This window comes from Mustelus asterias, unplaced genomic scaffold (genome assembly GCF_964213995.1).
Source record: "Mustelus asterias unplaced genomic scaffold, sMusAst1.hap1.1 HAP1_SCAFFOLD_667, whole genome shotgun sequence".
NCBI classification, from domain to species: domain Eukaryota; kingdom Metazoa; phylum Chordata; class Chondrichthyes; order Carcharhiniformes; family Triakidae; genus Mustelus; species Mustelus asterias.
Genome location: NW_027590616.1, coordinates 1 through 60000, shown reverse-complemented (window position 1 = coordinate 60000; position 60000 = coordinate 1). Strand labels below are relative to the sequence as shown.

Here is a 60000-nt window from a genome sequence, read left to right as displayed (position 1 = left end):
GAACAGACCCTTCAGCCCACCAAGCAGCGCCGATCATGATGCCTGTCTAAACTAAAGCCGTATGTAATTACAGAGCCCGTATCCTTCCATTCCCATCCTATTCATCTATTCATCTAGATGCCCCTAAAATGCCACTATCGTACCTGCTCCCATCACCTGCCCGGGCAGTGCGTTCCACACATTCACCACCCTCTGTGTAAAAAACTTGTCTTGCACACCTCCTCTAAACTTTTCCCCATGCACCTTAAACCTCTGTCCTCTCGTACTTGCCTTCTCTACCCTCAGAAAGGGCATCTGCCTATCCACTCTATCCATGCCACTCATAATCTTGTAAACCTCTATCAGGTCGCCCCTCAACCTCCGTTGTTCCAGTGAAAACAAACCGAGTTCATCCAATCTCTCCTCATAGCTAATACCATCCAGAGCAGCCAACATTCAGGTAAACCTCTTCTGTTCCCTCTCCACAGCATCCACATCCTTCTGTGGTGTGGCAACCAGAATTATACATCAATATTTTAAATGAGTCCTAACTAAGTTTCTGTGCAGCTGCAGCATGACCTGCCAATTTTTAAACTCAATGCCCCGACCGATGAAGGCAAGCATGCCGTGTGCCTTCGTGACTACCTTATCCACCTGTGTTGCCACTTTCATTAATCGGTGGATATATACGCCCAGGTCTCTCTGCTGTCAATACTCCTAAATTGTTATTTCGTTAACTGTATAATTCCTCCATGCATTAAACCTTCCAAATTGCATCACCTCACATTTATGTGGATTGAACTCCATCTGCCATTTTTCCGCCAATGTTTCCAACCAGTCTATATCCTGCTGTATCCTCTGACCATCCTCTTCACTACCTGCAACTCCACCAATTTCTGCGTCGTCTGCGAACTTACTAATCAGACCAGCTGCATTTTCCTCCAAATCATTTGCAATAAACAATGAAGAACAAAGGTCCCAGAACTGTGTAACATTGCTAGTCACAGCCTTCCAATCAGAAAAGCCACCACCTATTCTTACACTCTGCCTTCTATGGCCAAGCCAATTCTGTATCCATCTTGCCAGCTCTCCTCCGATTCCGTGTGACTTCACCATTTTTTTGCCATTCCAGCATGAGGTACCTTGTCAAAGCCTTGACTGAAGTCCATGCCCACAACATCCACTGCCTTTGCCTTATCTATCATCTTCGTCACTTGCTCGAAAAACTACATCAAGATCTTGTGCCTCGACCTTTCCTTCAGAAAACCATCTTGCCCATCGCTAATACGTCCACTTATTTCCAATTGGCAGTAAACCTGTCTCGAAGAATCCTCTCCAATAATTTCCCTACCACTGACATAATGGTCATCTGACTGTAATTTCCTGGATTATCCTTGCTACCCTTCTTAAACAAAGGAACAACATTGGCTATTCTCCAATTTTCTGGGACTTCCCCTGCAGCCAGTGAGGATACAAAGATTTCTCTCAAGTCCCCAGCCTCCTCCCTTGCCTCTCTCAGTATTCTGGGGTAGATCCTATCAGGCCCTGGGGACTTGTCTACCTTAATGTTTTCAAGACCTGCAATATTTCCTCCTTTTTGATCTCAACATGACTCAAACGACCTAAACACCCTTTCCCAGACTCATCATCCGCCAAGCCCTTTTCTTTGGTGGATACTGACGCAAAGTATTCATTTAATAACTCACCCATTTCTTCCGGCTCCACGCATGGATTTATATATATATATATATATATATATATATTATATAAACCTTGGGTTTTTCCTGAATCCTGCAGGCCAATGATTTTTCATGATCCGTTTAATCCCTCCTGACTCCTTGCTTCAGTTTCTTTCTGCTTTCCTTGTATTCCACACTTGCTTCGTGTGTTTCCAGCCTCCTCACCTTGACAAATGCTTCTCTTTTCCCTTTGAAGAGGCTCAAAATGTCTCCCATGACGGAAAGTTCCCGAAACGTGCAATATTGATCCTTCATCCTGACAGGAATGTGCGGGTCCTCAATTCCTATCAACTTACACTTCAATGCCACCCACATGAACAAAGAACAAAGAACAGAACAGCACGGGAACAGGCCCTTCGGCCCTTCAAGCCTGCGCCGCTCATGTCCCCATCTAGACCATTCGTTTGTATCCCGCTATTCCCAGTCTGTTCATGTGGCTATCGAGATAAGTCTTAAATGATCCCAGTGTGTCCGCCTCAATCACCTTGCTTGGCTGTGCATTCCAGGCCCCCACCACCCTCTGTGTAAAATACGTCCCCCTGACTTCTATGTTGAACCTTGCCCCCTCACCTTGAACCCGTGACCCCTTGTGTTCATCACCTCCGACCTGGGAAAAAGCTTCCCACTGTTCACCCTATCTATGCCCTTCATTATTTTATACACCCCTATTAGGTCACCCCTCATCCTCCGTCTTTCCAGGGAGAACAACCCCAGTTTACCCAATCTCTCCTCATAGCTAAGACCCTCCATACCAGGCAACATCCTGGTAAACATTTTCTGTACTCTCTCCAAAGCCTCCACGTCCTTCTGGTCGTGTGGCGACCAGAACTGGGCGCAGTATTCCAAATGTGGCCGAACCAACGTTCTATACTGCTGCAACATCATATGCCAACTTTTATATTCTATGCCCCGTCCAATAAAGGCAAGCATGACATATACCTTCTTGACCACCCTCTCCACCTGCGCTGCCACCTTTAAGGATCTGTGGACTTGTCCACCCAGGTCCCTCTGTGTGTCGAGACTCCTGATGGTTCTGCCATTTATTGTATAGCTCCCCCTTACATTAGATCTACCGAAATGCCAGACGTTGATTTGCCCTCAAACATCTGCCCCCAATCTACATCCTTCAGTTCCTGCCAAACACTGTTGTAACTGGACTTCTTCCAATTTAGCATCTTCACTTGAGGACTACACTTATCTCTATCCATCAGTACCTTGAAGCTTACTGTTGTGGTCAAAGTTCCCGATCTGCTCCCCTGCTGAAACCTCGACCACCTGGCTGGACTCATTCCCCAATAGCAGGTCCAGTATGGCCCCTTCTCTCGTTGGACTGTCTACATACTGTTTGATGAAGCCCTCCTACATGGTCCTTACAAACTCTGCCCCATTACCCCAGGACGAAGTGAGTCCCAGGTAATACAGGTGAAGTTAGAATCACCCAATACAACAACCCTGTTACTTTTACACCTTGCCGAAATCTGCTTCCATATCTGTTCCTCTATCTCCCGCAGGCCTTGGGAGGCGTGTAGGAAACTCCCAACATTGTAACTACACCCTTCCTATTCCTGAGCTCTTCCCACATTGTTTCGCTGTCTGAGCACTCCGAGTTGTCCTCCTGCACTACAGCTGCGATATTCCCCTCAACCATCAGTGCAACTCCACCACCCCTTTTACATGCCCCTCTGTCCAGCCTTAAGCATCTGTATCCGCGAATGTTAAACTGTCAATCCTGTCCTTCCCTTAACCAAGTCTCTGGAATGGCAACAACATCATAGTTCCAAATAATAATCCAAGCTCTAAGTTCATCTGCCTTACCTGCCACAGTTTTCGCATTGAAGCAAGTGCACTTCAGTCCACCAGGCCCTCTTTGATCAGCCACCATTCCCTGACAGGTACAGCATGGGGATCGGTATAGAGCAAAGCTCCCTCTACATTGCCCCCCATCAAACACTCCCAAGCCAGGTACAGCACGGGGATAGATACAGAGCAAAGCTCCCTCTACATTGCCCCCCAGCAAACACTCCCAGGACAGGTACAGCACGGGGTTAGATACAGAGTAAAGCTCCCTCTACACTGTCCCCATCAAACACTCCCAGGACAGGTACAGCACGGGGTTAGGTACAGAGTAAAGCTCCCTCTACACTGTCCCCATCAAACACTCCCAGGACAGGTGCAGCACGGGGTTAGATACAGAGTAAAGCTCCCTCTACACTGTCCCCATCAAACACTCCCAGGACAGGTACAGCACGGGGTTAGATGCAGAGTAAAGCTCCCTCTACACTGTCCCCATCAAACACTCCCAGGACAGGTACAGCACGGGGTTAGATGCAGAGTAAAGCTTCCTCTACACTGTCCCCCATCAAACACTCCCAGGACAGGTACAGCACGGGGTTAGATGCAGAGTAAAGCTTCCTCTACACTGTCCCCATCAAAAGCTTTTGGCAATTACCCTTCATAATCTTTGCCTGCAGCACAGTCTGAGCATGAGTATGTGGCTGTGAGTGTGATTGTGTGCCTGTCTTGTGCTGTGTGGGAGATTTCAGAATCTAATAGAAGCTTCCCTTCCTTGCGTTCTCCTGTCCTATATTCTCCTTGACATCCAAAGCGCACCTCATGTTGAAAGCTCGAATCATTTATACAGACTGTATTCATGTTTTTGTCAGTGAGGAAATTGCAGAACCACAGACCAATAGCAGGTGCATTCAGACAGTACAAAGCCCAATGTAGTTTATTTTGGAATGCTACAATATTGTTCCACTCAGTACACTGCGTGCCTTAATGCTGCAGAAAGATTTTACCATATCTATTCTGATCACATTGGCAACATTTCACTGGGTCAAAATTCTCAACAATTTCTAAATCTTTCCACACAGCAATCTCTCAGTTTCAGCATGTGTTTCCTTGTTTGTTTCTCTCTGGTTTGTGTGGATTCTCTGATAGATTCCTCGTCCTTATCCTCCACATGTGCAGTTGTCCACACCCCATGTCCCTGTCCTGCTCCCAAACACGGCATCCCATTGCAATAAGGCAGGCGATACAGCAGCGTTTCAGTGACTGCAGAAGGTGAGTTCTGATCCTGACCCAGCTGTGTGGGTTTGCTGGGTTAACCCCACCATCCAGTGTCCGTTTAAACAGGGCTTGTATTGTTAGTAATCAAAGTGTTAACCAGTCACTCTTTGTGTCTCTGCCTACATGTTTGCATGCCTGTGTCTGTGTGTGCCTCTCTATATCTGAGTGTTTTTTTGTGTTCATGTTTTAACAAGTGCCAATTTGCCGTAATGTTCCAGCTTAATATACTTGTTTATGAATCTCAAACAGCCTGCGGTCCATTGCAAATGCACAATAATTTTTTAATTGGTGAATACCTCCCCGTCTCTCTGTGACTCTCTCTGTTACACACTTGCTCAATTTGCCCATCTCCGTCCCAGCGATATGCATGAAATACTGCAGAACTCTCACCCACTATCTGAGTTCCTCTCAATCTCTCCCTCTCTCTTTCTCTCTCTCTCTCTCTAAATCTCTCAAACTCTCTCTGTCTCACACACACTTTTGGTTGTGTTCCTCGATTTCAGAAATTCTGAAAGCCATGCAAACCAGTAAAATACTTGCAGCGAGTCCCCACAACATGAGGGAGTGGAGAGAGAAAAGGGATGTGTTACCAATCTCACCGTGAACTGTATATTGTCTTCAAAACTGCCCATAAGTCTGTTAGCACTGAATTGATTCAGATTAAATTAAAGCTGATGTGTATTCTCCCCAGTTGCGTTCTGCTAACTCCCCTGGATTCCACAAAAACCTGTCTCCACAACTGTCAATTCTTCTCCCCAACTCCCCCTCTCTCCCTCCCTCATCCCTTGGGAAATAAGGAAAAGCAGGTGACAGAAGTGTTGGTGAGGGATCACTTTGGGACCAGTGACCATAATTCCATTAGTTTTAAGATAGCTATGGAGAATGATAGGTCTGCCCCACAGTTAAAATTCTAAATTGGGGCAAGGCCAATTTTGATGGTATCAGGCAGGAACTTTCAAAAGTTAATTGGGGGAGTCTGTGGCAAGGCAAAGGGATGTCTGATAAGTGGCAGGCTTTCAAAAGTGTGTTACCCAGGGTTCAGGGTGTTGTGGGAAATGTACCATTGAGTCAGGCTTGACGGTTTCAAGAATACAGTTTTATTTTAACGAAGCTTCGTGGAGACTAGGCACTAACAAGCAGCAAACCTTCTCTCAATGAGACAATACGAACATTCATCTTTATACCCTTTACACAATAGATGGGCCGGACATCTAGCCATTATCACATCGTTGTAATCAAGTAGGTGATCGATCGTGAACACATTGTTCTCGACAAATACAGACGGATACAGACATGAGCATGTTATCATCGCATTGTTCTATGAATGGATACATTTCATACGTCAGTGACCATAATGGCTTTAGTTTCAGCCTATTCATATGGTAATTTACAGTAATTGATTTCCCAGCAGTTATGTATTCCCGATCCCACCTGTAGCTGATCTCTTTATCCAACCCTATTGTCCTTATCCTAAAGAGTGCTTCAAGCCCTGGCTGGCTTCCTGCAGGATCTGATTCCTGCATGTTTAACTTTGAAGAGCTGTCTGTCCTTTATGTTTTAATCTCATGTGTCTGTCTGTACTAAAAGTCAGTGTTTGTTTAATGTCTCTTTCCCAGATGACTGTTTCTGTGCCAGGTAGTTATTTTTTGAAGTGTTCTCATTTGTATATTTTTCCCCACTTCGGTCCCCACTTTTGGTCGTATTATGAGTTTAATAATCCCTCGACCAACAGGTTTATATGTATAATTCTTTGTTCTTCTTTCCTTCGTTTCTTCTGATGTCTTCGGGGATTTTCATCGGCGTTACTTCTTCGATGTATACACTGGCTTCTGGCACAATTCTAGTCAACATTATTTTAAAACAGACTTTAAGGTATCCAACAATTAGACAACAGACGATTACAATTGAGATGAGTATGTCCAATCCATGTAATAGATAAGACTCCCAGGACCCCCCACTAGCTATTCCAGCCAGTTACTTCCTTTCTTGCGTCCCTGTCTGAAGCTATCAAGTTGTTCTCTGATGCTATTGATGACCTGTGTAATGTTATAGGACTAGTCTGTTACATGGGTATGCATTTATTGCCTATAATTGTACACACTCCCCCTTGTGCAAACTGACAGTCCACTGCGTATCGTGTCTGTTGTGCATATAATCTCAGTTCAGTCATGTCTTGGTGAACAGCCCAGGACTGTTAGTCCACAAACAATATGATTCCTATTCTTTGCACTAATCACTCCTGCTGCCCCCCCCCCCCCACCCCGCCCCCAGATAAAAGGCTCCAAGGAACCCATATCCCAGTGAGGATCCCATTGTGCCCGGGGCTTCCCAATCAGAGCAGAATTCTTTGCTGATAGCCCGAGTTACTATTCTCCTCTGGATATGCCCCTTCCGAGGGCATGGAACAGTCAGTGGTCCTATTGCCCCGACTGCAAAACGGTTTGGGAGGTTTGGTGTTTCTGTCGTGTCAGTACCATTGAAGAGGAACTCATATCCCTACTTAGCCCGGTAACATTTAGTGTCTTGATTATGAGTTTGTTCATATTGCCAATTGTACGATTAACTTCACTCCCCGTTTGATCCCACCACCTGGTAAGTATGAAATGGGTATTTCCATTTGGCTGAGCTGACGTGAGTTCCATTGCATTGTCCACAAATAAGCTGGCTTCCCGCGGTTATATTCAGACATTTCTGTTCATCACAAGTGCAAGTAAACTGTCCCTTGTCAACCCGACAATGTTGACGGACACACTGCCTCTGGACGCAGGAATCATTCTTAGGTTCCAAGGCATAGGCACATCCCCATCCATGCCCCGTAAAACAAAGCGGATAGCTTGCAGTATCTGAACAAGCTTTTCCTCCCACCTGTTGGAATCCCCTGCACACAGGATCTGTGGGGTTTACGAGTCCCACACATCTCCCCTGTATACCACTTTTATATTTGACAATTTGTCCCTTACAGGGTGTATCTGATGTATCTACAGGATATAAGTCATGAGGGGTCCACCCAGGGGTGGCTACAAATAGGGATTCTACCAATTGTGCTAACGGGTAACATACAGTTCGATTCCTGTGTAAATGTATGTGAGCTTTGTAAAACAAATTATCCTCCAATCCAGTTAAATTTACAGTCGCGACAACGCAAAGTAGCCCAGTTCCATACGTGATTCCATACCTATTCGCAACGATCAAATATCAAACCTAACACTATAAATCAGAAATCTTTACAAGTTATATTATCTATCAACCCGCGCGCGGCAGGCGTTCTTGCTGGCAGTCTTTGCCTGCGTTGAGGAAAGCAGTTTCGTTGGTTCATCAATCCAGTTACTGGGTTGTCCCCTTGTCTATTTTTTGCTGTGTCCAATGCTTCCAGACACCTTTCCCTCTTATGTCTCTACAGGCACAGGTGTCTCCATTAATTATAACTTCATATGGCCCATTCCATTTTGGTGCAAACCCTGGTTTGACGGGTAATGTTTTTACTAGGACGTGACTTCCCACTGTTGGGACGTCAGGGAGCATCTCAAGCTCTCTCTCTCTGCGTCTTTTATTTCCTCATTGCCTTTTACCAATTTGCGCATCCCTTTCAGTTGGGTGCTCAGTTCCAAAACATATCTCCTGATTTTATCTTTTAGTGGACCTACATCGGTCCCACCTGTTATGATGCTTTCGGGTAATTGCATCGCCCGTCCTGTCATTAGCTCAGAAGGGGTTAATCCGCTTGTCCCGTTTGTGGTAGCTCTTAATCTCATTAGTATAGTGGGCAGTACCCCTGTCCACATTTTCCCCGATGTTTGTATGGCTTTCGTCAGTGCATTATAACGGTTGGACTGCGAGTCTTTACAGGTAATCAAGTCTTAAAGGTACAGACAATGTGAGTAGAGAGAGGGTGAAACACAGGTTAAAGAGATTAGTGAGATTTTGCAAGCCCAGGCAAGTCGTGGGGGTGACAGATAGTGTGACATGAACCCAAGATCCCGTTGAGGCCGTCCTCATGTGGGTGGAACTTGACTATTAGTCCCTGCTCAGTGACTCTGCGCTGTCGTGTGTGGTGAAGGCAGCCTTGGAGAACGCTTCCCCGAAGACTCACATTCAACCATTATTGTGTAAATTGAGTTAGTGTCTCTGTCGGTCCTGTTTGTGAACACATCTCCCACTCCCTGATGAAGGAGGAGCGCTCCAAAAGCTAGTGTCTTGTGCTGTCAAATAGACCTGTTGGCCTTTAACCTGGTGCTGAGGCCCCGCCCACCATCTCACACCGTCACAATGTCCCCCCCCGCCCCCCTCCGCCCCCCGCCGCCCCCACCCCCCGCCGCCCGCCCCCCCCCCCCCGCCGCCCGCCCCCTCCCCCGCCGCCCCCCCCACCCCCCGCCGGCCGCCCCCCCTCCCCCCCGCGCCGCCCACCCCGCCCCCCGCCCCCCCCCGCCCGCCGGCCGGGGGGGGGGCGGGGGGGCGGGGCGGCGGGTGGGGCGGCGGGCGGGGGGGACGGGGGGGGCGGGGCGGCGGGGGGGGGCGGCGGGCGGGGCGGGGGGGGACGGGGGGGGCGGGGGGGGGGGGTGGCGGCGGGGGGGGAGAGCGGATTCATAACCAGGTTTCTGTAAAGCGGAAACTCAGAGACTGAAATCCCCGGTTCTCCTTTTGAAATGTGGAGATGCCGCCGTTGGACTGGGGTAAACACAGTAAGAAGTTTAACAACACCAGGTTAAAGTCCAACAGGTTTATTTGGTAGCAAAAGCCACACAAGCTTTCGGAGCTCTGAGCCCCTTCTTCAGGTGAGTGGGAATTCTGTTCACAAACAGAGCTTATAAAGACACAGCCTCAATTTACATGAATAGTGGTTGGAATGCGAATACTTACAACTAATCAAGTCTTTATAACCGGGATATTGGGTTCATGTCACACTATTTGTAACTCCCACAGTTGCCTGGACCTGCAGAGTTTCATTGGCTGTCTTGTCCGGAGACAATACACATCTTTTTAGCCTGTCTTGATGCTCTCTCCACTCACATTATTTCGTTTCTTAAAGACTTGATTAGTTGTAAGTATTCGCATTCCAACCACTATTCATGTAAATTGAGTCTGTGTCTTTATAAGCTCTGTTTGTGAACAGAATTCCCACTCACCTGAAGAAGGGGCTTAGAGCTCCGAAAGCTTGTGTGGCTTTTGCTACCAAATAAACCTGTTGGACTTTAACCTGGTGTTGTTAAACTTCTTACTCTCCTTTTGTACCCAGCGGAGCCCAGTATTGTTCCCAGTTTCTGCCCCGAGGTCACGGCCGCCATGTTTACAGCGGGGCTGTGCGCCTGAGCCGCCGCCGCCATCTTTGTGAGGGGCAATGTGAGGAGAACGCATGCTCAGTGCCATCTTTGTGAGGGGCAATGTGAGGAGAGCGCATGCCCAGTGCCATCTTTGTGATGGGCAATGAGGAGAGCGCATGCCCAGTGCCATCTTTGTGATGGGCAATGCGAGGAGAGCGCATGCCCAGTGCCATCTTGGTCTGGGTTTGACCAAAGGGGAGAGGTTAACGGTGAGAGTGTTTCAGAGGGGATGTGGGTACAGAATGTTGAGCAGACTGTGTTGGAAATCTGGAACTCGCTGCCTGAGTTGCTGCTGGAGGCAGGGACTCTCTGATTGAAGAAGCTTCTGGACAAACACATCAATACACAAGGTATCGTCGCTGATAGTCCAAGTACATTGATTAGAGTCAATTGGTATTGAGGGGGCGGAGGAGAGGGGGCAAGGGTTTGTGGGGGAGAGGGGGCGAGGGGTTGTGGGGGCGAGGAGGTGTGGGGGAGAGGGGGCGAGGGGGTGTGTGGGAGAGGGGTTGCGGGGGAGACCGGACAAGGGATTGCGGGGTAGAGGGGGCGAGGGGGTTGCGGAGGAGAGGGGGCGACGGGGTTGCGGGGGCGAGGGGTTGTGGTGGAGAGAGGGCGAGGGGGTGTGGGGGAGAGAGGGCGAGGGGGTGTGGGGGAGAGGGGGCGAGGGGGTGTGGGGGAGAGGGGGCGAGGGCGTGTGGGGGAAAGGGGGTGAGGGGGTGTGGGGGAGAGGGGGCGAGTGGGTGTGGGGGAGAGGGGGTGAGGGGTTGTGGGGGAGAGGGTTCGTGGGGGGACTGGGCAAGGGGTTGCGGGGGAGAGGGGGCGAGGGGGTTGCGGGGGAGAGGGGGCAAGGGGTTATGGGGGAGAGGGGGCGAGGGGTTGTGGGGAAGAGGGGGCGAGGGGTTGTGTGGGAGAGGGGGCGAGGGGGTGTGGGGGAGAGGGGGCGAGGGGTTGTGTGGGAGAGGGGGCGAGGGGGTGTGGGGGAGAGGAGTTGTGGGGGAGAGGGGTTGTGGGGGAGAGGGGGAGAGGGGGAGAGGGGTTGTGGGGGAGAGGGGGAGAGGGGTTGTGGGGGAGAGGGGCGAGGGGTTGTGGGGAGAGGGGGCAAGGGGTTGTGTGGGAGAGGGGGCGAGGGGGTGTGGGGGAGAGGAGTTGTGGGGGAGAGGGGTTGTGGGGGAGAGGGGGAGAGGGGTTGTGGGGGAGAGGGGGAGAGGGGTTGTGGGGGAGAGGGGCGAGGGGTTGTGGGGAGAGGGGGCAAGGGGGTGTGGGGGCGAGGGGGAGAGGGGGCGAGGGGGTGTGGGGGAGAGGGATTGTGGGGGAGAGGGGTTGTGTGGGAGAGGGGGCAAGGGGGTGTGGGGGAGAGGGGGCGAGGGGTTGTGTGTGAGAGGGGGCGAGGGGGTGTGGGGGAGAGGAGTTGTGGGGGAGAGGGGTTGTGGGGGAGAGGGGGAGAGGGGTTGTGGGGGAGAGGGGGAGAGGGGTTGTGGGGGAGAGGGGCGAGGGGTTGTGGGGAGAGGGGGCAAGGGGGTTTGGGGGCGAGGGGGAGAGGGGGCGAGGGGGTGTGGGGGAGAGGGGGCGAGGGGATGTGGTGGAGACCGGGCGAGGGGTTGTGGGGGAGACCGGGCGAGGGGTTACGGGGGAGAGGGGGCGAGGAGTTGTGGGGGAGAGGGGGCGAGGGGTTGTGGGGGAGACCGGCCGAGGGGGTTGCGGGGGCGAGGGTGTTGCGGGGGCGAGGGGTTGCGGGGGCGAGGGGTTGCGGGGGAGAGCGGGCAAAGGGTTACGCGGGAGACCGGGGAAGGTGTTGTGGGGGAGAGTGGGTGAGGGGTTGGGGAGCAGTGAGTTGTTGCACGGGATGGGGCGAGGGGCAGGCGGTGATGTGTTTTGGGTGAAGAGATTGTGGAGTGAGGGGTTGCAGAGAAGCGGGCGAGGTGCTGGGGGGCTGTGAGTAGTTGTGGGGGATGGGGATGGGGGTGAGGGGTTGCGGGGGAGGGGTGGCAGGAGAGTGGTTGAAGTGGGGAGGGTTTGTGGGGGATGCGGTGTGGGGTTGCAGGGGAAGGGGCTCGGGGTTGAGGGGCAGCTGTTGAAGGGGGCAAGAGGTTGCATGGGGGAGGTTTTGCAGGCGTGAGGGTGTGGGGCAGGGGTGGTGGAAGTGGTGGGAATGGGGGACGGGTTGCCGGGGGCGGGGGGGGGGGGGGGGCGGGGGGGGGGGCGGGGTGGGGGAGGGGTGAGGGTTTGCAGGGAGGGTTCGATCTTCAATAGATCGGTTGAAGACTTGGTGGAGAGATAGCAGTTGGCGTTTAGTCCGGGCAAATGTGAGGTAATGTATTTTGGAAAGTCCAGTGGAGAACGGAAATATACAGTAAAGGCAGAACCCTTAAGAGTATTGATAGGCAGATGGATCTGCGTCTACAGGTACACAGGTCACCGAAAGTGGCAACACAGGTGGAGAAGGTAGTCAAGAAGGCATACGGTGTGCTTGCCTTCATCGGCTGAGGCATTGATGTTAAAAATTGGCAAGTCATGTTGCAGCTTAAAAGGACTTTAGTTCGGCCACACTACCAGCAGGATGTGGATGCCCCTTCCGCACTCCCTTCTTGCTCTTCCCGGCCCTGGTGGGGTCAAAGAGCTTGCATTGGTTTACATGAAAACATTTCACCTTGCGGAGGAGCTGAACAGCGTATACCATGAGGCTGGCCTTGTTCACTATACTGTACGGCCCCGCGTACAGTGGCTCGAAGGTCCCCACCCGCGCAAAATTGCGGACCATCACCTGCTCTCCTGTGGCCCACTCGTGAGTTGTACTGGGCTCCAGCAGCAGCCTGTTTCTGCGGTGCTGGGCCCCCATGTTACTGGCTGCCTGCCAGTGCACCTGCTTCAGCTGTTCCAACAGCTGTTTTGCGAACTTTCCCCTGTTGACCTCCCTGAGCTGTCCCTCTGTCAGGGCAGGTACCATGACATGAATCGGAGTCCTCATGACTCGCCCGGTCATGAGCTCGTGTGGGGAATATCCTGTACTCCTGGACTGACTCGCCCGGATCCCCATGAGTACTAGGGGCAGAACTTCCACTCACCGGTTAGGAGAGTTGCCGGTCTCCTTCCGCAACCTCTCTTTAATGGTGCGGTTCAACCTCTCGACAGGACCCGAGGACTGGGGGTTATAGGCCACATGCCATTTTTCCCTGATGCCCAGGACCTTAGGGTCGCCTGCATGGCCTGCCCCGTGAAATGACTCCCCTGGTCCGACTCCACAAAGTGCGGGAGTCCCCACTTGGAGAACACCTCCCTGGCTAGGATCTTGGCCGTGCCTACAGCGGTGGCTGTTCGGCACGGGAAGGCTTCCACCCACTTCGAAAACACATCCACTAATACAAGGCAGTACTTGTATCCCCCTGCGGCGGTGGGAAGGGGTCCAATTTAGTCGATCTATCCCGACTGCCAGGGCCCCTCCACCCTACGGACGTGCCCCAGTCAAACCTTCCTCTTTTGGGGATCGGGGTTATTCGTGGCACACACTAAACAGTTCGCACAAAAGTCGCGAACGTCCTCCCGGTGGCGAGGCCACCATCCTACCTTCTCTACCCGCTGCCAGGTGGTCTCGGCACCGGGGTGTCCCGCTCCCGGGCTCTCATGAGCTACCTCTATGAATTCCCTCCTATGCTGGGAAGGCACTATCCACTGGTCCCCTCTAAAGAGCATGCCTTCCTTTAAGGTCATGTCCTTCTCTCCATAAGGACCCTCTACCCTTTCCTCCCTACCCAGGGCTGCTCTGGCGGTCTTCAACTCGGGGTCCTGTGCCTGAACAGTGGCTAGGTCTGGGGCCAAGGTCACTCTTGAATCCCCTCTCCGGGGCTGTCCCCTGACTGCTGCCACCTGTCCTTCCCCGTAAGGATCCCACTCTACCCCGTGCCTAGCCCCCTCTCTGGCCAGACTGTCTGCCCTCTGGTTCCCCTCACCCCGTGGCTCTGTCTTGGAGTGGGCTTTAATCTTATGGATGTACCTTTCCCCGCCCTCTCCTACAGCAGCCACGATCCCCTCTAACAGTGGTTTTGTGGCGAGGGGCTTCCCATCCGAGGAGGTGTACTCTCGGCGGGACCAGATGGCCAGATACTCCGTGCACGAGTTCCACGTAAACATGCTGTCCGAGCAGATGGTGCATGGAATGGGGAAACGCTCCGGATGTGTGACCACATACATCACTGCGGCCAGCTCTGCCTGCTGAGCGCTCAGTGTGTGGGGGGGCTTGAGGGCCAGGGCTATCTCTGCTTCGGGGTCCCAGATCCCACAACCCGTGAATCTGATGCCCCCCGATACGGAACTGGATCTGTCTACGTATATCTCCCTACCCGTGGGATGCAGCCCTGCCCGAAAACCAAAACCTACCTCCCATACCCCCTCTACGGAACAATGGTGTGGCTCCCCTGGGTACACCAGGTTGGCTGCGAGCTGTGGCTCACTCAGCCCCTTCAAACGTAGCGCCATTTGGGATAACAAGAGAGTCCACCGGGTGATCCTTGCACTACTGACCGTGCCGTCTTTAATTCGACTGCCTAGTAACATTTGGGTTGGGTTATGGTGAGTCAGGAGGGTGATGGGTGCCATTCTTCTCAAAACCTGCACCCGCTTCACCGCCCAGTATGTGGCGAGCAGGTGCCGTTGACAGTTGGAGTATGCCCGCTCCATTCTGTGAGAACTCGGGAGGAATACACCACTGGCCTCAACTTGCCATGCCGTTCTTGGAGGAGTACAGCACTCAGGCTATCACTGCCTGCTGCTACCTCCAGGAAAAATTCCTCCCGGGGGTCAATGGCTCCCAGAGCTGGGGCCTTTTGCAAGTCCTCCTTGAGTCGGACGAATGCCGACTCGCACTTGCTGTCCCACTCCCATTCCACCCCCTTGTGCAGCAGCCTGAGCAGAGGCGCTGCAGTCGTGGCGTAATCTTCAATGAAGTCAAGGCAATAGCCTGTGACTCCCAAAAGGGACCGTACCCCCCTAACGTCTACCGGGACTGGGAGTTCCTGCACTGCCTGTCTCCTGGCCGCATCTATCCCTCTCTCCCCAGCCCTAAGGGTTAAACCCAGGAACCTGACCTCCCTCAACCCGATTTGGGCTTTCTTGGGGTTTACTTTTAACCCTCCCTTATGGAGTAACCCCAACAACTCGTCTACCAGGGGGCCATGTTCCTCGCTACTGTCCGTGAACAGTAGTATATCGTCCACATACTGGACCAGTCTGTGGGGCTCACGAAACTCTTTCAGGCATTCGGCAATGCACTGGTGAAACATGTTGGGGCTGTTGTGGAAACCCTGTGGGAGGCAGCTCCATGTATACTGCTGCTCCTTAAACGTGAAGGCGAACCTATACTGGTCCTCCTGCCTGACTGGGATGGACCAAAACCCATTCGAAATATCCAGCACTGTAAAAACAGAGGCTGACGCTGGAATTTCTCCTAACAGGTCCGCCACGGCTGCTACCATTGTGGCGCATGCCGGAATATTCTTATTAAGGACTCTGTAGTCCACTGTGGCCCTCCAGGAATTATCTGGCTTCCTCACCGGCCAGAGCGGTGAGTTCACATGTGTGGCAATTGGCCTCAAAATGCCTTGCCATACCAGTGAATTTAGGGCCACCTCTAAATCTGCCTCCGCTTCCCGGGGGGAACTATACTGTTTCTGGGGTCGGGACATGGGGCCTCCATCTATCCTGACCTCTGTCCGAATGATCCTCCCACAATCGTGCTTGTGGTTCGCAAAGGCGGCCAGATTCTTCTGGAAATACCCCCTATATTCCTCCGAGTTATTCCCTACCATGGCTTCCAAATCATACCCCTCCTTGGGTTTCACTACACACAAAGCCCCCCTTTCTTGTGCCCTCTCTCTGACCATGACCTCCTTCTCAGCCCCTTCCCCTGCTATGCCCCACAAACAGTGGTTCCCCAGGTCCACCAAGACCTGATGAGCCACTATAAAGTCGGCGCCTAGGATCCCCTTTCCCTCCTGCTCCCCTTTCATCAGGACGCATTTCCACCGCGCCTGGAGTGTCTCCAACCTGATGGACAGGGGAACAGAGAAAAAAACAGTCTTCTCATTTCCCGTGAAGCCGACAAGACTGTAGGGCTGGATAGATGGGATGTTTGGGGATTGTCCGTGTGGACAATGGTACTGGAAGCACCTGTGACCAGTAGGTAACTCCCGACCACATCCTGGAACTCCATCCTGACCCAGGGTCTCCCGCATGGGCCATACTCTAATGGACATAGGAAGGTGGGCTGCCCCGGTGGCAGTCATAAGGGAGCTCGTGGTGCGGGTGCAGGCTGGCCCTGGCCTGTTGCCATCGCTACCTGCCCGGAACCTGTTGCCTTGGTCTGCAGATAAGCCAGCAGATCCTTTATATCGATCGTCTCCGGGATAGGTGCTCCTACCACCGGGGTTGGTGTCTTTTTCATGGGAGCCCTTTCCTCCCTGCTCGGGTTCCTACACTCCCTCCTCGGGTTCCGACACTCCCTCCTGAAGTGCCCGGGCTTCCCACACCCGTAGCACACCGGCCTCCGGCCTGAGGCCCGGCTGCCTTCCTGCTTCCACTCCCTCCTAGGGAGGGGTGCCGGTGCGACCTCAAGCACCTTGCCCTTATGGGGCTTTTCCTCACTTCTCTCCCCGTTGCGATACGCAAGGGTGAGCTTCCTTATTACCTCCGCCTCGTTAAGGTTGGGGTCCAGCGGGTCGAACCAATGCTCGGCCTTTGCCCTAACTCGTGGAAGGCAGTTAGCCACGAGAGTCTTCAGCCAGTGGGCTGTCCTCTCGTCCAGATGTTGCCTGTCTAAGGGAGTCCCACACGTTCCCTCATACACCGTCCACAGCCTGTCTGCGAACATGTCTGGGGACTCTGCGACTTGCTGCTTTGTCTCCCACACCCTTGCGAAGGGACTACCTTCGTTTAACCCCATGGCCTCCAGAACCGCTGTCTGTGCCGCTACCCACGTGGCAGGTCTTCCCCCTTCCCTGGAGCTCACTGCCTTACATAAATAGGAATCGAGGGTCATCAGCAGTATTTTCACCCGTTCCATCACAATCATTTATGTCGGCTGCCTGATGCACCTCCGTAAAACGTAACGATGGGTCTCCCGCCCTAGTCAGTCTTGGGATGTGGGTTACCATCCCCCTGAGCACATGTGCCCCATGGGGAATTATTATATCATTCTCTATCGGTCCCCTTGCGTCCCCTCCCACCGGGGGACCATACTTTCTTTGTCTAACCGGGCACATCTGCCCCATCTGGGGCTGTTGCCCCCCTGCCTCATCGGCATCCGGCTCTCCCTCCATGCTCGGTAGCCCCACCACTCCGGGGTGTGTTACCCATGTCGGAGACATCACAACCTGGGGATACTCCACTGACCCCCCTTGGACCCGTCCCTCCCTGGACGTCCCGAACCCTACCTGCCGACCCGGACACGTTTCCGGCGCCTCAGGAGGCGGTCTATTCCCCTTAGCGCCCGGGGAATCATCCGCTGCGAGGAGCCCTCTGCCCCTAGGGGACCCTCCTGGACCTCCCAGGTGCACCCGTCCCCTGACCTTGGACAGAGCCTCCTCCAGCTCTTCTATCCGTGCCTGGCACAGCCCATGCTCGCCGTCACCTAACTCGTCGCAAGCCACCCTGTAAGCTGCCTGGGTGTCCCTGAACCTCCCTTCCAGCTCCTTGTACCTCTGCGCACCTTGAGCCAGGAGTTCTTGGGTCTCCCGTTCCCTCTCCTTTGCCTCAACTACCTGGTATTGGAGGAATTCCTTTTCGTATCGGTGTGACGCGCTCGCTTGAAGGATGCACTGCCTCGCATCAGTTAATTCATTAAATAACTGTTCCTCTGCTCCAGCGCTGTCCCCCACGCTGGCCCTAACTTTGCTCAACTCTCCCTCCAGAACAACAATTCTCCTTTCCATTTTGGCTACCTGCTGGGACAGGCAGGCTAGCCAAACTGCCTTTTCCAACCCTTTAGTGTATTCCTTGCTCTCTGTCAATGCTGCCGCAGCCATTCCGGGCTGCTCTGCATTGATTAGTGCTAATACCCACGTTTTGGTTGAGGTTGACCTTTTCCCACAGTTATGAGGAGATTCACTCCTCCATTTTGCTTCTTTCCCTCACCCTCTCTGATAAGTCACATATCCCAGACGACCGGAGCCCTGTCGCGGCCGCCATTGTAGCGGGATCCCCTTTCTAACTCCACTGGGCTTATTTTAGGTTTGGTTCTCCGTTACCCAAACCCCACCAATGCCCGAGTGATTCTCTCTCTCGCCGATGGAACAACAGCCACTTTGCGTCTACTTCACTAGAGTAGCGCTCCCAAGAGAGAGAAAAGGAAACTGCTGCCTATCCACTACCTGGCAGCCTTTCCTGAGTGGGCGGTTTCGAAGCGGCCAGGGTACCCTCAGTTCTCGACTCCGGAATTATGGTGAGGGATATTTAATATTGTGACTTGGTCAGAGATCGTTGGTGAGAAATTGAAAAGATCAAAACGGACTCCAATGGAAGTCAAAGATATATATATATTTGTTAAAACATCAAGGTCAATCACCAAACACCAGGACAACAACACACAATGCCTTATGCTCTATAAGACTATGGCTATGGAAGGAATACTAAAACGGGCACACATAATGCTTATTTTACACAAGTTTACCAGTGTCTTAAACTATGAAAGGTGCATTCAAAAGCCCCCCTTTCCCCAAAGCCTCATCCACTATGATGATCTCGGGAACTTCGCGAATTACCGGTGGGTACTCACAATCCTAGTTTAATTTGCTCAGTGAGCTTCGGGCTGCGTGCTAGAGACGAACGAGAGGCAGGAACAGGAGAAGAGAGTGGAGGGTGTTGCCATGCTGGTCCGAAGAGAAAAGAGAGAGAAACCAGAGCTTGCTTTTTAAAACCTGAAGCAGTGATTCTCTCACACAAAACAGTTTCTGATCATTGATAGTTTCGATTGACTGGGACAAAAGGGCCGACAGCCTTAATTGACATTTTAATGTCTTTTAAATGTTCTCTGAGACATCCTGATTGGAATCCCATCAGCGAGCTGAGTCATTGATGTTGTCTGTGGATGGAATGCTCTCTGTTCCCATTGTCTTGCTGCTGGGCTATTTACTCCTTTGTTTCCGGTTGATTAGATTATCCCAGTCTCGACCTTCTCGTTATTCCCAGCCTCTTGCATATTCATGTGGCTTGACAACCAGTCGGCCATTTTCCTTATCCCATGGAGGATTTGCCCTAAAACTTACAACAAGTTATAAGGAGAAGCTGGACAACTAAGGTTGATTTCTCTGGAGTGGCGGAGGCTGAGTGCAGACCTGATAGAAATGTTTAAAATTAAGAGGGGAGAGACATAGATCGGGTTGACAGCCGGAATCGTTCTTCTCAGAGTTCAAATGTCTAATACTAGGGGGGCTGGATTTAAGGTGAGAGGGGGAAAGTTCAAAAGAGACGTGAGTTTTTTTTACACATTGGTATGTCTCTGGAACGCGCTGCCATGGTTAGAGGTGTACACAGAGACGATAGGGGCGTTTAAGGCGATTTTAGATAAGCACACGAATATGCAAGTAATAGAGGGAGAAATTTCAAAGGCAGTTAGAAGGGATTCGTTTAATGTGGCGTCATGTTCGGTCCACATCGTGGGCCGAGAGGTCGGTTCCTCCATAATGACCTGTTTTAAAATTTCGACTTCTTTGGTAATTTTGAACATATCTGTACACATTAAGTGGGAACAAGTAAAACATTCGGATATAGCCATGCATTAAAAATCCCTCTCAATCTATCCCTTCCAAAATGGGTTGTAGAGAAACAACATAAATTGGCCATCAGACGTAATGGGAACTGGGGAAGTGTGGGATTGGAACCAAAAGAGAAAATGCTGGAAAATCTCAGCAAGCCTAAGCAGGGGGAAAAAAACTGACGTCTCAAATACCGATAACACTTTGACAAAGCTAAAATTCATAGAAAGTGTGAGATATTTATATTATAGTGTGAGGGAATGAAGGATGAGCCATAGCTACAAAAACAAGGTGACCGGCTACTGATAGCAGACATAGAGAGACTAAAGTGTGTGAATGGTCAAATGGCAGAGAAGCTGTAATCATAAGGTAAGCTGCCACAGATGAAGATGTGAGGGGAGTGGGAAGATGGGTGGGAGACAGCTAAACTTGAGAAAAAAGGGGAAGCAAATGAGAAGAAAACGTAAGGAAATGAGGGATAAAGTAGGGGGAAAGAGTGGGTGGGAATTAAAATGAAGAAAGACAATAAAGAAATAAAAGGTAGAGAACAGATAAAAATTAAGTGAAATAATAACACAGGGGTCGAAGTGGGGTAGAGCTAATCATCTGAAGTTGAATTCGATGTTGAGACCGGAAGGCTGTAATGTGCCCAGCCAGAAGATGAGATGCTGTTTCTCCAGTTTGCATTAAGCCTCACTGGAACATTGCCGCAGGCCAATGACAGACATGTGGTAATGGGAGCAAGATCGTGTGTTCAAATGCAAGTACCAGGAAGACCAGGGTCCTGATTGTGCCCAGACCGAAGGTGCCCAGCAAAGCAATCACCGAGTCTACGTTTGGTCTGTCGTATACAGAGGAGACGACGTTGGGAGTATCGAATGCAATAGACCAAATCGAAAGAGTGCAAGTGAAACGCTGCATAAATTGGAATGATTGTTTTGGCCCTTGGCTGGAAGAATGAAGGGGCAGGTGTTCGGCCTTTGATGTCATGGGGAATAGGAGGGCACATGTGTGGGATTATGGTGGAGATCATTCGCAGCGCAGGTTGGATGGCCACATGGCCTCCTTCTGCACTGTAGATTCTATGCTTTTACAATCTTTTGCAGTCACTTTCCTGATTTGTACCTCGTTTAAGGCATGCCATCGTGCCCCGAGTCGGATTCCCTTTTTTTTCGCAAGTTCTGCCCTAACCGCTTCACTTTGCGTCACGTCTGGAAATGACGCTTCCTATTACATTGCTAAAATATGTAATTTCGGCATCAGATCGTTTCTCTGAAATGCACACCTGCCGCTTCCGAATGGAAACAATCTTAGTGTTTGTCTCCATTTCTGTTGATCTCTTGCTATTTCTTGCCAGTCGGGCTTTTGCTCGCAGTGGCCACTTCCCACCACAAAGAGTTCACCGCTTTGGGCGCGCCTTGTGGTTTACTGGCGACCTGCTCAGTGCTTTAGGTCGCCTGAGCATTTCCACAGTTTTTCCTCAGGAGATTTTGAGCTCAGCCTGTAAATTCCTTTGCATTACAAGGCTATTTATTTCATAGAACAAACTCAGCGGATGGTGAACCTGTGGAATTCACTATCACAATCAATATTTGAGACCAAAACGGTGCATGATTTCAAGAAGAAATTGGGTACATCTGTTTGCGTGAAGGTATCAAGAGATATGGGAGAAGGTGGGAATTAACATTGAATTGAATGATCATCTGTGATCAAAATAAATGAGGAACAAGTTCGAAGGGCCGTTTGGTCCACTCCTGCTTTTTTCTTCCTAATTTTCTATCGTCTCCGAACATCTCCCCTGAAGAAGCAATCCGGCCAGGAAACCGGATATTCTCTCGACTTACTCACACACTGGAAAATACAATTTGTACATTTAAATTACGACTGATAGTCGGGGTTAAAATGCTGCATTGCCAAATAGACTGTCTGTTCAAAAGACATTGTCCAGAATTTTACTGCCCCACCTTCCACAGGAAGCAAAGCAAGCAAGTGGCGGACAATGGAAAGGTCCATTGACCTCGGTGGGATTGTACGTTTTTGGGACGAGCGAGGCCATAAAATCCCACCGGAGAGCAAGGGGCTCTCCCATTGTCTGCCCCACGCTCACCCCACTTCCCGTGACGGGCAGGGCGCTAAAATTCCAACCATTGGAGCGACAGATGTTAAACTTCTATCTTGGCTATTATTTGTGAGTTATGGACAGTATCATTGTTCGTTTTTCCTCTGCTATCTTTCCATTTGCTACAACGAAATATCACAACATTTCACTCTATTGACCTCACTTCTTCTCTTCTGAGCCAAGCAGCTCGTTCTTTCCATGTTGCCACATTTTAATTGGCTTATATAACACACTATTTTGTACGTTCGAGACTCACTCCCCTCACTATCTAGCAATACACTGCCATCTTCCAGTGCTGAAGGGAAGTGTTTCCTCGTCGCCGGTGTATTAAGTCAGAATGCGACTCGTTATGGCTTCAAATTCAATACTTTTTATTATCGTTTTGTACACGTACAAAAATTGGTCGCAAAGAATTGCAATAACGTGTACTCTCTTCTCTTCCCACGTTGCGAAAGAGGTTTGTTCCTGACCCTGGATGGAAGCCTTTTAACCTGTTGACTAGTCTTCCCACACTGCCTCTTCATACGGCCAGCACGATCATGTGGACCTCAGGTAATAGCCTTTTAATGCCTGTTCAAGTTTGTATGAGTTTGGAGAGATGTGGAACATGGCAATTATCACTTTGGGTGAGAAGTTAGCATGATATGATTGAGGGCTGAACGATTACATTTCACTTTGCTTAGGGCGGACTTGGGGCACAGTAGTTACGTTTATTAGTGTCACAAGTAGGCTTGCATCAACACGGCAGTGAGGTTTTTGCGAAAATCTCCGAGTCGCCACACATTGTGTACAATGAGGGAGAATTTATTTGGCCCATCTACCTAACCAGCACATCTTTCAGACTGTGGGATGAAACTGGAGCACCAGGAAGAAAACCACGCAGACATGGGGAGAACAACCAGAGTCCGCACAGACAGAGACCCAGGCCGGGAATTCAACCTGGGTCCCTGGGTTTTACATAAAAGCCAAAAAAACCCACATTTGCCTGAAAGTTGCATATGTCTGTTGACATTGTGCGTGCCTTGCACAAGAATATCCATATCTTTTGAACATACAGTGTGACATGTTTCATAAGTACCTTATGGTTTTCTATTCCAATGACCAAATTAAGTGCATTCGATTCTCCAACTCATTGGAATCGTTCTGGAATCCCGCTGGTCATTCATTTATTCTGCCATATTTCCCTGATGCCTCTCTTTGTCTTCCCAATAGCAAATTACCGCCCTTTTATGAAAATGAAGCGTTGAATCATGAGTGTTTATGTTCGAATCCATAATATGTATTATAAATTGCTGCGGGCCCCATCACAGGTCCTTGCAGCTGTCTTTGTTCAACATCTGCCACATGAAACAATATTCCATCTTGCAGACTCCCTCCAATCGATCAGTTAACCAGTGTATTGTCCTTGCTAAATATTACCACATATCTGCTACATGGACGTGCATTCCCCGAGCTATCCCACCCTTATGGATGATCGATCCGTTATGGTTTACGCCGGCCCATCCTGTGCAAAACTCCCCATTCATGAACCGTCAGCACCCATCTCCTCTATCCTTCTTGATCTAATTCTACCTGGAATTGGTGTGATTCCCCTACACCATTAAACAACTGACTGGAGGAGAAGGCTCCACAATTATCCCCATCCTCAATGATGGAGGAGTCCAGCACATCAGTGCAAAAGTTAAGGCTGAAGTATTTGCAGCAATCATCAGCCAGAAGTGCCAAGTGGATGATCCACTTCGGCCTCCTGCAGTGGTGTCCAGCATCTCAGTGGCCAGTCTCCAGCCAATTCGATTCACACCATGTTATATCAAGAAATGGTTGGAGGCACTGGATACCGCAAAGGCAATGGGCCTTGATAACATTCCGGCAATAGGACTGAAGACTTGTGCTCCAGAATTTGCCGCTCCCCTAACCAAGTTCTTCCAGTAGAGTTACAACACTGACATGTACCGACAATGTGCAAAATTGCCCTGGTATGTCGTGTACACAGAAAGCAGGACAAATCCAACCAAGCCAATTACCAACCTATCAGTCTGCACTCGATCATCAACAAAGCGATGGAAGGCGTCATCGGCAGTGTAGTCAATAACCTGTTCAGTGTTCAGCAATAACCTGCTCAGTGAAGCCCTGTTTGCGTTTCGCCAGAGTAAATCAGCTCTTGACCTCATTACAGCTTTGGTGCAAACATGGGCAAAACAGTTGAATTCCATAGGTGAGGTGAGACTGAAATCCCTTGACATCAAGGCCGCATTCGACCGAGTGTGGCATCGAGGAGCCCCAGCACATCTGGAATCAATGGGCATCAGGGGGCAAACTTTCCGCTTGTTGGAGTCATGCCTGGCACATAGGAAGATGCGTGTAGTTGTGGAGGGCTCCAGGTCATTTCTGCTGGAATCTGTCAGAGTACTGTCAGAGGCCCAACCATCTTCAGCTGATTCATCAATGACCTCCCTTCGTCATCACCTCAGACGTGGGGATGCCCGCTGATGATTGCCAATGTTCAGCAACATTCGCGACTCTTCAGATACTGAAGCGGTCCAGGTTCAAATGCAACATGATCTGGACAATATCCAGACTTGCGCTGACAAGTGGGAAATAATATTCGCGCCACACTAATGCCTGGCATTTACCATCATTAATGAGCGACAATCTAAACTCCGCCATCTGATATTCCGTGGTGATACTACTATTGAGCCTCCAACTGTCTACATCCTTGGGGTTGCTATTGGCCAGCAATTCAACTGGAGTCACCACATAAACACAGTGGCTACAAGTGCAGGTCACGGGCATGGAATACTGTGCAAATATCTCACCTCCTGACTCCGCAAAGCTTGCCCTCCATCTGCAAGGCTCAAGTCAGGAGTCTGATGGAATACTCCTCATTTGCCTTCATGGATTCAGCTCCAACAACGCTCATGAAGCTTGACACCATTCAGGACAAAGCAGCCCACTTGATTGGCACCACATCCGTAGACGTGCATTGCCTCCACCACCGACGCTAACCAGCAGTAGTGTGTAAAATTAGAAAGAGGCAATTCAGCAATTCATCAAATATCCTCAGAAAGCACCTGCCAAACCCACGATGACTTCCATCTCGGAGAACAGGGGTAACAGATACATGTGAATACCATCACCTGCATGATCCACCACAAACCACTCACCAGCCTGACTTGGAAACATATCGCCATTCATTTGTAGTCGGTGGGCCAAGATCCTGGAATTCCTCCCTAACAGCATTGTGGGTCAGTCCACTGCACGTGGACTTTGCCGATTTAAGAAGGCAACTCAGCACCCTCTTCCCAAGTGCAACAAGGGCTGGGCAATACTTGCTGGCCAGCCAGCCACGCCATTGTTTCACGAATGAATAAAAACATCATAAATTACAGGCTAAATCGAGGCTGTTCAACAAATCGTCAACTTCTGCTTTTTGACTATAATAATGGAGATTTCCTTAATAATATGCATAAGTTAAAATATCTTCAGTAATTTCATCAAATATTGTGAATATCAGTGTCTGTTAAAATTGCTTCAGTAGTTTAGATCGCAGTTCTTTTCCTGGTCAGGTACATATCTTATTACAAAAGGGAAAACAAATCCAAGTTTCTTCCATCAATGACTTCATTCACGAATCATAATGGAAAGTTCACGGGGGATATTACCAGGCAGAAACATTGACACGAGGACCGTCTTCCAGATTATCTGAGTTTGAAAGTAAGATGCAGAATTATCCCTCAACATGTTCCGCTTGTATTGTTTCGCAGCTTCCACACAGCGTGTAAAATATTTAAGATAGAACACAATTATTAAAACTAAAACTTCTCCAGTAATATCAATCCCTTATCGTCATTTTTCCAGAGATGATACTCGAGGTGTCATTGTGAATAACACTCGTCCAAGCTTCTTAATAACATACAACATAGGTTGAAATTATTTCCATCTCGTCAACTTGACTACTGCTCGTGCCTACTTTTATTTTGCGAAGCTTTTTGTTTATTCTCTCATTCTATCTGAGCTTCGCAAGCAAGGCCAGCGTTTGTTTCCAAAAGATGGTTGTCCTTAGATTGAGAAGTGACAGTCGAAGCTCAAATTAATGTCCAACCCATCGTGACCAAGAATCTATGAAATTCTTACCAGTTGTGATTGACTCATGTTCACAGGATGAGAAATTTAATACCTCAATCGGTCTGGCCGCATTATGAAAGCTGCTTCCTTGACTATCAAGTGTGGGAGTAAGATTTGAACACGATGCCTCTCGTTCAAATGAAAGAAGGACAGTTACTGCGCCCAGTGTTCGCATCCTGAAGCTAATTCAGGCCCAGAAGCTAATAGAGATTCTGAATTGAATAAAGTCAATGAAACGATAAAATATCCTGAAACCAATGGACTCACTGATCCCAATGCGTGCAACAAAATGAATCCAATGCTGCAAACCCATATATGCTATTGGCGTAATATTGACCTGAAAATACGTACAATACCAATATGGTTTTTGAATGAAGCTCTGCCTGTGATTAACAAGAACACCACAATTGATTGATGCTTAAAGAATAATAATGACGCTCAATGGGATAATCCACCTGTCATAACATGAAGCTGGAACATGAAATTAAAGCATAACTTGAAAACAACATGGGCTTGGAAAATGATAACCTTACCGAGAATAACAAAGGAACCAAAACAAATGAAAAATCTAAAATAACTTACGGCTGCAAACTACTGTGGACTTGTACTGTCTACAAGTCCACAGATCCTTAAAGGTGGCAGCACAGGTGGAGAGGGTGGTGAAGAATTTATATGGTATGCTTGCCTTTATTGGACGGGGCATACAATATAAAACGTGGCATATGATGTTACAGCTCTATAGAACGTTGGCTAGGCCACATTTGGAATACTACGTCCAGTTCTGGTCGCCACACTACCAGAAGGACGTGGAGGCTTTGGAGAGAGTGCAGAGAATGTTTACCAGGATGTTGCCTGGTATGGAGGGCCTTAGCCATGAGGAGAGATTGGGTAAACTGGGGTTGTTCTCCCTGGAAAGATGGAGGATGAGGGGCGACCTAATAGAGGTGTATAAAATTATGAGGGGCATTGATAGGGTGAACGGTGGGAAGCTTTTTCCCAGGTCGGAGGTGACGAACGCAAGGGGTCACAGGTTCAAGGTGAGGGGGGCAAGGTTCAACACAGATGTCAGGGGGGCGTTTTTTACACAGAGGGTGGTGGGGGCCTGGAATGCACTGCCACGAAAGTTTGAGGCGGACAAGCTGGGATCGTTTAGGACTTATCAAGATAGCCACATGAATAGACTGGGAATAGAGGGATACAAAGAATGGTCGAGTTGGGCTCATGAGCGGCGCAGGCTTGGAGGGCCAAAGACCCTGTGCCTGTGCTGTATTGTTCTTTGCACGTCAGAACCTGAACAAATACAGACCCTGAAAAATTACAAACACTGAAATAGAATCATCATAGAATCCCTACTGTGCAGAAGGAGGCCATTCGGCCCTTCGAGTCTGCACCGATCACGATCCCACCTTGGGCGCTCGCCCCATAAACCCACATATTTACCCTATTAATGCCTCTTACATACGCATTGAGGGACAATTTAGCAAGGCCAATGAACCTGCGCATTGTTGGACTGTGGGAGGAAACCGTTGCACTCAGAGGAAACCCACACAGGCAGGGGGAGAACGTGCAACTGCATACAGACAGTGACCCAAGCAATGAATCGGACACAGATCCCTTGAGCTGTGAGCCAGCAGTGCTGACCACCGTGTCACGGTGCCACCCCATAAAGAATATGGATGCTGAAACTAATATCGACTCTCACAGCATACAGACCATAAAATTGTGCACGTCGTAAAACCAGTACAGATCCCAAGGATTTTGTGCAACATGAAGAAAATAAGTTGGACTGTGCCAGACACATGCCATAATAGGCAAGGTGCTCTGGTTTGCTTTGTATCTCGTTGCTGACGAATTTTCAATCTTTTATAATTACCCACTTCCCCAATTTAACTGTTACATTTCTTCACTCTGTAAGAAAGCTGGTATACGATGCCCCTACTATGTTTTTCATGTTACATTTCTATATTCCATCAATTGCACCGAGTGCAACTCATACAATTCCTCCTTATGTTTGTATAGCTTTGCAGATGTCTCATGTAGGTGGCATAGGTGTGCATTTCTCCGAGTTCACCATGTATATTGTCCCCTCCCTCGGTGTGCTTCATATGACATACACCACAGTATATGTGGTATATTTCTCTGCCTGCAGTATCGTACCGGGTGAATCAAACCCCTCCCATTTTGCTTGGAAAAGTAGGACCTCACACCTTGTGGCAGAGTATATTACCTCACATCCAGCACCTTGTGAATAAGCCCTCTCGACGACGAGATGGTAATTTCCATGCCTCCCCTCGGTACTATGCTACATTAAGCATCTCGAACACTCAACCGTCTGTATCCCTTTGTAAGTTGCAATCAGTTTCCAATGCACCTTGCATCTGACCAATTCCTCCATGCCATATCTTATGCCTCATATCCGCTCAGTTTTTCACCACACATTAACCGTTGCACATGGCATATGAAGAAATTGCCCAATTTACAGTAGCATACCTCATCTTGCCTAGTGTATTATATATTTCATTCTGCTTCTCAGAATGCACCTGGTGTATCTTCCCCTTCCCTAGCGGACCTGGCAGATTTTCCCTCCAGTGTATGCGGTTCAAATTAACCTTCCAGTACTGATTGTAGTACAACTATCGCACGATGGTTTACCTGAGATATCTCATGCCACCCCGGTGAGCCAGGCATTTTGGCAACATTTTATTTATTCATTTGTTGGGCATGCGCGCTTCGTTGGATGACCAGCATTTGTTGGCCGTCTCTAGTAGCAATTGAACCTAAATGATTTACTAGGCCATTTCAGAGAGGACTTGAGAGTCAGCCACGTTGGACTGGTATTGGAGTTACATGCAGGCCAGACCAGGTAAGGACGGCAGATTTCAATCCCAAAAGGATATTAGTGAATCCGTTTTTTTCCCGCAATTGGCAATGTTTCATGGTCATCAGTAGATATTTAATTCCAGATTTTTAAAAATTGTGTTCAAATTCCACCATCTACCATGGCGGCTTTGAATCAGGGTCCACACAACATGAGCTGAGTTTTTGGAGTAATACCAGTAGGCCATTCTAAAGTACACTTGAAATGAATTTCCAACTCCGTAATTCACTGTAATGGCGAGCAATGGAACGTGGACCAATGGATAATATTTCTTCCTCATCTACTTTCTAATTTGTGAGTGCAGGCGATAAATGGAGCTGTTGAATTATTGGGAATTGGTCCTGGTGCGTTCAGCTAAAAACATGATGGACTAGCTCTGCCTCTATAGAAAGAAGACCCTGCCTGCCTTGCTACTATATTGAGAATGTCCAGCCGTCCCTCTGCCATCATAGCGACAGAGAACGTCCTGATTGTCAACATAGCGAGAAGTCTTGCCCTCCATTACCATTATACGCATACATACCGTGTCAGTGTTATTACCATAGCAAAGCGGGCACCTTGTCTCTCTGCATTGCAACAATTTCTCATTCTCTAATGATAGTTGCAGTGTCTGCCATTCTCCCTTTCTTCAGAGTGGGAAATACACAGCAGTCTGTTGTTGCAGTGACAGACCGGTCCACATTTTGTTTAGCATGTGGGCAGCTCACTTCCTGCTCTGTCGCGATTGTGGTAGCTTGTGACCCCGTTAGAAAAAAAACATATGATGACAAAATTATCGATTGATCAGTGATTCAGTTCTTTATAACTTTGAATGCATTGAACAACAGAAATAAACGGATATTTGAGCACAATTTTCAATTGTTCTCTGAACATAGTCTGGGTCACAGCATAGATGCAAGTGTTTGTGCAGCAACCCAGCAGCTGCAACATGAAGCCCATTTCCTGCACAACATCACTTATCAGTACATAATTATCCATTAGATAATACATCCGCCTGCATACAGAAAACACCATTATAGCAGCCCACAACACAATGAAATTCAAAGAGATAACAAACAGTAAGATTATAGATTTCCGTCGACTATCTATCTCTGGGTCTTTGGAACTATCCCCGGTGTTTGCAGCTCGAAGTCTTCTACGGGCTCTGCTATTCACTATAATGTGCCTGATGGTGACAACATTGATCAAGAAAATCAGGACAAATGGTAAGCATGGGGTTAGAATGTGATGCAGAAACTCGACAATTATCCAAACTGGAGACGTCTGAACACTGAATGTTACCAAACAGAACCATGGTTTGTTCCTCATAAAGTATTCGTCGGACAACATAAAATACCAGAAGATGTTCTTGAAACAGCTCAGCACAACAACAGTTGCCAGAACCCCAGCAGCCATTTTCTCTGTACAATATTGATTTTTCAGCTTCTGGCAACAAATAGCAACACAACGATCAAAGGTGAAAGTCACAGTAAACCAAACAGAACAGTCAGTTGATGCATACAGGAGAACTGCATGGATATTACACACACGCATGGACCACAGAAAGTAAAAATGTTCCCAGTAAACAATTGGAATGTGTCTTAATATCAAATCGATAATAATAAGGAGTAGATCTGCTGTTGCCATGGCCAGCAGGTAGCGTGTGACAGATTTGGAGAGACCACATTTTCGAAAGGCTAAGATCGCAATCGTAGCTAAGTTCGCTGCAGGAGACAGAAAAAAAAGGGAAATTATACGTCAGGATGGGAAGAACATTAGTTTTAGTGACGACTTATCCACTGTCGTCAAATATATTACCTAATCCAGAAACATATTGAAGGGCTTTTAATTTGAAGAAACTACAAAGTCAGTTAAGTGGCAGAATGCAGAAGGGAGTGAGTGGCAAAGCAGAAGGTCCTGAAATCGTTGAATTGTTAACTTTTATCGTCCATTCTGTTCCTTCCTTGTCTTCTCCCTTCCTTCTCTTAAATTCGTTCCCTCCCGGATCTCGAGTCCCAATTGCTGAATTCTTGTGCCTTGATCTACCACCATTAGCCAGTGAACATATCATGAAGCGAATCACACTGCTCCCTTGGTTACAGCAGTATCTTCCTCCACCCGTTGCTCAAAGGTTCTATTTGGAACGTGATAGGCGAGGCTACATCCCCATTTAATGTTTTGAGCTGAACGTAGATCCCTTGAATGTGTGCATCATGCCAAGTTCAGGTAATTTGTTTCCTGATTCTCTGCAATATGCAATTTCATTCATTTTTAATTAAAATCATTGACCTCTGATATTTCCTCAACACTCCTCAGACGGATTCTTTACCAATTTACCGCATCTGGCCCGCCCAACGTGACACATCCAATGGCCTCATACCCCCAATACAGGATTTCTTTTTTGTCTCGTTCCCTCGAGGCTTCATATCCCAACTCTCCACCTGTACACCATGCAAACTGGCAATAGCGACAGCGCTGAGAAGCAGTGGGTACGGGTTTGTTGGTCGATTGCGAAGTTGTCGATGGAGGCAGAATTTTCTTTAGAGATTCTCTATGAGGCAGGTTGAAGAATGACTAAAGCTGAGACAGGAGTGTGCGACGGAGCACTGGTATACACATGAGGTGGCGTTTGATTTCCTGGGGTGAATAGGTCGGAGAGAGAGAGAGCCTTTGATCCAGGGGGACCGCAGCTATTTTGTGTCGGGGAGGTGACGAGCCATCTGTGCAACTTTGAAGGGGGTCTATGATTCAGTTGCAGTTTAAAAGTAAGGGTCCAACGTGCATATGTGAGTACTCGTAATATACCCAGAGGTGCATCGCACAGCGTGTCTGTGTATTGGGAGGGGGAAGCGGGGTTGCATGGTTGTGTCAAATGAACAGTGAACGATTCGGTGTTCAGTGAGTCCTGGATGACTGCTACAGCTGTGGCAGCAAGTGACAGAGAGAGGTGAATATTGTGGTTGGAAACGTAGCACAGGAGTCTGTGGCTGAGAAGCCTGAGGTGGAGGGTGCAGAAGGCTTGTGATGAGATGTGTGGAACCCGAGATGCTGCGGCCGAACAGGAGTTGCGGTTTGGTGGGGACTGCCTGTTGGAGGTGGAGTGTGGTGTAGGAAGTGAGTGGAGAACTCTTGGTATGATGCTGCTATGACACCGCTGTAGTGAGCATGCCGGAACCGAGTCTGATTGCCAGGAATCAAAGTCGTGCACGGATTACAGAAGTTGCCATGCTGCTGGCGACTTTATGCAGCCAAAATGGCAGTCACATTGTGTGCCCTTTCTGGAGGTAATCTTGGATTAAGAGTAACCCCACAATATGTCCTGCCGATTGGTAAGTCCTGCTGCTTGATCAAAGATGTGGCCAGAGCAGCCTTTGAAGCCACGACGGCATGCTCTCATTCAGCAATGCAAAACGTGTGTTCATCTTCTCATCCATTCCAATTTCCCGTCTGACAAATCCCAATGCAGCAAATAGCGTGGAATTAAGAGCACTGCAATTTCCAGATGTTGAGGAAGTAACAAAAACGGTTGATGAAGGAAGGGCCGTGGATGTCGTCTATATGGATTTCAGTAAGGCATTTGACAAAGTCCCTCCATGGCAGGTTGGTTAAGAAGGTTAAGGCTCATGGGATACAAGGAGAAGTGGCTGGATGTGTGGAGAACTGGCTTGGCCATAGGAGACAGAGGGTAGTGGTCGAAGGGTCTTTTTCCGGCTGGAGGTCTGTGACCAGTGGTGTTCCGTAGGGCTCTGTACTGGGACCTCTGCTATTTGTGATATATATAAATGATTTGGAAGAAGGTGTAACTGGTGTAATCAGCAAGTTTGCGGATGACACGAAGATGGCTGGAATTGCGGATAGCGAAGAGCATTGTCGGGCAATACAGCAGGATATAGATAGGCTGGAAAATTGGGTGGAGAGGTGGCAAATGGAGTTTAATCCGGATGAATGCGAAGTGATGCATTTTGGAAGAAATAATGTAGGGAGGAGTTATACAATAAATGGCAGAGTCATCAGGAGTATAGTATCACAGAGGGACCTAGGTGTGCAAGTCCACAAATCCTTGAAGGTGGCAACACAGGTGGAGAAGGTGGTGAAGAAGGCATATGGTATGCTTGCCTTTATAGGACGGAGCATAGAGTATAAAAGCTGGAGTCTGATGATGCAGCTGTATAGAACGCTGGTTAGGCCACATTTGGAGTACTGCGTCCAGTTCTGATCGCCGCACTACCAGAAGGACGTGGAGGCATTGGAGAGAGTGCAGAGAAGGTTTACCAGGATGTTGCCTGGTATGGAGGGTCTTAGCTATGAGGAGAGATTGGGAAGACTGGGGTTGTTCTCCTTGGAAAGACGGAGAATGAGGGGAGATCTAATAGAGGTGTACAAGATTATGAAGGGTATAGATAGGGTGAACAGTGGGAAGCTTTTTCCCAGGTAGGAGGTGACGATCACGAGGGGTCACGGGCTCAAGGTGAGAGGGGCGAAGTATAACTCAGACATCAGAGGGACGTTTTTTACACAGAGTGTGGTGGGGGCCTGGAATGCGCTGCCAAGTAGGGTGGTGGAGGCAGGCACGCTGACATCGTTTAAGACTTACCTGGATAGTCACATGAGCAGGCTGGAAATGGAGGGATACAAACGATTGGTCTAGTTGGACCAAGGAGCGGCACAGGCTTGGAGGGCCGATTGGCCTGTTTCCTGTGCTGTACTGTTCTTTCTATGTTGGTCACCGGAAGTACTGGTGATGCACGTTTCAGCCCTCAAATTTCACATAGTTCTCCACTAATAGGCCACAACAACACAGACTGATCCCTCCTCCACCTCTCCCCGCCCCCCCCCCCCCCCCACCACCACCACCACTCCCACCCCACCCCGCCCGCTTCGCCCCACCCAGGTTTGTGTCATCTCGGAATACGATCTGTTTATTCCTATTCTCTTTTTTCCGGTCTGCCATCGAGTTCCGACCCTTCTCAATGCTCTTCCCTCAATCGCATGTGCTTCAACTTAACTTGCTGATCTCGTGTGTGGCACTTCGACGAAAGCCTTCTATAAGTCAAAACAAATGACATCCGCTGGCTCCTGTTAATGAAGTCCATAAGTTAAATCCTCCAAAATGTCTCCTAGATTTGCCAAGCACGATTTCCATTCTTTAGTTTGAATGCAAATTGTATATCATGTTCGATGCACAAAAGGGGTATAATCACCTCGGTACGGACATGTCAGATGGTAGTTTAGGTGAGGACAATTCAGTATCTGGGGCTTTGCTGCTTTGAGCAGTAGAGATTAGTTGAGAATTTGATACAGAGTGTAAAATTTTCAAGTATTTAAATTAAATGAAGAGTAAATGTTGGCAGTGGCTGTAATGGCGGATTTGGAATGCAATTTCCGATCGGTTCCTGGAATCAGTTCCGTTGGTCGATTCTAATTTTGAATTGTTAAAACATTTGAAGATTTAAAAATGCAGAGATATGGGAAGGAGCCAGGCTGTGAAGAACCTGATAATATTCGCTGCTAACCTATTATCTGCTTACATGACACTTGCTTCCATATAACTTTCCAATGTTCGTGTCTTCCTAAAAATTACATGATTAAGTACAAGTTAAAATAATTGCTGCCAATGTAAAAAAAAAGACGTGAGTAAATGTCGATTGCATCGTGGTTCATACATTGGTCTTGCAACAAAAAAAGAGCGGAGACAAGATTGACTGTTTTGTTTTATTTTCATGGGATCGTTTGGGTTACTGTTGGTTACACTAATATTCTGGTGCATGGTGATAGCTTTGTATAAGTTTGAAGTTTTCAGATTGCAGGGAATGTAAATACATCAGCATTGGAAATTAGAGTTACACGTTGAGAAGTATTAGGCATTGTGTTATCCTTTACAGGAGAGGCCGTGAGGACCATCGAGTCTGCATCGACAGGACTACACTAAATCTGCACTAATGTCACATTCCAGCACTCGGCCCAAAGCCTTGAGTGTTATGCCATGTCAAGTGCTCATTTTAACACTCATTAGCTGTTGTGGGTTTGCCCACCTCTGTGACTCTCCCAGGAAGTGCAATCGAGACCCTCTGGGTTGTAACATATTTCTTCAAATCACCTCTAAACCTCCTGCTCTACACTTTGAAATGACGTCCCTTCGTTACGGACATTTCAGCTGAGGGGAAAGCAGCTTCATACCCATCTTATCTACAACGCTCATAATCTTGTGCAGTTCAATAAGGTTACCCTCAGCCTTCCCTACTCTAAATAAAACACAATGAGCCTATTCAACCACTCTTCATTCCCCAAATTCTCCATCCCGAATACATGCTTGCAAATATCATGAACACCCTCTCCGGTGCGTTCAAATCCTTCTGGTAGTGAAGCAAACCGAACGACACATGTACTCCATTTGTGACCTAACCAAAGAATGGGCATCTCCAATATAACCCTGCTATTCCTATAGTTTATGCCACTATCCACTACAGGTCGTCTATCGCCACAAAATGCCCAAATAGAAGCCATCCCCAGGGCCTGCTCCCCACGCTGGAACACCTGGATAGCAAGGGCATTTATGGCAGACTCCTATTTATGAAAAACATCTCAACCTTTCAGACCATTGTTACTCCAGAACCCATCTCCAAACTCCGTGGACAGGGGTTCAGCTCCTCCATCTGTGACAGGATCGTAGTTGTTCTAACACAGAGACCATAAACAGGAGGGAAAGGCAACAATACCTGCTCCAAGATTTTCCTCAATATTGATGTCCCTCAAGGCGGTGCCCTCAGCCCCTTACTAAACTCATTATAAACCAACGAGCATCTGGCCAATTCACCCCCCAACTCGATTTTCAAGTTTGCTGGTAACTCAATAGATCTCAGGCAATATCAGATGGAGTGCATGAAAGAGATAGACCATGTGGTGAAATGGTGCGGCGACAATAATCCCTCCCTCGATATCAACAAAACGAAAGAGATAGTCATCGACTTCACGAAGCATATTGGAGGACATGCCCCTGTCTGCATCAACTGGGAAGAAGTGGAAGTGGCCGAGTTTCAGGTTTCTCGGTGTCCACATCACCAACTACCTGTCCTGGTCCCGCCACACATTGGTTACAGTTACGAAAACCCACCATCACCTCTACTTTCTCAGAAGACTAACGAAACTTGTCACGTCCGCTACAGCTCTTACCAGCCTTCACAGAAGCACCCTAGAAAGCAATTTTTCTCGTCACATCACAGCTTGGTATGGCTCCTGCTCTGCCCAAGGCCACAAGAAACTACAAAGTGTTGTGAACGTAGCCCAGTCCATCACTCAATCCCGTCTCCCATCCATTGGCTCTGTCGACACTTCCCGCTACTTCGGAAAAGCAGCCAGCACAATAAGGACCTCATGCACCCGGACATTCTCTCTTCCAACTACTTCTTACATCTGGAAAAAAGACAAGCACTCCGGACATCCCTCTTTTTTTCTCAGTGTTGAGTGCCCTGCAATTCAATGCATACAAGCTTATCGTGTTGTTCCTTCCAAAGTGAATCACATGTAATTTTCAATTTTAAACTCCAACTGCCAATCATCTGCCTGGATGTCCAACCAATCTATGTCTTTTGGCAATGCAAAATCTACTTCTCCACTTTTCCAGAATTTTTCTGTCATCTGCTCAACCCACCCCAAAAGACATTCTGGTCTGCATTGTTTACTTATGTCATGACCAATTTGCGACACAGCACTGACTCCTGTGATATGCCACTGGCCACCGGCCTCCAGTCACGTGAAAAAATTTCTAACAGCACCCTTTCGGCGGAATTTTACGAAACAAATTGAGCAAGGCTCAACCCAGCCCCCTGCAACCCCCGAAATAATAACGTGGCCCGCAACTGAACGCAAGAACAAACACTGCCAGTAAATAGTGCGCCCGCCCCGCAACATCCATGGCCCAGATCGATCACCACCCTCGACCGATCACATTTAGAATGGCAGTGGGGCCCCCTCCCCGGGGCCCCTCCCTCTCCTCACCAATCACAGCTGCAGAGCGTCAGCGGGCACCGCGCTCGCCCACACCAATCACAATGCCGCCTTTCTCCCTGATCAGGCCGCTCCAGCATGGCAGCTCCCCTATTATCCCAAACTATCCAGACCCAGCCCCCATAGCACCATCTTCAGACGCAGCCCCTGGCACGACCCGACGAGCATTGCAAATGTGCCTTGTGGGCATTTCCAATGTTCCATGATGGCCAGGCCAAGGGGTTCTCTCCCCTTACCCTCGGCTTCCCCAGGGGACATCAATGGTCTCCGGTTCTACCGGTGAGGGCAACGTGACTGTTTCCTGTTCATGTGAAGCAAGCATTTTCCTCGCCGGAGAGAAAATCTCCTTGCAAGGCCACAAAGGCAACCAAGCTGACAGAAAGGAAAAGTTGTGGTGTTCCATTGTTCATTAAATATGCTATTGATACGACATTGATGAAATATATGAGCATCGATGATGTGGAACCTAAATGCGTTGAGTTACAAAAAAAACAAGGGGTGAAGACATTGATGGGCGTGATGTACAGACCATCAAACTGCAGTGGCAATATTGGGAAAAGCATGAGACAGGAAATCCAAAATGCAAATATTAAAGGAGCTTCTGTGATATGGGAGAATTTAGTCTGCATATCGAGTGGGAGAATCAAATTAGACACAGTAAACTAGCAGAGGCATTTCTGGAGTGCATACGGGATGGTTTTCTGGAGCAATGTGTTGAGGAACCAAGAAAGGATCAGGCCTTATTGGACTGGGTGTTGAGCAGTGATAAATGATTAGTTTGCAATCTAGTTGTGAGAGAACCATTGGGGATGAGTGACTATCATATGGTAGTAATCATTGTCAGAGAAGATAGTGATGTTGTTGATTCTGAGATCAGGGTCCTGAATCTCAATAATGGTAACTAAGCTGGTATGAGGCATGAATTGGCCATGATGGATTGGGAAACATTCATGAAATCAAAGATAGTACACAGGCAATGGCCAACGTTGAATTAACGAATAGATGAACTCAAGAATTTGTTTAATCCTGTTTGGTGTAACAGTGGTAAAGGAATTGTGGCCAAACATGGCATAGAAGGGAAATAAGTAATGTATCAGATTCAAAGAAGATGGACACAAATTGGCAAGAAAAAGCAATAGGTCTGAGGATTGGGAGCAGTTTAAAATTCAGCAATGGACGACCAATGGATTGATTGAGAAGGGGAAAATAGTGTATGAAAGTAAGTTGGCGGTTGGTGGCGTTGTGGATAGTCCGGAGGGATGTCAGCAGTTACAGAGGGACACAGATAGGATGCAAGACTGAGCGGAGAAGTGGCAGATGGACTTCAACCCAGATAAATGCGTAGTGGTCCATTTTGGCAGGTCAAATGTGATGAAGGAGTACAATATAAAGGGAAGGACTCTTAGTACTGTAGAGGATCAGAAGGACCTTGGGGTCCGGGTCCATCGGACTCGAAAATCGGCCCCGCAGGTGGAGGAGGTGGTCAAGAATGCGAATGGTGTGCTGGCCTTTATCAATCGAGGGATTGAGTTTAGGAGTCCGGGGATAATGACCCTCGTCAGACCCCACTTGGAGTACTGTGCTCAGTTCTGGTCGCCTCACTACAGGAAGGATGTGGAAAACATTGCAACGGTGCAGAGGAGATTTACAAGGATGTTGCCTGGATTGAGTGGCATTCCTGATGAGGATAGGCTGAGGGAGCTGTAGGATGAGAGGAGACCTAATAGAGGTACATAGGATGTTGAGAGGCATAGATCAGGTGGACTATCAGAGGCTTTTTCCCAGGGTGGTAATGGCTGCTACGAGAGGACACAGGTTTAAGGTGCTGGGGTGTAGGTACAGGGGAAATGTTCGGGGGACGTTTTTCACACATTGGGTGGTGGGCGAGTGGAATCGGCTGCCGTCAGTGGTGGTGGAGGCAAACTCAATAGGGTATTTTAAGAGACTCCTTGATGAGTACATGGGACTGAATAGGATGGAGGGTTATAGGTAGGCTGAGAAGGTAGGGATATGTTCGGCACAACTTGTGGGGCCGAAGGGCCTTTTTTGCGCTGTAGTTTTCTATGTTTGTTTCTATGTAACATAAAAAACACTCTGTAAAATCTTCTATCGGCATGCAAAGAAAAAAAGACTGACAAAAAAATAATGTCGGCACCTTACCATCAGAAATGAGAGAATTCATAACGGGAAATGAACAAATGGCTGAGCAATTAACTTCGTAATTTGCTTCAGTTTTCACAAAGGCATACACGAATAATGTACCAGAATTTCTGAGAGAAGCATGTTGTGGTGAGGAGCTGAAGGAAATCACCATTAGTAGATAAATCGTTTTGGGGAAATTGATAGGATTGAAGGTGGGTAAATCTCCAGGTCCTGATAATCTTCATCACGGACTGCTTAAGGAAGTGACTCTGGAAATAGGGAAATTGTAGATCCATTGCTGGTTACTTTTCAAAATGCTTTGGACTCTGCAATAACGTCTACAGATTGGTGGGCAGCTAATGTAAGCCCACTATTCAAAAAGGGAGGTAGAGAGACAACACAGAACTATAGGCCAACGCGGCTAACATCGGTATTGGGGATGTTGCCAGCGTCTGTTCTCAAGGATTTCATAAATCAGCATTTGGAAGGTAGTGGTATAATAAGGTACATTCAGCATGGATTTATCAAAGGGAAATCATTCTTGCAAATCTATTGTAATTCCATGATGAATTAACAACTAGATGTGAATGAGGAGAACCAGTGGATGTTGTTTATTTAGTCTTCCAGGTTTTCGAGGAAGTCTTACATAAAAGATGGCAATGTAACTTTAAAAGCACACTGCATTGCTGGCAATGTCTTGAAATGGATAGAAAGCTGGTTTGCAGAGAGGAAGCAAAGAGTTGGCATAAATGAGTCTTTTTCTGATTGACAGTCAGTGACTTATGGGGTTCTGCAGGCATTTGTGCTGGGACCTCAACTTTTCACATAATATGTTATTGATTTGGAAGAGGATTCTAAATGCCTTGTCACCACATTTGTTGGTGATACAATTTTGGGTGAGAGGGTGAGCTCTGAGAATGTTTCAGAAATGCTTCATCGTGATTTTATCAGGCTGAGTGTGCATGGCATATGCAGAATAATGTGAATACATGTGAGGTCATCCGCGTTGGTTTCACCAGAAGACCAATTATTCCTTGAATGGCTATAAATTGAATACAAAAGGAGACCTTTTCAGTCACTGAAAGTAATTACGCAGGCACAGCAGACAGTAAACAACGCAAATGCTTTGTTGGCCTTCACAGCGAGAGGTTTTGAGTACAGGAATAGAGACGCTATACAGCAATTGCAATGCGCTTTGGTGAGGCCAAACCTGGAGTGCAGTTTTGCTGTCCTTATCTGACGAAGGATGTCCTTGCTAGTGACGGAGTAAAGTCAAGGTTCAGCAGGCTAATTTCTAGGATGACAGGCCTGTCATCCAAGGTGAGATTAAGTCGGTTAGGATTATATTGACTGGAGGTTACAAGAGTGAAAGGGGATCTCATAGAGTCTTATAAAATTCGAACAGGATTAGACAGGATAGATTCAGAAAGAATATTCCCAATGGTGGGAGAGTCCAAAACTAGAGGTTACAATTTGAGGATACGGGGGAAACCTTTTAGAACTGAGGTGAGGAGAAATTTCTTCACCCGGAGTGTTGTAAATATGTAGAATTCATTACCACATAATGTAGGTGAAGACAAAATATTGTTTGAAATCTAGATGGAATTAGATATTGCTCTTGGGGCTGAAGGGATCAAGGGATTTGCGGGGTAGTGGGGATCAGGATATTGAATACGATGAGAAGCCATGATCAAGATGAATGGCATTGCAGGATCGAAGGACCGAATGGCCTACTCCTGCTAATGGTTTCTTTGTTTCTATGAGCCCAGACGGTTGAGCGCCAGGTTCACGAAGAACATGCAAATAAGCATTATAATAAATATAAATAAATAAATCAGTTTTTCACTGGAAATGTGCGAGAGGCTGGCCGCACAGAAAATCCAATGCGGGGAAGATCAGAAAAGTCGAGAAAACGACACGATGACACTGTCGTTAAAACTGCTGCCTCACAGTGCCTGGGGCTCGGGTTCAATTCCGGCCTTGGGTCACTGTCTCTGTGCAATTTGCACTTTCTCTCTGTGTCTGTGTGGGTTTCCTCCGGGAGCACTGGTTTCCTCCCGCAGTCCAAAGATGTGCAGATTAGGTTGATTGGTCATGATAAATTGACCCTTTTGTCAGGGGGATAAGCAGGGTAAATATGTGCGGCGATGGGAATAGGCCTTGTGTGGAATTCTGGTTGGTACAGACTCAGTTGGCCGAAAGACCTCTTCCTGAACTGCAGAAATTCTATTCTTTGAAATCGGGCATGAAGATGAGTTCTTGCCTCTCACATGATTTTACCGGCTCGCCCATTGATGGACGGACCGAGCCAGTTAAATTGTGGCCTCTGTCTCCCAGCACTAATCATGTTTTTTGGATTCATCTTGCCAACGGATCGTGCATTACATGTGGAACTTACTTAATGCTTTTCTGAAATCCATATGAATTAAATTAATCACAGAACCTGCATCTACACACCAAGTCACCTCGTTGAAATATTCAATCATATTCGTTTGGCTTAATCTCCCTCCAGAAGGGCCATGAGACTTTCCCTGATCATAACTTCCCTCTGCAAGTGCAGATTAATCTTCTGAGACAGAATTTTCTCAATAGTTCTCCTATCATGACGTGAGGACCACACCCTGTAATTCAATCGGATATATTTACTACCTTGCTTAAAAGTGGAACCACATTCGCTGCCGCCTGATCCTCTGGCACCTCCCCTCTCACCTGAAGAAGGAGCAACGCTCCGAAAGCTTGTGGTACCAAATAAACCAGTTGGACTTAAACCAGGCGTTGTGAGACTTCGTTCTGTGCTTACGCCAGTCCAACGCCTGTATTCCGACATCATGATCTCCCCTGTGGTCAGTGAAGAATAAAGAATTTGGTTCAGCGCCGCTGCTATTTCATCCTTTACCTCCCACAGGCGCCTGGGACACAGCTTACCGGAGCTTGGAATTTGTGGACGTTTAAGCTCGCCAAAACATCCAATACCTCGTCATTCCTTCAGTCACGTTGTTAAGAAGGATACATAATCTATTTTCGAATTTACTACTTTTATCCTCCTTATTCAGAGTGAAGATAGATGCGACACACTCATTTTCACCTTATCAATGTTCTCTTGCTCCACTTGCAAAATAACAATTCGTCACTAATGGACTGCACTGTTGCCCAGGTTCTGTTCTCCCTCCAATAATACTGTCCTCAAAAGAGTGGCATGGTACCTAATAGTGATGAAGAATGCCTTAAGTTGCAGTCAGGGGAGGGTCTGATGAAATGGGAAGGTGGGAAGTCAGTTGACAAATGAAATTTATGGCAGGCAAGGGTTAAATGATAATTTTTTATGCTGTGCGCAGGAACACAATGCAAACACTTTAAAGTAGGTGCTGAGTCTCGGAGCCCGGGACTTAAATGCTCAGATCATTGGTTATTAAATGTCTCCTTGACAAAAAAAGTATTGCTTCTTGCGTGCTTTATGGAAAAAACATTCATAGAGTATGTAGAGTACATAGGGAGGAGGAGAGGGTGCAAAATATACTGTTACAGTCATAGCTAGGGTGAAGAGAAAGATCAGCTTAACGAAGGTAGGCTAATTCGAAAGTCCTTTGGCAGCAGGCAAAATTGTTAGAGTCCAGATTTAATTGCATAGAATGAGAGTAAAAGATAGAATTAAAGAGTAGGCTGCAGATAGCACTCAAGATGCCGCCACACTTCGGCCACCATTTTGAATTATAATTAATGAAAATTTCATACAATATAGTTTTCTGTTTCGGAACCGAGATATATACTGATCAGAGTTAAATCTTAGTTAACTGGCAAAAAAGAAACAGATCATTGTTTTAACAAAGTTGAAAGGGTGTGAAATGCGTTATCAAAGCTTCGTAAAACTCATTCAATAATACCTTCTGAGTACGGAGTTGACAAAATTATGAAAATAAAGATCACAATGCAGATTTCTAGAAGATCAGGAACTTAATAAATAAGAGCAGCATTTGGCCATTCTGCCACACAAGCCTGCATTCATATTGAATGAGATCATGGCTGATCTGAATGTGTTTGGAATTCCATGTCCCAGCTACCTCCGTGAACCATTGATCCGCTTGACTAACACAAAACCATCAAGTTTCACGAAAATAATGTCGCCGACACGGAGGGGGGAGGGGGTGGGGGGTGTGGGGGAGGGCGGTGAGGGGGTGGTACCTGGATTGCGATGTCTTAATCATATACGACAGTGACTTTCATGAAGGGATTCACAAAATGCGAGAATTGAAGTTTTTTTTAATAGTGTCACAAGTCGGCTTCCATTTACACTCCAATGAAATTGCTGTGAAAATCGTCACACTCGTGCCTGTTTAGCTAACTGAGGGAGATTTTCGCATGGCCAATGCATTCAACCAGCACGTCTTTCGGACTGTGGGACGAAACCGTGGCATCGGAGGGAACCTACACAGACACAGAGAGGAAGTACAGACTCCACACAAATTGTGGCCCAAGGTGGGAATTGAACCCGAGTCCCTGGCACTGTGAGGCAGCAGTGCTAACCACTGTGCCACAGTGGCGTGCTGAAAGCAAAACACAGACGTCTTGGGATTGAATAGTCGACAGGAATTCATTGCATTACTTTCCAAAGAGATTAGATTGGCACCCAGGACTACAGAAAATCATTATGTGCTGCAAGGCAGAACACAGCCACAAGAAAAAAAAACATTCACAACACCTCTTCTAATTATCCAGCTGGATTTGCAGCTCATAAATTGCCTCAATTGCAGACTAATATGTTAAAATTACGGTGCAATGTTTCCCGAAGCTACAGAGCACGACTTAAGATGACAGCGACAAACACATGGGTTGAGTAAACATTGACAGACGGATTTGAAATTGGTTGAAATTTGTGCTTAAAATAAGACTGGGACCACTGCTTGCTTTCTTATACAGATCCCTGCTCATGCTGGCGAAGCATTGATGATGCAGCCAGAGTAATGCATTGTCCTGCAGGGGGATGTGCCGAAGACGAACGGGACAACAATGCAGCTTGCAACGCTGTAAACCATAATTCCGTCACACCTTCTCCAGTGATGAGAGAGAGTGTGGAAATTGTACGCAAGGACAGATGCAGATTTAAGTCATTTTTTAAAGGGCATAATATCAATATTCTTGGAAATGTTTTGGAGAAATAAGGAAACTACTTAACTTAACGAGCAGCTGGCATGGACAGCTGTCTATATCATTCTGCATCAGGACAGTGACTGAACTGGTTTGCTGTGATTTCCACGACAGAGAGTCGCTTTCGGGATGGACTGTGGGTTATGAAGGCTTGCAACGGCCAGATGACTTTCGAATCATCGAGTCATTTTGTATTGAAAGAACAAAGGAGGATCTGTGCAGCATTCCCTTAAGGCAGAGTTGGGGCATGGTCCTTGTTTGATAATGTAGAAAAAGGTGGATTCTGGATACAACCCAACTTCAGATCAATTTTGGAGGTTGTGAACATTCTTTTTCTTGAGGTTCAGGCATTGGGCAGTTCGGGGGAACGGACATTGATGGGTAGGACACCGTTTCCGTGACCGGAACTTTAAAAAAATGCATCTGGTCGTCCCAAATAAAATGACAGGATCATTAAAAATATGCTATAATTAATGGAGGGATAAACCCACTTACCAGGGACGCCAACAATAGCCAGGATGGGATAGTAACCTGACTGAATAATCAGTAATGCAAAATAGATCCGGGTGTTTAATGACATCCAAGAATAATATGTAGAAAGTTGGTAAAGAGCTCCAGATAAACTCCTGCTCATCGATGGAACATTCAAATCTCTAATTTTCCAATTATGATCCATTGGTGTACAATTCCAATCTGTTGTGCTCATATTGGGGGTCATTGTTGAAACATTCAAATCCATTGTCCTCAGATTATGAGCCACTGTTTTAACATTCCGGTCTGTCAATCTCAGATTGCGATCTCTCATCGCCCTCCGTCTCCAGGCGCTGATTCCAGATATACCCAGTGGTCTCTGACAGCCACTATGAGAGAAGGCATTGAAAGGAGTCTCGTTTTAAAGAAGATGGAATCCCTCAAGGGAAACAAATAGGATTTTTTTTTCATTCTCTGAAAAAGCAGATTGAGTTAACCCCTTCCGATGAGACAAGTTTTCCATCACACACTGACTTCAATCTGTTAATCATTCTTGGATTTTGAAGTGACCCGAGGGGATTTGAGGAATGAACATGTTAGGGTATGACTGAAAGGGAGGCAAGGTGATAAGCACTGTACTGGCTTTGCAATAACACCGTGCTCTGTTTCCAGACATCATAATTAAGGATAAAATTATTCGTTTCTTCGAAAATATAAAATAATAAATGGCAAGCAGTATGGCTTCATTCATGGAAAAGTCATTTCTGGCGACCGTAAAGGACATCCGATGAACTAATGGAAAGGGTTAATGGCCATCGTGTTGTTGTGTTAGGCATGTGGACTCAGAAATGGCGTGTTATCAGCTGGAATTCAATAGTTGTGGTCGGCAAACTGAAACCCACACATTACAGAGCAGATGCGGTGTGGAAGTGATACTGATGAGATCAGAAATCAGAGAAGTGGCGGTTTGTTGCTAATCACTCAGGCCAAATGTATACAGTGGTTTCACTGGGATATTAAAGCACTGGATAAAAGCAATTTACTATGGAGGCTGGAGTCTGAAACCAGAAGGGAAAATGTTGGAAAATCTCAGCAGGGTCTGGCAGCATCTGCAAGGAGAGAAAAGAGCTGACGTTTTGAGTCCAGACGACAAAGGTTCTTTGACAAAGGGTCGTCTAGACTCGAAACGTCAGCTCTTTACCCGCCTGACGGATGCTGCCAGACCTGCTGAGGTTTTCCAGCTTATTTTCTCTTTTGGTATTAAAAACATTGCATTTCATTCAATAAATTGTACATTCTTTTGCATGAAGAAAATAATTGCAAAACATGCGAAGGAGGCGCCTGTCAACGCGGTAAAAAAAAAATACAGCGAGGGCGAAGTTGAAGGCCGTTGGTGAATTTAAACCGGATGTTAAAGTCAAAAGACACATGCAGCTTAAATTGCAATAACGTCTAAATGGAACAAATTGGTTAGATGTAATGATGCTCCTGGGAAATGAGTCGTATGTATGCTGGTGTTCCAAGTTGTAAAGTATGCTTCTTACTTTCTTCAAAACGTAAAAAGGCAAAGAGAGCAATGAAGACTAATTAAATAAATAAATCTGCAAACCTTATTAGTCATTAGACAGGCCGTCGCTAATTTCTTCGCAAACTCTGACAATGCACATGGACCAAGTGTCAGCATCTTGGAGAAGGTGCAGAAAAGTATTCTAAAATGGTCCAGGTAAGTAAGAGCTGTTAGCAAGGGTGTAAGTACGTCTCCCATTCTTACATACTGCACAATTGGAGTGGCTCATGCTTTATTGGTCATCACCTTCGCACAAATCTATGGTCGCCCTTTTGTTTGTGTAAGTCTTTGAATTAGCGTTTTTCTTCGACATAAGTAGGCGAAGATTTACTCACTTGGATAGGTCAGAAGAACCAGCATGAAACACAAGTTTCGCGAAGGCAAGCGACGTCACACACACGCGGAAGCTTTCTTTCTGTTCTTTCTTTCTCCTGCACGTCTCACCACTTTATTCATTCTCTGCTGAAGGAATTCATTTTGCTCTCTTCGCAACTCATTCCATCGCATCAGCAATTCATTCTACTATAACGAACTCTGTCCCAGCAGCTCATTCTGCTGCACCGAACCCTCATGATGCTGCCTCAGCAGCGCATTTGCTATTTAGAGCTATGGGGAGAAATCACTCAGGGCTACAGCTTTCCTCCTTCCAGTTTCAGCACAACCTTCAGTCAACACCGTTACAACCTCATACAGTTTATTAATGACTACTTCCTCACTGTCATTGACAGTAAGACATTGATGTTCAGGGGCTGCAGAATCTTCCTCTGCAAAGGCTCCTCAGCTCTTGATAGTTCTGGTTGTTCTTCCTCCATTACAGCAGCCGGGTCATCACTGGCCTCCCCCTTCTAAACACTGGATCATCCTGAACATCAGTATCAATGTCAAAAAACTCAGCAGGATACAAGGTTTCTCGCTCATTTGCCACAGATTCCGTGCTGTACTGCTGTGATGTACCAGCTTCCGTTACATCACCAGCAGATAGGATGGCCTGACTCTCAACCATGTTTCGCTGTTCTGTCATCATGGCATCCGTGAGAGTTAAAGAAAGCACAATTATTTTCCATCATCATAACTGTCGTGTGTGTCTATATAATCAATTGGCTTTTCGTCCGCCCTGACCAAACCCAATATCCCCACCATCACATATTCTGGGCGTTGACGAACCCAGCAGGTCCCAAGCATGTTCCTCCTGTGGAGTAATCTCCTTAATACACGCCAGTCTTCCTCCGGTCACCAAACTTTCCCATGCATTATGTTCAGGTGATCAATTATTTGTGGTATTAAAGGTATACAAATTATTTTATTGCAAACAATTTGAAAAGATGAGGTAGTTATGTTCAGATAAATGTGAACATATTTATTTTTTTCCAATTACAAATATATTTTTGTCGTTGGGCTAAAATGTTCTTTTCCATTGAAATTAGCACAATTATACATTTTTTACTAAAACGTCAAACATCAAAACGAAATATTCAAATATGAGAATAGCAATTGGATAATTCAAATAAAAAAGGTAGAAAGATTAACCATAACTGAATCAAAATAAGCAATTAAAAACGCAACATACATAAAAGGAAAAGTTGTTGAGGTGGAGGTGGAAGTGTTGGAGGGAGAGGATCGGGACACTAAATATTCTTGCGTTATCCATGGGGACTTCCCCGTCCACATGACCGATCTTCCTGCATCCCAGATGGAAGAGTATGTTGCCCAGCAACAACAGTCTCTGCAAAAGGGTGGCTGCTGGACAGAGAGTGCAGCAGCAGATCCTGTTGGCTATCCGACAGGAAGCAGAGAGTCGGAATACATGGGTGCTTTTCTGGTTGGCAGATGGTAACTAGTGGCGTGCCGCAGGGATCGGTACTGGGACCTCAACTATTTACCATTTATATCGACGATCTGGAGGAGGGGACTGTGTGTAGGGTAACAAAGTTTGCAGACGACACAAAGATAAGTGGAAAAGTGAATCGTGCGGAGGGCGTAGAAGGTCTGGAGAGAGATTTGGACAGGCTGAGTGAGTGGGCGAGGATCTGGCAGATGGAGTATAACGTTAACAAATGCGAGGTTATTCACTTTGGAAGAAATAATAGCAAATTGGATTATTATCTAAATGGAATGACATGACAACATGCTGCTGTGCAGAGGGACCTGGGGGTCCTTGTGCATGAGACGCAAAAACCCAGTCTGCAGGTGCAACAGGTGATCAAGAAGGCAAATGGGATGTTGGCCTATATCACAAGGGGGATAGAATATAAAAGCAGAGATGTCTTGCTGCATCTGTACAGGGCATTGGTGAGGCCGCGGCTGGAATACTGTATGCAGTATTGGTCCCCTTATTTGCGGAAGGATATATTGGCCTTGGAGGGAGTGCAGAGAAGGTTCACCAGGTTGATACCAGAGATGAGGGGTGTTGACAATGAGGAGAGGCTGAGCAGATTGGGTTGGTATTCGTTGGAATTTAGAAGGCTGAGGGGGGATCTTATAGAGACCGATAAGGTAATGAACGGGCTGGATAGGGTAGAGATGGAGAGATTCTTTCCACTTACAAAGGAAACTAGAACTAGAGGGCACAGCCTCAAAATAAAGGCAGGTCAGTTTAGGACAGAGTTGAGAAGGAACTTCTTCTCTCAGAGGGTGGTGAATCTCTGGAATTCTCTGCCCACTGAAGTGATGGAGGCTACCTCGTTGAATATGTTTAAATCACGGATTGATGGATTCCTGATCGGTAAGGGTATTAGGGGTTATAGGGATCAGGCGGGTAAGTGGAACTGATCCACTTCAGATCAGCCATGATCTTATTGAATGGCAGGGCAGGCTCGAGGGGCTCGATGGCCTACTCCTGCTCCTATTTCTTATGTTCTTAGATGTCACCTCTTTATTCATTATTATCTGCTGAAGGACCTCGTTTTCCTGTCTCAGCTGCTCATTTCACTGCAGCGAACTCTCACGATGCTGTCTCAGCAGCTCATTTGCCATTTGGGGCTCCTGGGGGACACCATTCCGAGCTGCATCTTGGTCATTTCACTTGCGTCGGAAATCATCCTTGTTATTGAATTTTACAACACCTTCTGCAAAGCTGCGAGGTGACTACTATTTATGCAAAGCATACTGAAATCTTTACTTTGAAAGTGATTTTGTTCGTTTTAATTTTTCATCCAAAACGTTACATACCCATCTGAAAGCATCAAATCATTACTTTGTTGCGACAGTGATCTGCAGCCACTTCACTATCTGCAGACACCAATGTTTCAATTTCGTTCCAAGCCATAGCTTGTATTTTCCTTGCTGGCTTTGATTTACCATTGCACGAGGTTTGAACTGTGTTCTACTTCATGCAAGAAATTTTCGAAATCATGGTCAAAGACATTCTGAGATCTCTTTTCTTCCAGCAAACTTTTCACTAACTATATTCTGACTTTAAACACAAAATGTACTTAGAGTAATACCACGCATATTAGAAAGGTACATAACAGTAATATGATGCAGATTTAGGGCGACACATTGGCACTGCTACCTCACAGTGCCAGGGGCCCACGTTCAATGTTGTCCTTGATTTGCTGTCGGTGTGCAGTTTGCACGTCCTACCCATGTCGGCATGAGTTTCCTCTGGGTGCTCCGATTTCCTCGCACAGTCCAAGGAGCTGCGAGTTAGGTTGGTTGGCCATGCTAAACTGCCCCTTAGTGTCAGGGGTATGAGCAACGTAAATTCATGTGTTTACGGGCATAGAGTCTGGGTGGAAATGCTGTTGGTGCAGGCTTGATGGCCCGAATGGCTTCCTTCTTCACCGTCGAGATTCTATGTGTGAGATTTTCTGGCTGTGTTCACCCCGAAATTGAAAATCCCGCCTGAGGTCAACGGACCTTTCCATGGTCGCTACGATTCACGTGGAGGGTGGAATGGGGAAACTCGCCCCTCCAAATCTATTACTTTAAATAATGTGTTCACGACTTTAAAACAATTATGACATTTATTTATACATGTGAAATAATACTCGTGGTCAATCATTAGAATTGGTTTAAGAATGAGAATTCTAGTGAACCAATAACAGTCTATTAACTACTTCAAAGTTGTAGGAAAATAACTCAAGTGCAAGTACAAACACATTCCTTCCATAAGAGCAGGGGACTCCGTTTTCAATGTCAAACTGTCTTTTTAAATCTGGACCTCAATGGACGTTTCTGGGTTGCTGTGTCATAAGGGGTCCTGGGTTGGAATATTTTGCGATGTGCTGGGGCCTGTTGCGATGGCTGCGCTGAGGGTCCCAGTCGGCTTCACACATCGGGAGTTTCGTTCGAGCTGCTCAGGAAACGTCAATATTCAATTTTCTTTCAATTTTAGGCGGACCGTCGGCGATCAGAGGTTATGGGGCAATATTGAAATGCGAGATAATTATAACTGAATAGCATCATTTAAGGAAACAAAGCCAAAACATACTGATGATAAAGCCCATATTAAAAAGATACCGCTTCAGCAGCTTATTTATTGCATCAGACCAGTGCCATGCTGCACAGTGCAATTAGAGCAAGAGCATGAACATGATAATGTTGAAGTACAGGGTGCAGTGTTGGAGGGAGAGAGGGTCCCTCATGGCGGCCAGTGACCCGTGCCGGTTCATGTGCCTCCTGCATTCCTGATGGCGCTGCATCTGATCCAGCAGCAATTGTCTCTGTACGTGGCAGCTCCTGGCCAGATGATGCAGTATGAAGTGCCACCATATTCTTGATAACCTGATGATGGCGCACACTGTGCTGTTTCAGCGGCTCAATTTGCTGTAATGGAATGTCATTATGCTGTCTCACAAACTTGCTTCAAAACCTGTATGTGGTGAGTATTGACGTCAGCAGCGCTTTTCAGCTGCTGGGAGACATGTCTCAAGGTTTCTTCTTGGATCCTTGCTGTGGCCTAATAATTTTCAGCCCATTTACAAACCTCAAGAAACTGAGGATAACGGAATTATTCAGTGACCAGTATGAATGTGACATTAAGGAGGTGTGGGCTCTTCCATTGAAAACGCTGAAGGCTCCTCCCCGCTGAAGGCCCGGAGCCTTCCTTCAACACAGTAGCCATGTCAATGCAATTGTTGCAGTCCTTAACCGTTGCATTTTCCTGTATATCAATGTGGAAATCAGAAATATCATCCTGCTGCACGGCTCCCCCCTGGTCTGCTGCAGCTTCAGTGCTGCACTGCTGTGGTATGCTCGCTTCATATACTCTCTCTCATTCTTCAGTCGGGAAAAAGATGCATAAGTCTAAGGACACATGCCAACCGACTCAAGAACAGCTTCTTCCATGCTGCCATCTGACAACTGAATGGATTTACATCGCATTAAGTTGATCTTTCTCTACACACTGGCTATGGCTGTATCACTACATTTTGCCCGATATCCTTGCCTTCTGCATGAACGGTATGCTGGGCAAAAAGCAATATTTTTCACTGCATGCCAATACATGTGACAATAACAAACCAAATCAAAATTAAAGTTTGTTGCTATAGAGGAGGAGAGGCATAGAGGCTCATAACTGCAGGAGGTTGTTGAGCGCCTCATCATTCCTCTCGCTCTTCGAAGAACTTCAGAATTTACTGCAATCCCCGACATATCAGCAGATGACTGTAGAAAGGCAGTAGTCGTTTGGCATTGACTCTAGGAGGCTCTCGTTGGAGTGGAAGGGGAAGAGTTTCTGCGAATACTCCACCAGTCATGCAGCTAGGTCTCTGACTGCTACACGCCTGAGCTCGCATATGGCGGGAGGAAGATGATTAAATGCCACTGCTCTGTTTGACTCGGGCTTAGTTAGTGAGTAAGAATATGTTTTGTTTAGCTAGTGAGGGATGAACATATTTTTTGGAGAATTTGTTGTGCTGAGCTCTTTTGCTTATCAGACTGCTCCGGGAAGGATGATTTGGGCACCTGGATTGCTGTGATGTGGTGGGCTTGATGCAGTGACCTTCAGTGTTGTGTAATAAGTGAGTCCATGGATTTTTGTTATGCAGGAATGCTTTATTCTGCTGAGGGTATTGGTGGGCTTCCAGTTTTATGTAAAGCATCTGTTGTGGTGTATTTTCTGTTTTAATAGAGAGATTTTAGGGTTTATCGTGCTGACTCTGTTGCCAAATTAAACGGTATTTGTGGTCATGTGCATGTGCACTGCGGTTGTTTATATGACTGAACCAGTGGCTTCCTTTATCATTGAGGAGGACTGATTTACTTTAAGTAATTAGAATTAACTGAATTTTTCCTTTATCGCTGGGATTTCAAATCAGTACCAGTGCTAATAGGCTGACCGTCCCTAAAGTTGCCATAAAATGGGGCATCTGCAGGACAAAAAAGTGCATCTCAGAATGAAGTTTTGCGCTTGACAGGTCAATGCCTTTCAAATCGTTGTCGACAGTACCAAAATCAAAATTTTTGGATGGAACAAAGGTAAAGTTTGTCCCAGTTGGACGAGTGTTTTTTCTCGATCAAATGAACTTATTGTGAGAAAAGCCAGACACTATTGGGCCCCAGACATTACGTTTTCACTGTCCCTTTGGGTTCAAGTCTGTGCATTTGAGAAGTTATGGGCAGGATTGCATCTCCGAAAACTATGGCCAGGATAAGCTGTGAGAAAGAAGATGAAAGAGTGCAACATTTTGGCCTGGCAGCAGCAAGGCAAGATCTGTGCTCTGTGGCATAAACTGAAGAGTAAATCGTGCATGTCGACCCTGATATATCATGAGCGAAACATAATTGGTATCTACTTGGTTGTTTTCCACGAAACCGGAGTAACAACATCATCATCTATATATTAGGTTATGTATACATTATTCTGCCAGAGAAATAACAGAGAAAACGATCATTAGGTTAATGTAAGCTTTGCAGAATAAACCAGCTGACACAGTCCATCGAACCAACAGCAGCAACGTCGGTGTACCACACCTGATATGGGGTCAGAAAAAAAGAATACCAGAAGCTTCTCCACACAAATTTTCTTCTGCATTGTCAAATATGAAGAACATTTTAATGACATGTGGAAGAAATGATCTCTCCACCAAGTGATCATGCAAAGACATACATTTGAAATGTTCATACACAAGGGCCCACATTGCATCAACAGATCTTGAGGAACGTTGAAAGCCACTGAATTCAATCATCCATGAAGCAAGAGGAACATCATTTGGCATCCGAACATGAAAGTTGGATTTCGGCATTGTTTGCTAAGATAACATAATTCATTATTCCAAAAAAGAAAGCCATGATGAAGAACATACACTAAACATCTGAAGCACAGCATGACCTTCAGGCAAGCAGAACAGCCATGCCAGAAACGGAGATGCTATCCTGGGCAAAGGCAGATCAATTTATGTAAAAAAAAATCACTGCTTACAATGAAGAACGACAAGTTCAGTCAGACTGGTCCCAAAGCCCTGGCAACAACAAAGATTAGTTTCGGAGTCTAGCAGATGCTGAAGGACTCAGTGAAGAAAATAAACCAATTTCCCGCAATGCTTCTAAGATTGATGCCACGGAGTCCGGGCTTGACACTCGCTTCCAAATTCCTACCCCGACTGATTTACATCGAATCTTATAATCATCGGATCCCACAGTGCAGAATGAGATCATGACAATCTGCCTCATTGAACTCATAATGGGAAGCGGCCACCCAGAGAACAGTTGTAAACATGGAAAAGAAAGAATATTTGCTGAACTGCTCAAAAAAAGAAAGCGCCAGCCAGCGCAAGAATATTCAACGTGTTTACTTCTCTGTTGGAAGATAGGCTCTCATCCGCAGCGTGTACGTTAGGCAAAGTCACCTAACGACACACAATCAACGATGACAGAGCAAGCTGCATAAACACAACGTAGTTCTATTCTTAGCACCAGGAACATGTAATTTTATGCGAATTAGCAGAAGAGTCTCCATGTACCAGTGGAACAATGACACTCATGCGAACAGATGTGCTGTGGCTATGATCTAATCCATATACGAATTATTTATTTACTTTATCATATCTCAATTTGGTATTCAATGCTTTTAAAGAAGATGGTGCCTACACAATTGTGAGTACATTTTCTTTTCACACAAGCTGTTCAGCTTCATCCCGTCCTTCTATAACAACATACAATGCATTCCATAATTTCAATTCTCCCATTCCACTCAGACTAAGAATGAAAAATGAGGTGAAATATGGCCTCTGTTCCAGGCAGTTGTGTCATTTCTTTGCCTATGATTCCAATCTGTAGGTACGAAAGGCATTCACTTACTGACTCGGCCAGACTGTAAGCTCTGCCATCTGAAAAGACGTTCAGTGAAGGCAAAAAAGACATAATTTGACATCCTGAACAAATCAGTCATCAAGGCTGAAAATGTTGTAGTAGTCATGGAAACGTTGTGAAAAGTGCTCAGTGAGTCTCTGTCAGATAAATTGAACTGTTTCTTCCTAACTAAACTTGCAAGTCAAGCAGTGATGGTGAGGCTAGTTTTCTGTTTGTGTTTGTGCCCCTGATTAAACAAAATGAAAATCCACAGGAAGAGGATAGCCAATGCAACTAAATTGGGTTCAGGGTGAAATACATCACTACCCTTGAAGCAGAGCCCAAAGCACGGATAGGAAAAGTAGCCAATATCTTCGAACAAATCAAAACACGTGCGCAGGATAACATGGAGCTGACACTTAGGAACAATCTGCTGGTTCGTAACGTTTGCATTCCCAGCGCCAAATGCAATGGTTATGGAAGGTTGGCGGTACATAGCGGCCTAGAATTTAATTTCGCCTCCTTTCATTGGCTGGCTCACCACAGGTCTGCGCCGATTGAAAACCAATCACGAATTCAGAACTCTAACAAAGGGAGAACTCAGAAGTTTTGTGGGAATTATCATATAGAGACAACTTTGGAGGATCACGCACGGCCACTGGATGGAAGAATGTTTCAGACATGTGGCCTCCTATATGGAGAGATAGCCACAACAGACGTCAAAGCTACGGCTGAAGAATGCTGGAAAGAGGTTTACGGCTCTAAACGTCGACTAATGCGGAGTATAGTCAGAGAAAGAGGGAAACAGTGACACTTCATATGAGCTAGCATCCATCGGGACAATTGACAGTGACTGTGGGATCTTGGGAAAAGGCGCCGAGGTCCAACATTACTACCAGCCATGTCACTTGACAGCATCAGTATTGCAGTTTGTGGCAGGATCTGCCTCTCAAACATTTGTCTTGACAAACGCCAGGAAAGATGCAATTACTGACGAGAGGTCAACTAAAGGTATTGCTTCTTCCCTGTACCTTATCTCTCGGAGACAGAAAGAAGTATTTGTGGTCAGCAAATACATCGTAAATTGTTGCGTCCAGAATGAGACACATCATTCCAGCTGAGACCTAACAAGTCATCAGTAATATTTTAATCTGATATATTTTACCATATATCTCCCCTTACCTCCAACGTACGTTCTTTTTCGTTTCTCTCTTCCTTATGAACATTTCCAACTGCCACGATCCTGTTTCACCAATCTTTATCCTCAACATCCTGCATCCAACCCACTCACTGTTTATCACTTATGCAAAAAATGAAGTCATATGAAAAACGGCCCTTCCCCATTCACCTGTGATTCCTGTTTTATTGGAAGAAATAACATCTATGCGGATAATGCCCGTGCATCGATACATTGCAGTTTCCATGACAATTCCGTTACATTGCTCTTGATTGCACAACCTTTCGAAGACCATGCACATGACACGGACATATCTATCTCCTTCAGCCATTTCAGGAAATACAGCAATGACTTGACTAAGTTCATCAGACAAAATTTTCCATTCACATATTTGCGACCATTTCCATTTATTAACGCATTTTCCTTACAAGCAAATAATCCTGCTGTATTTAATTGTGCCCTCTCGGAATTCCATCATCAGTAACATCAGACCAACGGCTAAATTTAGAAGATTCATAACCTTTAATCTCACCATTAAGAAAAAAATCATTCACATCCTGAAAATTAACCTGAATAACTCGCATATACTACCACGAAGGACAGATTTGCCAGTGCATCCAGTATTTCCATCTTGTTTCCCTCAGCAATCCTGTTCTCCCACCATTCGTTGTTCCACTTTATTTTGGTACAAAATGAATTGGAAGGGGATAACTGAACCAGTTTGTTCAGTAACTGGACTGTAATTCATGTCATTCTCAATAGAACCCAACTGTGCCTCTGGAGTGATAACCACGTCTATTAACAGGTCGAAGAATGAGGTGTGGCTCAGAATCTGAGGGCAACCGACTCGTATTTTACAACATCGGCTGAGAATGTGAGAATAGTCGATCGAACGGTTCAACAGCGGATCAGAATCTTCTTCACTGTCCACCATGCCACAAATCTTGGTGTCATCGGCAAACTTACTAACCTTGCCTCCTAAATTCTCATCCAAATCATTAATATAAATGACAAATAACAGTGGACCCAGCACCGATCCCTGAGGCACCCCGCTGGTCACAGGCCTCCAGTTTGACAAAGAAACAACCCTCTACAGACACCCTCTGTCTTCTGTCATCAAGCCTATTTTGTATCCATTTGGCTACCTCACCCTGGATCCCGTGAGATCTAACCCAATCCTGTCTGCTTTTGTTTTTAATTTTTTACATTTTTAAACACTGAAACCTCTTGCCCTTGTTGGGAATATCAGTGCGGTTTGAGAAAAGCAAACACTGATCCCACACTCAACACAGGACTGAGCAGAGTTTCTTGTAGAGTACATAGTGGTGGAGGAGAGGAAAGGGTGCAGAATATAGTGTTGCAGTTCCCTATAGGGTGTAGAGAAAGATCAGCTTAATATATGGTAGGTCCATTCAAAAGTTGCCATTCTCCCCAACACTAAAGCTTTCCACAAAGCAAGGCTCACAAATTCAACACCAGTTTCCTTTGTCCCCTCTCCCATCATGCTGTGCGCGGAGTCTCTGATCGATGCTAAGGGCCTAGTATTTGAGGATCTGAGCTGAACCCACAATCTGTCTGATTCTGAGGAAGATTACTGCCCACTCAGTTACAGCTGGCTGCAGTATCCCCTTGAAATATATCTGTTGTGTAAAGAACTGCATGTTTTTCCCCTGTGTCCCTTAAAGAGCTATTGAATAATCTTTAAACATCTGCATTAATTATCACAGAACGGGGCCAACATGGGGGAATCTAGTATCAGGGAGGGCACAGTTTAAAATTCATGGAGCTCCCATTAAAGATGGAGATGAGGAGGAATAATTTATTCTCTCAGGGTGTGGTTAGTGTTTAGAATTCCCTTCCCCAGAGAGCAGTGGGCGGTGGGACATTGAATGTATTCAATGGAAACAAGTTAAAATGTGCTACAAAAGGGAGACCTTCTACACCTCTCTCAATCTGTGTTTCTCTCTCTTTCTCACTCTCTATGCCTGTGTCTTCTGTCCCTCTCTCCATCTCGCTCAGTTTCTGCCTCAATTTAATTTGTTTTTTTCATGATCATTTTAAAACATGACTGCTGTGACAATGTTAAAGATCTGTCCTGTGTCCAGTTTTAATGCCGCTTCTTGTAAACCATTTAAACATATGTTTGTTGTGTCTGCTCAACTGTTCTTTTGTCCTTTTATGGACAATTGAATGAGAGTTGCTGTGTTAAGCTGTGACGATAAACAGCATGATCATTTTCAGAGTTGTTAGTTCTGTTCAGTTTTAGAGATATTTGCTTTGTACAACTGAAGTGATGTGTGCTGTGACAATTCTAAATGACATTTGTGGTGCACATTTCAAACAATATCTGTTGTGTATATTTTAATTGATAAGAACACTTTATTTTAAATGCTATTTAATTTTAAAATTTCTGACTGTTACTTTTCTGACGTTATTAATTTGTACTTGCATTCCCCATTTAGAATTCAATTTGTGTCCATGTTGTTATGAAGTTGCACATATACGGTTAAAAATGTGGTGTTTGACAGATGTACACATTGAAAAGAAATGCTGAAACCAAAAGAAGAAATCACACAGCATTGTCTCTTTTAAAAGCCTGTGTCTTTGTGCTGGGGGTTTAAACTGTAGAAAGCAGGCTGCAGAAGACAACATTGCAACATTTGTATCCAGAGCAGCATCCAGAGTCCCAGCAGAGCAAAACAGCTTCTGAATTTGGAGCAAGAAGCACTCAGAGACACGGAACCAATTGAATTCAAATCTGAGTGTTGTTGACAGCCTCAAGCCTATCTCACTGTATTTCTCTGTGTATCTGCGTGTCTCTCTGTATTTATACATACAGAGACACAGGCAGATACAATGCAAAATACAGAGAGACAGGCAGATACACAGAGAAATACAGTGAACACGCAGATACACAGAGAAATACATAGAGACTGGAAGATACACAGAGAAATACGGAGAGACAGGCAGATACACAGAGAAATACGGTGAACAGACAGATACACAGAGAACTACAGAGAGACTGGAGGATACACAGCTTACCCAAATCAGTGATGTATTTTGTGAAGAGCTGGGATCCAAGAACTGACCCCTACGGGACCCCACTAGTCACTGGCTGCCACTTAGAAAAAAGATTAATTAATTCCAACTGACTGTTTCCTGCCTGCTAACCAATTCTCAATCTGTGCAATTATACTACCCCCAATACTATGGACTTTAAGTTAGCGCACTAATCTCCTATGTGGCATTGGTCCATCCATTAGTGTGCAGTGTAGATATATCAGAATGATAGCAGGATAGCAAGGGTTAAATAACAAGGTGGTGAAATAACACATCGAGGATTTTAGTCCCCGGACAGAGAGTTAACTTCAACGCTGAGCAATGTGATGCATTTTGGATAATAAGTTGAGGAGAGAAAATATAAACAAAATGGGAACAAGTTAAAATGTGCAGCAAAAGGAAGACCTTCTATACCTCTCTCAATTTGTGTCTCGCTCTTTTTCTCACTCTCTGTGTCTGTGTCTTCTGTCCCTCTCTCCATCTCGCTCTCCCTCTCTGGGAATCTGAAAAATATCCACAAACATCAGTCAGCCATTTGGCGTTTCTTCACAGTGGCCATTTTATGTGAACGCAGCACTGACATATTTCTGACAGAGTTGTCTCCTCACTAAGGTAACGTTAGGACGTTAAATGTGACAGCGAAGCAGCTTTAGAGACAAAAACGAGGGTTATGTATCTCTCTGTGTCTGTGTGTGACAATGTATGTGTGTGTATCTCTGTCTAAGTCTGTATGTGTGTGTGTCTCTGTGCATGGTGTATCCATGTGTCCGTGTAAGTGCCTTTGTCTCTCTGTGCATGTGTGTGTGTGTGTCTTTGTGTGTCTCTGTGTGTGTGTGTCTCTGTGTTTCTCCGTGTGTGTGTATTACTTTGTGTCGCTGTGTCTGTGTGTTCATATTTGTGCATGTCTCCGTTGTGTGACTGTGTGTGTGCGTGTGTGAGACTGTGTGTGTGTGTTTGCGTGTGTGAGACTGTGTGTGTGTCTCTGTGTCTGCCCATTTAGTGCGTCATTCTAACTAAATTTTTTGTGGGGTGTTTTACTTGCAATCTTGTCTTCATTTGAATTCAGATTATCTGTGAGAGTTGCTGTGGCCGTTTAAGGCAATGTGCTCTGTGGTCATTTTCGATAATGTTTGCTGTGTTAGTTTTATATGAAAATGTAATTTTATTTTTCCCGTCGAAGTCATAAGATGTGATCATTAATCATATTTTCTGTGTTCATATTAATGGATATTTTGGTGGATTTCTGCATATTTTCTTTT

The 60000-nt window shown here is 46.5% G+C and overlaps 1 protein-coding gene across 1 annotated transcript; it reads right to left on the bottom strand.

The window, feature by feature from the left end:
* Window positions 1-29750: 29750 nt before the first annotated feature.
* Window positions 29751-44814, bottom strand: LOC144487243 (putative G-protein coupled receptor 139). Its single transcript, XM_078205327.1, has 2 exons — window positions 44730-44814; window positions 29751-30670 (listed from the first exon to the last, which is right to left on the bottom strand). Exons 1-2 carry the CDS (start codon window positions 44812-44814, stop codon window positions 29751-29753), a joined length of 1005 nt encoding a protein of 334 aa, XP_078061453.1.
* Window positions 44815-60000: the final 15186 nt, after the last annotated feature.

What these genes read in the sequence shown, in the direction of transcription:
- LOC144487243 (XM_078205327.1), bottom strand. Translation starts at nt 44,814, where the DNA reads ATGTCATTAAACACCCGGATCTATTTTGCATTACTGATTATTCAGTCA. An exon ending in GGCTATTGTTGGCGTCCCTG is followed by an intron (nt 30,671 to 44,729) that starts GTAAGTGGGTTT and finishes TGTCTCCTGCAG; the next exon opens with CGAACTTAGCTACGATTGCG.